Source organism: Rhipicephalus microplus, chromosome 10 (assembly GCF_043290135.1).
Source record: "Rhipicephalus microplus isolate Deutch F79 chromosome 10, USDA_Rmic, whole genome shotgun sequence".
NCBI classification, from domain to species: domain Eukaryota; kingdom Metazoa; phylum Arthropoda; class Arachnida; order Ixodida; family Ixodidae; genus Rhipicephalus; species Rhipicephalus microplus.
This window is the reverse complement of record NC_134709.1, coordinates 57,551,235-57,623,323: the sequence shown is the minus strand read 5'-3', so window position 1 is coordinate 57,623,323 and position 72,089 is coordinate 57,551,235. Positions and strand designations below refer to the sequence as shown.

Sequence of the window (72,089 nt, the reverse complement as noted above, 5' to 3'; positions counted from 1 at the left end):
GTCTTTTTCAAGTCATAAAAATATTTACACATGTTCCGTGTCTTCTTATAGCCTGTCGAGACAGGAGGGAAGGGGTCAAAAGAAAAGTAAAAAGAGAGAAAAAAAAGCGGACTACACGGAAAGGTGAAATACAAGAACGGCGGCACACTGCCCACTTGGGGAAGAGTGGGTGTGGGGGAGGTATTGTTGACAATGATGACATTGCTCATCTACTTCTGCCCTACTCTGTTGAGATGCTGCCCCTTTCTAATTACGCCGTGTCGGTCTTGCTTCTTCTCCTATATTTTTTAAATTTTATTTAACGTTTCTCCTCCCGTTTCGCTGTTTCTTTTTTTTCTCTCTCTTTTCTTTTTTTCTTTTTTACTTTTCTTTTGACCCCTTCCCTCCTGTCTCGACAGGCTATAAGAAGACACGGTGCATGTGTAAATATATGCCTTGAAAAAGACGGGGTTTCCGTCGAAACGTCGGCACAATAAACAGTTGTTATGTGAAAGCGCATCTACTTTCATATATATATACATGTTGAGTGTGTCAGTTGGCCTTTCTTAGGTTGTGATTGACACGTACGTTTGCCTGTGTTGCGCCTTCGTCATTAGACAACACTTCGGAGTGTCTCTAGCTGTTAGGGTATAGTAGAAATATGCATCAATATATTGTACACTCGTGCTACAAGCGAAGTTCGCTGGATGAGCCGAATATTTTCTGTCGCACGAGTGTGTGTAGGAGAGGGGGGGGGGCGTGTGTGCGCGTGTCTTTAGGTATTAGCAGGACGTGCGAAGGTTCAATAGAAATGCTATTCTTTGGCTTGAGTATATCTTAGCACGCGTACGAAGAGACACTGTAATATGCCTGAACTTGACCTATCGGACCTTGCAACTGTGTCTGGGTTTTACCAATAAAGCGAATCTCTGCCTACAGTGAAAATTATCGTAGTGATGAACTCTGGGGAGATCTGTTCCGGCTAGGATCTTCAGTTCAGGCGGGTACAAGTACGACCACAACTGCAGCATTATTCTCGTCGCCGAGCCAACTTAAAACGCTCGCGGCCGAGATTCCTGCTCAAAATCACGTAGAGTGCCAAAGGCTTGTCAAACACCGCGACACGTTTTTCCGTTTGCAGATATTATTCACTGTAAAAGCGTCCAGGAATGATATTGTGATGGTAGCAAGCTTCTAAATCGTATCAGCGCGTAACGACGAAAAAAAAAGTCGGTAAATAGCGGGGGGGGGGGGCACTCAAAAATTTCGGGAAAGTTTTGAGCCCCCCCCCCCAACCCCTTCTTGGCTACACCACTGCTTGCAACGTTATTTGAGCAATGCGAAGACTAAGCTTGCGATTGTGTCTATGCCTACGCCAGCATTTTATGAGGCTTCTGCGTGCTTCCCACAGGTGTAGAAGGTGCCTGTCTACATATAGAATTGCGGTCGTAGTGTTTATCCTCTTGGTTGCTTTATCAAGGTCAGTTTGCAGGCACTGCAGCCATTCGCTTAAAGGTGTCCCAGTTTTGTCTGTCTGAGCGCGTTGTTTCGTAAATGTATTCCGATTAGTGAGACGGACCTTCCGCTCTGGAGCACTTGGTTGGAGATGTGCAGTGTGGTGGAAATGATGCAATGACCACTACCTAACGTTTCATGTACATTTGACCAGTCATAATTGCTTGCTCCCCTTACAAAGGTTAAGTCAGGGCACGTATCTCTGGTTGCACTGGTTTCTATTCTGATTGGCTCTTGCGGACCTGTGAGCAGTGTAAATCTCTGATGACAAATGAGGCGTTCTAACTTGGTACCTTTACGTGTGGCTGATAGGTATCCCCATGACGTGTGTGCGGCGTTAAAATCACCAACCACTACAACTTGTTCCCCTAGCTTGCACGTTTCCGCTATAAGGTACCTGAAGTCATCCCTCCTCGGTTTAGGGGAGCTGTAGATGTTCAGTGTAGACAAGCTCTGCTGACTACGTTTCTGAAGAATAATTTCAACAAGCACATGTGGAATGGATAAAGTCAATGTGTGTTCTGTAGTTGTCAAGTGTTTGGATATGAGTATTGCGACAAGTGATGGTGTTTGTTGATCTGTGTATGTATGGAAGCCCGAGAGGAGAGTTGTGCAGTGCGTCTCCTGCAGAGCCACGATATCCGGAGGATGCACGAAAGTGGCAGTGTACTGTTGCAGGGAGCTCCTCTTTCGCCGAAACACCCTGAAGTTCCACTGCCACGTGGTGAAGGCAGGACTAGGGGAGCCCACCTTGCTCTTTGTGGTCTGTGTCCTGAGTTTAAAGTGGTGGGCGGATGTGAGGGTGAAACCGCTTGGTCAGACTTTTGGTGTTTGAAGCTAGTGCCAACGAGTCTTGGGGCTCTGTACTAAATGAGGCGAAGCTTTCTTGTGTGTGCTGCTTGATCTTTGTTACAAGTGCTTAAATATGATCCTTTAACATATCCCTAAGTTCTGCACAGCATTCAATTATTGCCTGAATGATCATGCTGGTCACTTCAGCCTTAAGCGAGTCCCTCAGTGTTATGATAGCATCTTGCAGCTCTTGCTTGGTGCACTTTGTGCGTTAGATGTGAGAGGAACGTTGGGCTGGGTGTGTGATGAGGTTGGATGGGAGGAATGAGGTCAAGAAGATTTCAGGCTGGCAGGCCCCGCTGCCCAACTCACCTTAGCCGGAGGAGTCTGTCCAGTGGGCGCTGGTTTCTTGGCTGGTGGCGATTCTGGTCTCTCCTCACATGCGGCTCTGTTATTTTGGAGAATCATTACCAGGGTGGTGATGCTGGTTTTGGATGTGGTTCCGGGCGTGTTGTTCAAGGTTTCCAAGGGTCTGTCTTGAGACTTCCCCCTGCTCTTGGATTGGCTGCGCCTCATTCTGAACTTGGGCCGGTGTCCCTTGGGTGGCGATGTAGGTGGTGATGCTAACGAGTTTGCCTCCAGTGCCTTCTTAACGTGCACAGAATGCGAGCGTTCACCCCGGCGAACGCACTTCCGCAATCATCACGTTGACGCTGTTGTGCCCGCAACGCCGCTTGTTAGGCGTACCGTTGTTGCAAGCGTTTGACATCGCGAGCTGTCTCGAGGGCGTGGTTGACTGGATTAACCCGCCAACAGCGCTTGCATTCCCGTTCGCGATTTAGCGTGGTTCGGAAGCCTGGCGGATTATCGGTGGGAAGTTACTGCCGCCAGTCGACCTATCAGGCCCGTTTTTAAGCTCGGATGGCAGCAACGGCCCGGTGAATGTGAGCTGTCTCTCGCTTCCACTGTCGGCGTTCATTTAAAGTGGTCCGCTGTTCGGGAGTTCTGAGGACGTGTGGCTTACCCATGTGGAAGCTCTCAGTAGAAACTGATGCACGCGTGCTTTGGCGTTATTAACAGCGTCATTCACGGCGCAGCCACTGGCGCACGTGCTTGGGCGTGACGCTGGAAATGACGTCATTAATAGCACATCTATTAGTAACACATATTCCGAACGGTTTATTGTTTTTCCTAGCAACGTACAGCTCTCGCTGAAAAAAAATGAGCACTTTCCACTAGTGCACCTTGCGTGGTTTCGCAGTGCTTCCGTGATGGGCCCTCTTCTAAACAATGAAATCTGCAATATGATGATGTCATAACGAACCGTGAGATTATGAGACATTACGTGTGCGTTGCCCCCCAATGATTATTTTTTGCATGGCTCGCATTGAAGCCGAGGTCACTTTTTCTGTTTGATAAGGTACTAAGGCTTTCGCCTTAAAAGCGGTTTCGATTGTTACATTGCAAACACTGGCGTGTGCACTGAGTAACTTTTTCTTGCACTTGCAGAAATCGTACTGGCGCATTCAAGGTCCCACAGAAAGCGGCCTCCGGCGTGCAACGCGGCCTCTGGAATCCGGCGCTGTCTGTGGCTTGTATGTATGAGAAGGGTCTTGACCACACGTACAATGCGACAATACAGGTGGTCGAGCATACGATTGATGAAGCCAATATAGAAGCTGGTATAACAATCGGTTTCAATCGGCGAAGTTTTTAGATCGCAAGTTGAAGGTGCCTCGTGGTGATGTTCTATCCGACATCGTCGGCCTATCTTGTCAGTGATGATTAGCCACCTATTCGCCTAAGCGATTTTTTTTCTAGTTCGGAGTAACAATTGGCGTAACAGTTAAATTCAGGCGTAAAAGCAACATCACTGATAGTTAATCCGTATAACCAAGTGCCATCTGCATGATTCGTAAAAGCGACGCCTCCGGTGACGCGATTCCCAGTGCCAGTCATGCGGACAAACAGGCAACTGCATCTGCGGCAAACAACTTTATGCATTGGCAGCATTCGAAGTTTCATGGCAGCGAAGTCGCCTTAAAAGACCTAGCCAGTCTCGCAGTAGCAGAGTTGCACGTTACGCGTTACAGGTAATGCATTACTTGTAATCAGTAATATATTTTTGTAATTTTGTATTATAGTCATTTACTTTCCCGAAAACGTAGTGTTCTGAGCAGTTCAACAACATTTTCTTGTGAATGATTACCGGTTATCAATTATTTTCTTTTTCAAAAGAAAGCTGTAACAAGTCCTGACCGGCAGTTCTCGCCCCGAAAAACACGCGAGTGCTCTGCAGAGCCATCCTGACAGATGAAGGATCTTACAGAACCTATTTTTAATGACGACAGTTTTACTTGGGATAATTGAACCGTAGAGATTTTGGCCTGTCTGTCTGTCTGTCTGTCTGTCTGTCTGTCTGTCTGTCTGTCTGTCTGTCTGTCTGTCTGTCTGTCTGTCTGTCTGTCTGTCTGTCTGTCTGTCTGTCTGTCTGTCTGTCTGTCTGTCTGTCTAACACACAAAACGACCTTGCCAACCGGCCAAAGTATAAGCACTTGCTCAACGCCTAGTCATATTGATTTGATGACTGCGTTCATACTTGCGAAAATAGTCGATGAAAAGAGAATATTACACATACCTGAGGCACAACCTCTAATCATAATGATTAGGCGGTGTGTTACCTTACAATAAAATACATAGATACCTATTTCTTAAAACCCTAGTGTTTCTTAGGCTCAGGTAGTGCATTAAAGGTACTGAAATTAGGTTTGCTAACTGGTTAGTAAGTGAAGGGTGTTAATTGGAGTGGTTAGTCCATTCCTAGGTTATTAGTAAGCGCACAAGCAGCTTCGAAGTCATACAAAAGTAGCCTACTACAATAACCAAACAACAGGCATCTGTCTTTTGTAGTGTTTATGAGCGTGCACTGCCGAATAAAGTTCATCCAATTACAAAAGCGCACATGGGATTTACGTATAGAGACATGTCATGGTAAATTCTTCGTACACTAATAATTTTGTAAGAAAATGATAACAATCATGAGTACATATAAAAATAACATGTGGCTAAAGACACCGACGGACCACAAACTGAAGCGCCCGCTCAGCCACACATTCAGAATTTCAGCTATATTGCTGATATCTGCTTTAACGCCATTTGAAGACGGTACTCCCACGGATAGAAAGTAAAGGAGATTAGACACTTCATAGACCAGCTGGCTGACCTGAGCTGGAGAAAAATCGAAAGAGGGATTGACACAGAATAGAAACAGACCGTGCAAAAATAAAATGATCAAAAACAACGAGAAATACATTACGACACAGCATAAAGGCTATCTCTAAGCCCTGATTGCTTTTGGAAAACACTACAACGCTATCAAGACCATCTGCGCTGAGATTTGACTCTGCTAGTTTCTGAGGAACCTTTCTTCCGACAAAGGGCAACCATCATGTTTGTCTAACGCATTGCAAAGTTTTTTTTTTCCAGACACCGAAACAGGAGCTCTTCGAGAGAGGGTCTGATGCATGGCTCATTTAGGACAGGACAGAGCAGAAGCCACATGACAAGTACACAGCGCCCTGTCTTTTTCTCTGTCCAGTCCTGAATGCACTATCAATCGAATGCTATGGATAACCAACAAGCCCGCCGTGCTACGTTAGTTTACTGAGGGGATGAGGAATCATTGCTGAAGAGCTGCAGTGATCGCATGTATAGTTGTTGACCAGTTCGCTCCCAAATGATTAGTCATTGTTGAAGACCCCGCCAGGCCAGAGGCGGTGCAGAAGCGTCCCCTCAGCATGAGGTCATCCGTAGCGATGACGAATCTGGATATAGGGATGCAAGCTTTGTGGACGAGTTTTGATGAATTTCAGTGAGTCCCAGTGTGCAAGTGTGACTTCACGTGCTAGCGAAAAAGTATTGCAATATTTGATATTCTGTTTTTGTTTTTTGAGCTCTTTGTGGCAAAGTCATGACGTCGACTTCAAAAACCAGCTTCACGCTTACGAGTGAATTGAATGCAATAACAACACATTGTAATGATGCACGAGATAAGAGCAGCAGCTAACTCTTTCGGATCCGGTTTCGTTTCACTCGGCGAAACTCTTGTGTAAGAGGGAAAGGAAAGAGATAATAAGAGGAAAAGGGATTTTGTGTTGTCAGTTACCTGAAACAGAATTAGGTAGGGACAGCCAAGCGAGTTTATGAGCCATATCTTGGTGTCTGTTTTTAATAGTGTGCGTGATCACGTCCTTCGAGTGACGTAGTCCTTCACCCCTAACCCCAGCATTGATTCATGCTTCTTCGCAAATACCGGAGGGGAGAGGCGTTTTCGGTACGCTAAGAAGCAGTGGATGGCACGCTTTACGCGTGGGCAGATGTTATCGCATGCGCTCCCCGTGCGACGTAGACAGCTGGTTCGTTTCATGTATGCTCGAGACCTTTTACTAACGGGTAGAACATACCGTGTTCGGGGGCACGTTATCAATTTCGAATTTATACCGAAAATGATGGTTATGGCTGAGACACGTCAGGAGTGCCCATATAATTGCTATCGCGATAAAAACAAACAAACATTGAACGTATCACATTGTGTTGTTCGGTTACTTGCAGTGGCGAAAATGGGTCCACGCAAAGCGAACAGAGCACGAACGGTGTCCATGGTAAAGTCAGTCACGCCAAGAAACCACCACGGGAAAGACACCACAAATGCAGCACGTGCACGAAATATATTTATGAAGAAGGACGATCTCAGGCGACATTGCCGTATTCACACGGGTGAAAAGCCCTATTGCTGCGACATATGCACCAGAATATTCACGCAGCAGTCTTGTTTAGCGAGACATCATCTCACTCATTCAGGCTAGAAACCACACAAATGTATGACATGCCCTAAATCTTTTACACGCTCGGAATATCTTCGGGACCATGAACGTTCGCACATGGGAGAAAGGCCGTATAAATGCAAAAGATGTGGTCATTCATTTAGGACATGCTGCTATCTTAAAAATCATGAACCTATGCACACAAACCAGATACTGTGTCAGCCTTGTCCCCCCCCCTCAGAGAGGGTTCGAGATCTGGTGTATCAATGAGTAACTTCGCTGTCGCGCCGACGTGTGTACTGTTCACTAGCAAAATGAGTATGAAATCATTCCACACACACACAAAAAAACAAATTGGGCCATCTACCGCTAAAGGCAACCATGTGTAGATGCGAAGCAGCGGGCGCTAACGCTTACACTGGTGGCGACGTTGACGCTGGCGCTCATCAAGCGAGAGCTAAGTAAAGAGGCCCTTGACTGAAATCCGAACGCGTAATCCAGTGCCACCATAATGGGTAGACCAGCCAACAGTTGTGCAGAGCGAGATGTTGGTTTTTTACTAGCAGACGGCCTTGCGAGGCGAGAGAGGGAAAAGGGAGGGACAATTTTGCGGGTATCACACGCGGCGACAGGCTAGGGAGGGTGACATCAACGCGTGCCCGCTGCGAGGGAAGGCGTGATTTACTTGGCACCGCCCCAACACCTGCGACCAGGGGAGCGCGGTGCGGACGGAGAGACAGCGTTACACAGGCAAGTAAAAGAGCTGCTTCACATCTAAATATGCTCGTACGGGTCCGCCTCAACTCCGTGTATCCACCGCCATCCCACTCTGCACGCTGAAGTGTATGATTTCTAAAAAAAAAAATCGTACACTCAATGAAGATGCACGCTCACTTATGTCCGACTTGTGCAGTAAGTTTTTTTAAGGAAAATATGTTTTTTTTCTTCCCTCTTACCTTTTGTGATGCGCACACGCGGAATGTTATAACAGGGTGTTATAAGTGTACAAGAGAATTTTATAACTCAACTTTCACGTCAAGATTTCAAAGAAAAGTGGAGCAAAACAAGCAACACTGACTCTCTCTTTGAAAAAAGAACAGAGTTTGTTAAAGCCACACTAGTGGCGAGCCTGTTTCTCGTCTTGTGATAAACAGCTGAACCAAATGCAAAAGTGTCTGACATTGGGCGTTGCACTGTTGGAAGTGAACGAGAAGCGTCAAATGAGAATGAATAGAGAACGAACAAGAGCAGGACTGACTAAGAATGCTTTACTTTGTTAGATTACCCTATAATTATTTATTTATTACCTGTTGTGAGAAATACCACAAGGTACTTGAAAGTCGCTGAAATAAAGGTCACCACCCCAAGCACTTGGAGTTGCCCAATGCTGGGGAAGTTTTTACATACTTCCCAGCGTTTGCCATCGGATGCGCAAATTCGTAGCCCCGCCACGGTGGTCTAGTGGCTAAGGTATTCGGCTGCTGACCCGCAGGTCGCGGGATCAAATCCCGGCTGCGGCGGCTGCATTTCCGATGAAGGCGGAAATGTTGTAGGCCCGTGTACTCAGGTTTGGGTGCACGTTAGAGAACCCCAGGTGGTCGAAATTTCTGTAGCCCTCCACTTCGGTGTCTCTCATAATCATATGGTGGTTTTTTGACGTTAAACCTCACATATTAATAAAACCAAGAATTGGCCATTTTTACCAGCGGCAATGCAAAGCATTATTGCTGATTTCTGAAATAAAGAAATGCCCCACCTCCCCGAAGGAACTCGTGAGGATAGGCAAATGAACTTCTTGCGCCGAGAAAGGGCACCGTTGACGTTAGACATGCGCCTTCACCGACTTCTGCCATCATCTTCAGAGGGGCCCAGCCAGTGAACGGTCGAGAGTGAGGAGCGAGCGGAAGGGAGGGAGGGGTGCTAGCATTCTCGGCTCTGCGTTGGCGTTTCACAGCGGCGTCTCGAGCACACATTTCGAGATGTTCTTGAGGGGCGCCGAGCCAGCGAACGGTCGAGAGTGAGGCGCGAGGGGACGGAAGAGTGGGGCACAGGGAGCAGAGAGTGAACGGCGAGAGGAGCGGCGCAGCGCTGCACCTGCCCTCTACTACACTCTCTCGCACCACATGCTCCGCTTGCTATGGGCGAGGAAAAACGCACGTGCCTGGGGATTCGCTCGCAGGATTTCAAGCTGGACGGTTGTGCCCTCGCGATCTCCGACTTCAGCGTAGCTCCCGCTGACTGGTTCGCCCTCCGCGGTCTCCTGACGCCGTGTAGCTCTCGCATTGTGGCACCCCGCCCTTGGACTGCTTCGACCGGATCCCCACTTTCCTATCTCCTTCTTTTTTCCTCTCGTTGGCTGTCTTCTTCTGCTTCTACTTTCCTTCTATTCTTTTTATCCCTCCTTCCCCCCACCCCTATAAGGCACTGCGCCGTGTCGCCTGAAGGCAGACAGAAATTAGGTGCCTTTTTCCTCTTCATTGTAACCACTACCACCACCACCACGTGCCTGCCGCTGCTATGGGAGAGGGAGTGAGAGCGGAGAGATAACACCTGCCGGCGCGCGGCGGCCGCCGGAAGTCTGACATTGCCCGAATAAGAAATGCATGCAGCATATCCACGGAGTGAATGATGGAGAGTGGGGTGAAGCATTCGTCCGTCCATTCGTTCTTGCTTCCGTCCGTCCATGCGTCCGTTTGTGTGACCATCTATGCGTCCATCCGCCCACCCATGCGAGCGTCTGTTCGTGCGTCCGTCCCTGCGTTCGTACACGCATCCACCGCTGCGTCCGTTCATGCGTCCATCCATGCATCTGTCTGTGTGTCCGTTCGTCCACCTATTCAACACTCCAAGTACGACCATCTCGCATATTTTCATCATATATATCCCTTATATAGAAGCACCGCCATCCAGCGGACATTCCAAGGACTGAACGAGAGGTAGCACACGCACACTTTCTTGCGGCTTGCGCTTCGTATATACTTCCCACCTTTAACCACCTCGAGTTCATTCATGGTACATACTAGTTCATTGTATTTATGGCACTGCGGCTCAACACTCGCTAAACCTTTCTAAAACTAAGGAGGTTACACCCAGCGAGTATAACGTAGCAACCCTTTCTTGTCAGATAGTGCTCAATGTACATGCCAACGGCTGCTAATGGGGATCACAGCGTGCGCGTTAACTAAAAGCCGAATGCTCCTGTCTCCCATTCCCCATTAGCAGCCATTGGCATGTACATTGAGCACTATTTTTTATTGTTCAACAACGCACAGAAGAAATTTCTCACCGGCACCACCTTGGAGGTCAAAATGTTATACTTGTTACATACTAAAATGGCTACGAGGGATGAAGGGGTACCACTATAAAGAGCTTCGCCCCTAAATGTCTCCTTACATGCCCCGACTGGTGAATATATGTAATCATTTCGAGAAAGATAGTGGTCGGCATGCGCACTTGTGCTATGAGATTTCTTTGAGAGGCCTCAAATGTAAAAGAAAAAATTAGTGAATAATTCATTGTTACTCATACTGATAGATTACATTTGTCCAGTACAATAATCTCGTGTTCTACGACTGTAATGAAAACTATAACTGCACCGAAAAAAAAATAAAAACCATGGCCGGATGAGGAAGAGCTGATACGAGTAAGCGCCGACTTTAAACTAATTTTTAGTCTGGAAAAAAAAAGGACATCGGAGAGATATTTATTGGCACTTGTTTTTGTGCTACGATATTCCTCATGATTTTCCAATATTTGAATGTATTTTTTCCACCTTAAAATCAACTGACAGTCGGCACTATCATCTACTGTTTAGTCCATTTGTGCTTTTTTGTTTCCATGTTAGGGAAATATTCTTGGTGACGGATAACCGAATCACCCCAAACACTCATGCTGATCTCGCTATAATTAGACAGGCGTTTCCATAAACACGAAAATAGATTTTTAAGGTAGCACCACCCGAAGTGATCATATTTCTATCTCTAACCAAGGGCAAGCCATGACTTCCTTTTGGCAATAACGTGCTGTGAAACAGCGCCAATTAATTAACTTATTTTTAATCATGCTCTTGCAGGCGGCCTGTAGAAGGTGCTAAAGCATTGAACCAGCGGCAAGAAATGCCAGCCATTAAAAGGCCTTGGGTATGCTCCTTCTGCAAGGAGAAATTCGCCACTGCGGCGGCCCTCAAGAAACACGTGGACAAGAACATGATCGATGGAAGACACAAGTGCCCGGAATGCGAGAGTTTGTTGAAGACCCCTTCGAGATTCAAAACTGATTACACGCGTCACACCGGTGAAAAACCTTTTGCCTGTGGTGTTTGCAGACGAAAATTTCACCGCGAGTATGATTTAAGCACGCACCAGTCAACAAAGCATTCGGACACAAGGCGGTATTGTTGCCAGTATTGCATGTGTATTACAAATATATGAAAGACCTCTGCCGCCACATTCGCATAAAACACTCTGTACAAAGAACCAGTGCAGCCAAACAGTGTCCCGACAACGGAATGTGTAATGTTTCTGGCTGTGCCTTTGAGCTTGGCTGATTGTTTCGAACAAACTACTAACGGCCGGTCAAACACTTGAGTTAAGCTTTCTTCTTAAGGCTACAGCTGCATTGCGGATAGAAAAAGAAATGTTTACCTGTATTTTCCCAAGAAGTAATCTGAAGCTTCTTGTTTGGTCTTCCTGCCACACAAGCTTGTTCTCGCACTTTAAGTAACGCTTATTGTGAGTGTAATATTACTCTTACAGGAACCAAGGGCTACTGGTCCGTCTTTTTTTTTATCGTTGACATAAAATAAGGAGAATTATGGCGCAGCCTTTTAGATATTATAGAGGGCTGCCCACGCACGCGAACAGGAGTTGTAGCTTAGTGGTTGTGGCACTGCACAACTGGAATCGAGGTCGTGGATTTGTTCCCAGTCCCACTGTAGTTACTTCAACATGAACAAAAGTGCCACGCGAAAGGGAACATAACATTTTTCTACACCGTAAATTGATTTTTTTTGCGAGAATCGCGCTTGTACATCATGTCTAATAAAAATAATATTGCTGCGCATAAAATGTGAAGTTCATGAAACATTATCCATGTCGCTTGCTTCTGTTTTACGAGTGAAGTCGTTAAGTTTTGTAAGCAGAATATTACAAATAAAAACTAATGATTTTGTACATGTCTCAAAAGCATATTAGTCACGCACACTTGCTGTGAATTCACTCTTGAAGCCTAACCGCTGTCGCTTGCCTTTATTTGACCCCTGTTTTACGAGTGAATTCATCAAAATTAGTAAGCATAATATTGTGATGAAAATGTGTTAGGCTACCATAAGCACGACAATATTTTAACTTCACTGTAGTAGCACTCAAACTGGTCAAGCTGTCACCTAAGTTAATAATGGTCACACATGCTACGCTTTATTTGATTGATATGTGGGGTTTAACGTCTCAAAACCACCATATCATTATGAGAGACGCCGTAGTGTAGGGCTCCGGAAATTTCGACCACCTGGATTTCTTTAACGTGCACCCACATCTGAGCACACGGGTATACGCTTAATTTCAGCTAGCTTGCGAGTTATGGGTCCCAATAACGAAAGTCTAGTGGGGCGAGTCAGCGCTGTGATCTGTTCTAACCACACTAAGATCTTTCAACCATAAGCGAATAAAGGCACACTTACACGCGTGCATAAATTTCTGAGTGTCAAAGAGTTGTTATGAAAGCGTAAACCTTATGAAAATTTTGTCGCCATTTGGAAAACTTTTTATGTAAGCTGAAGATGTTGCTATTTAGTTGGTATGAATATCAGCAAAATTATCAAAAAAAATCACCGCATATTCTTAACCATCATTTAACTCTCTAAGGTCATTACCTGCTACAAAATAGGCAACGCATTCATTTAAAAAATGAGGGTAGTCTTTCTGGAGTACATGACAAGTCGTATCTGATAGACGTACTCCATTACCATCACGTTTGGAATATAAATCTTGAAAACAGGGCAAATAAAGGCTTTGACAAGAGAACTTTGGACAAACGGCACCAACTAGAACCTGAATTTTGTTTTAAAACACGAGCGCGCATATACATTGATAACCTGTAACCTACGTGAACATTTCACAACTTATACTTGTATTTTGTTGTTATAGAAAACAAAAAAAACAATAGAAAGTGGGATACGTTGAAGTCAGCTATACTATCCATATGACAACAGTATTATATGTGCACGCAGAAATAATGAAAATTGGAATCAATTAAATGATAATAAAAAGAATGCTATCAGATGTACTATATACGTAAATGTACGATATGTGGCGTTAAAATAAGTAGCAGAGTCTGGAGCGTAATAGCCCTACGCTAATAGCCCCATCTTTTTGTTCAGAGATTTTGATTCTCTCACTATTGACTGGTCTGATTCCGCTTCTCCGTTATATGACAGCAGCCCGGCCAGCGATTATCTAAACACTTGCGGGACATTCGGCTTAGCGCAACTCGCCGAAAATCCCACGCGCATCACTGATAACTCTTCTAACGTTTTGGACCTTGCGTTAACAACGCATCCTGATAACTTAACGCCTATTGCACGGTTTGAGCGATCACCTAACAATGCACACTTAATTTTATTCCAATGTATCAGGCTAAGAAAAAAATTAAGAAATACTTACCCTTTATGATAAAGGAGTTACGTTGGCATAAACCGAGAATGAACAGAATATTTGACACCTTTGCCACTAACTTTAAACTAAATTATCTCGAATCGAATTGGTTGCTTTTCAAAACAGAGATGCATTGTCTTATACGCACTATTATCCCAATCGTTACAGAAAAAAAATTAATTTCACATAGTTTAGTGTATCCCACGAGCGGTTAAATAATAAGAAAAAAATATACATTTCGTGCCGCCAAACGAGCCAACTGTACTTTCACATTGCAGAAGTATTACGCAGTAAAGAAAGAAGAATATACGCTAACCATCGAAACTAACCGTGAGTGTTTTTTTTTCTAACGTCCTAACAGCCACGTTGCAAACTGACCCGAAGTAATTTTGGAAAATAATTGATACCGCTCATTTCAATAAAATTTCACTTAATGACAGCTCTGGACTTCCTATTCGTGAAAATGAAGTTGATGATTGCCTTAACATAGTATTTAGTACTGTTTTACTAATAAGCAACCATACATTTCACCCGATCTTCCATTTGCCGTGTATCAGTGGATGCAAAACATTACGTTTAATTCATACGGCATTGTCAAATTCATTTAATCGTTGAATAACTCGCGATTCACAGCAGTAGGCGGCATCAACGTTAAAGTGCTTGAATATACTAAACATACGTGTAGCCTGTCTTTGTCACTCGTATTTCAGGAATCGCTTGACAGTGGTTCAGTTCCCCACGACTGGCATGTGTCATTCCAGTCTTTAAGAAAAATGTCGAGCATCGACGAGTAAGTACCATCCCAATTCAAAAACAAGCCTCACTTTTGAAATAATGGAGCATATCATATTGTCACGTGCTTGCCCAAGAAAGACGATAACAGTTGTGCATGTGCCACGAAGGACTACGAAATGGACGAAGAAGAAGAACTCGCTTGCGCGTTCTGATTAAAAAGATCGACCTGCTTCTGGTGTCTCAGTCTCTACGGCAAGACCTCTGTTTTGACGTCGTGACACTGGTGGAGGCGCTGGGTACAACCGGATGCAGGACAGTCTTGCTCGGGCCCGTTCATCTAGTCCAGAGACCCAGCCCCTCGTCACGACTCCGGTGCACCGATTCAGTCGGCGCCTACTAGGCCTAAGTCCGGAGTCCGTACCTGTTCCGCCTCTAACCAGCATGGTAGCTCCTACCACATCCACGGCTACCCTTCCATTGCAGACCACACTTCCCTCCCAGGTGACTCTCGAACATCCTCGCGTTCCTGAAGTTTTCCATGGGGAAGAGTACGAGGATGTCGAGGACTGACTCGAACAGTTCGAACGGGTCACTGTATCTAACCACTGGAAGGAACAGCACAAACTTGGCCGTGCATATTTCGCCCTGGAAGATAGCACTCGCACGTGGTACGAGAACCACGAGGCTACTTTCCAATCTTGGGAAGATTTCCGTCGAAAGCTCCTCGCCACATTTTTGAACACGGACCGACGGGATCGCGCACAGCAACTGATTGAGGCTCGCGCACAAAAACCCAACGAAACAGCCGCCATGTACGCAGAGGGTATGATCCGTCTGTTTTGACAAGCTGACCCTGACATGCCCGAGGCGAAGAAGGTGCGTCACCTAATGCAGGGTGTCAAAGAACCAGTGTTTGCGGGCCTCGTACGAAATCCACCTACAACAGTAGATGAATTCATAAGAGAGGCGACTGTCATCGAGCGCGCACTGCGACAACGATAGCGACACTTTGACCGCCTGCCGAACCACACGGCAGTAAGTGCTGCAGCTCAGAACACTGCCGTGTCTGAAAGTTCCCTGCGACAAATGATTAGGGAAATACTGCGTGAGGAACTTCGGGCCCTCTGCGTCCCTCCTACCCAACCGCCCGTCGCATCTGTTGCCGAAATCGTCCGCCAGGAGTTGAGGCAAGCCGTTACACCACCGGCGCCAAGTCCGGAGCCACATCCAGCGAGCTACGCTGATGTGGTCCGTCGTCCTCCAGCGTCATTCGTGGCGACATCCTTCCAGCCACGACCCGCGGCCGTACATTGGTGGCAACGGGATTCCATGAGACGACCACCAGTTCACCGAACTGACTTGTGGCGCATGGCCGACCATCGACCTATTTGCTTCCGCTGCGGAGAACCAGGTCACATTGCTCGCTATTGCCGTCATAGCGATTCCGGCTTCGGGAACTTTTCTCGTCCCGCTTCTTTCCGCTCTGAAGACCGTCATGCCCACAATGCCGATCAACTGTCGACTGGCCAAGCAACTACACCGCGTCGCTGGCGATCTACATCTCCTGCGCGTCACCGTGACTTCCCTCAGAGCTACGCGGACGTCACCAGAGGCCGTTCGCCTAGCCCGCGCCGGGGAAACTAACTGCTGCGACCTCCGGGGGCAAGGTTGCCAATCGTCGAGACACCGAAAAGTTCCCCCTATCATCGCAAGAAGGTATGACGACAACCACGACGAATACGACGACGAATACGACGACGAATACTAATGCCGGTGAAGTTGTACGTGCTGATCTTGGCGTTATCATTGACGGACATTACGTTACAGCACTGGTCGACACTGGCGCCGACTTCTCAATCATGCGACAAGAACTCGCCGACCGCCTTAGAAAGGTCAAGACACCGTGGACAGGGCCACACATAAGGAGTGCTGGTGGTCAGCTGATGATTCCCACGGGTAAATGCACCGCTCGACTTCGCATTGGGGATCCTAGCTTCGTGGCCACTTTCGTCCTGTTGCCAGACTGCTGTAAAGAGCTAATTTTGGGCATGGATTTTCTTCGAGATCATGGCGCTATTATCAACATCCCTCAACGTATGGTGACGTTTTGCACACATCCGTATGTCGACGACAGCAGCGACGAACTACGCGGCAGTTTGCGAATAGCCGACGATGTGACGCTCCCACCGAGATCCTGCTGCCTTGTGTCTGTGTCCAGTGGGTGGCCTTCCTATAAGGATGTGATAGTGAAGCACATAGTCACTCTTTTGCTCACTCAAGGCATTTCCATCGCGAGAGGCATCCTAATGCTTACTGGTGGACAGGCAGAAGTGCTCCTTACAAACTTCAGCAACGAGCGCCGTCAAATCCAGAAGGGTACCGCAATTGCCTACTTCGACGATATAGACCAAGCCGGGGATTGCTGTGCTTTGCAACCAGATGACGCGACAGTCCCTACCTCGACAACTTTGTCGGTGGACATCTGCTCCACGCTACCGTCCTCTGATAGGAAGCGTCTGCTTGGACTTATACACCAATTCGAAGACTGCTTTTCGCGTACGTCAAAGGTCCAGCGGACACCATTGACCAAGCACCGCATCATCACAGAAGACAACACGCGACCGATTCGGCAGAACCCCTACCGTGTGGCTCCGAAAGAACGCGAGGAGATTCAGAAGCAAGTACAGAAAATGCTCGTGGATGACGTCATACAACCTTCGAAAAGTCCTTGGGCGTCCCCCGTGGTTTTGGTCAAGAAAAAAGACGGCAGCTTGCGTTTCTGTATTGATTATCGCAAGTTGAACCAAGTCACGAAGAAAGAAGTCTATCCACTGCCTCGCATAGACGATTCACTCGATCGGCTGCGTCATGCGCGCTATTTCTCTTCAATGGACCTCCGAAGCGGCTACTGACAGATAGAAGTCGACGAGAGAGATCGTGAAAAAACGGCCTTTGTGACGCCTGATGGCCTTTACGAATTTAAGGTGCTTCCTTTTGGGTTGTGCTCGGCGCCAGCCACTTTTCAGCGTCTCATGGACACCGTACTATCGGGCCTGAAGTGGCAAACATGCTTGGTCTATCTGGACGATGTTGTTGTATTCTCAGCATCATTCGAGGAACATCTCAGCCGTCTATCCACCGTACTCCAAGCCATACGTTCGGCCGGCCTGACTTTAAAACCAGAAAAATTTCATTTTAGTTTCAACGAACTCAGCTTCCTAGGTCACGTCGTCAGTCACGAGGGTGTTCGACCTGACCCGGCCAAAATAGACGCCGTAGCGCAATTTCCTGCACCCCGTGACAAAAAGGCTGTGAGACGCTTCTTAGGGTTGTGCGCCTATTACCGGCGATTTATCGAGGACTTTTCGTCTATTGCGGCGCCGTTGACACAACTCACACGTGAGGACGTCCCCTTCTTTTGGGGTGAACCGGAGCAAATGGCATTCAATGAACTGCGACAACGCTTGCAAACACCTCCAGTCCTTGCGCACTTCGACCAGGACGCCCCTACAGTACTTCACACTGACGCCAGCAATGTAGGTCTAAGTGCCGTTCTGGTGCAGTGGCAAGACGGCTGTGAAAGAGTAATAGCCTACGCCAGCAGAACTCTCTCTCGCACGAAGGAGAACTACTCGACCACCGAGAAGGAGTGTCTCGCCGTGGTGTGGGCAGTCATCAAATTTCGTCCGTATTTGTACGGCCGCTCCTTCAAGGTTGTTAGCGACCATCACTCTTTGTGCTGGCTCACCAACCTTAAAGATCCATCTGGTCGTTTGGCGCGCTGGAGCCTAAGACTTCAAGAGTTTGACATGGCCATCGTCTACAAATCTGGGAAGAGGCACACCGACGCCGACTGTCTCTCACGGTCGCCAGTGTGGTGGAAACTGTCGCTCCTGATGACGAAAACATCGACGCGGCATTCTTGGGAGTTGTCAACACAGCCACTATTGCACGAGAGCAGCGCAGTGACCCTGAGCTGTTACCACTCATTGAATATTTAGAAGGACGACGTAAAGACGTGCCGCGGTTATTTGCTAGAGGACTGCCATCTTTTTGCTTGCGAAACGATGTTCTCTATAAGAAAAACTTCTCACCAACTGGTAACCCGCACTTGCTCGTCGTGCCTGCCTCTCTTCGAAAAGAAATTATGGAAGCGTGCCATGATGAACCAACTCCTGGTCATCTAGGCTACACCCGAACATTGTGCCGACTACGATGCAAGTACTACTGGCCAAAGTTACCTGCTGCTGTTAACCATCACGTGCGAACGTGCACCGACTGCCAAAGACGCAAAGCGCCTCCCAGCAAGCCAGCCGGTCTTTTACATCCAGTCGAAGCACCAGAAAAGCCGTTCACCCAGATTGGAATGGATTTCCTGGGTCCCTTTTCAACTTCCACAACAGGGAACAGATTGATTATTGTGGTCACTGATTACCTGTCCCGTTATGCGGAGACTAAAGCTATGCAGCGTGGCACAGCAGCAGAAGCCGCTCAGTTTTTCATCGAAAACATCGTCCTTCGGCATGGCGCTCCGACAACAGTGATCACAGACAGAGGACCTGCCTTCACCGCAGAGCTTTTGGAGTCGGTTCTCAGACTCAGCGGTACAGCTCACCGGAGAACAACTGCATACCATCCGCAGACAAACGGACTGACGGAGCGCCTCAATAGGACCCTCACAGACATGATCAGTATGTACGTTGACACAGAACATAAAAACTGGGATCAGATATTGCCGTACGTGACCTTTGCTTATAACACCGCTCGACAAGAAACTACTGGAATGACACCGTTCAGTCTAATCTATGGTCGCGAGGTCACGACAACATTGGACGCCATGTTGCCGCATGCGTGTGACGACATCCATGTACACGCCGAAGAATTCACTCAGCGTGCCGAAGAAGCCAGACAGCTCGCGCGCGTGCGCATCTGTCATCAGCAGCATCAAGATGCACAACGCTACGACAACCGACACAAGTTTGTTACCTACTCACCAAGCGACAAAGTGTGGGTCTGGATTCCGATACGTCGACGTGGACTGTCTGAGAAACTGCTAAGACGGTACTTTGGTCCATACAGCGTCACGCGACGCTTGAATGACGTGAACTACGAAGTTGTTCCCGACACTAATTGTAGTTCTAAGCGCCAAAAGCGTTTACCCGAAGTGGTGCACGTCGTCCGTATGAAACCATATTTATCGAGTTAATTAGCTCCCGGTTACCGTTTTCGTACGACCACTTCATACGCCTGGTAGAGCACCTAAGTTGCGCATCGGGACGATGCTTCTTTCGGAGGGAGGCAAATGTCACGTGCTTGCCCAAGAAAGACGATAACAGTTGTGCATGTGCCACGAAGGACTACGAAATGGACGAAGAAGAAGAACTCGCTTGCGCGTTCTAATTAAAAAGATCGACCTGCTTCTGGTGTCTCAGTCTCTATGGCAAGACCTCTGTTTTGACGTCGTGACAATATACTCTCATACAGCTAACTTCTTAACGTCTGTAAATTTCTTTCACTGAAGTCAGCATGGTTTTGAGAAAAATTGCTTCTGTGACATTGAACTTGCTCTTTTTCTGCATGATTTACACATGAATTATACCGTAACATTCCAACTCCTACAATAATCTTAAATTTCAAAAAGGCATGCATGCAGATAAGGTTCTCCATGGTCATCTTTTATTAAAATTGTCCCGTCTTAACATCAACCCCTGTGTTTTAAAATGGATTCGAGGCTTTTGAACCAACCATCAGCGATTCGTTCATGCCAACTCGAACTCTTCATATCCAACACCCGTTTCTTCAGGTGTCCCACAAGGTACTGTACTTGGTCCCCTCCTCGCTTTAATATACATTGATGACCTCCCTTCAAATATTTCTTTTCACATCCGTCTATTCGCCGATGGTTGTGTTTCTACCACGCAGTTACTTACCCATCTGAATCATTACGTATTACAATGTGATCTCACACGCATACAGAAACGGTGTAAATCTTGGCTCATGTCCTTCAATGTGTCTAAAACTGTGTTATTGTCTATCCACCATCGTCATGACCACGTTGTTTATAACCGCCATATCAGCAACAATCAGATTTCTACAGTTGATTAATTTAAGTACCTTGGTGTGAACATGTCGCGTGAAATAACTTGGACCTCTCATATTAACCACACTATAGTATCTGCTATAAAAGAACTCTAGGGTGCTTACACCATTACATTTCACTCGCTCCTACTTCTATTTAAAAAAGTAGACTTCGAAAACTTCGTCTGGCTAAAGCTACATGTGAATGCGATTTTCTATCCTCACCACAATAACCTCATTAAGTGCCCTCGAGGCTGTGAAGAACTGTGCTGCGCGATTCACACTATCCAACCACTCACACATCTCAAGCATTTCGGCACTAAAAGCAGATATTAACTTGTCCGATCTGGCTAAGCGCCGCAAAATCGTACGTCTCAACCACTATCCTAACTTTTACCACTTTTTCTCTTTAGATGACCCGTGCATTAGAAGAACCCACCGCATTTCCTGCCACAGGCACTGCAACATCGTATATCCAGTGCAAGCCCATAGCGTCACCGTTCACCAATCGTTTTTCCTGTGCACAGTCAAAAACTGGAATCATCTGCCGACTGAAGTCGCCACCATCAGCGACACCCCAGAATTCAAGCGGCTCACTTAGATCACCCCATCATAACTACCATTATACTGATATCCTTTCTGTCACCCACTCCCTCCTGTAATGTCCAAACCGGGACCTTTGAGGTAATAAAACGGATAAACATGTGGGGTTTAAAGTTCCAAAATCACCATATGAGAGGCCCCTTAGTGAAGGGATTTGAAAGTTTTGACCACCTGGGGTTTCCTAACGTGCACCCAAGTCTGAGCACATGGGCCTACGGCACTTTTGCCTCCATCGAAAAATCAACCGCCTCTCTGCTATGAGTCTAATATTTTTTCGCGTAAATCATCAGGCCAACGCAGCCGGTGCCTGTTTTTGCTCAAACTCTACCCTTCAAGTTACCCATGTCTTGCTGGCAAGATTTTAGTGTGCGGACGTAGAAAAAGAAAACGACAGAGTAGACTAAAAAAATGTTTGCCTATATGATTGAACACCACACTCTTAAATTGTCAAATGTCTGTTCGAGCCATTCTGTATGAATGTTGCAACGGTATGTTTGTGTGTCATCTTGGCATTATTATTCCCTTCTCAAGATTACAAAAAGATAGCTGCAGATAATTTTCCTTCCTGCTCAATGCCTTAGAGCTATCACTGATACAAGCTTCACCATTCTTCGCAATGTTTAATGTTTAAAGTATTTCTAATATCTTTTTTGAAGCAATTCACTTTGTAAATAATTGCGAAGCTTGTTGCAGTGATAGCTGTATGGCGTTGCGCAGGAAGCAACAAGATTTTCTCCGATATTTTTAATAGTCCTGAGGAGTGAATAATAACGCCACGATGACACACAGTGGACTAGTTGCCATATCTACAGAGAATAGGCAGGTGTCGACAAGTCCTACCACTTCGCGGTGGCAATGCCTATACGCAGACAGCAAATCCGTGGCGCGATTAGCACCTGCTTCCTCCTCACTTCTATGCATGAATCCATCCATGAATCCATCCATGAATCCATCCATCCATGAATCCATCCATCCATGAATCCATCCATCCATGAATCCATCCATGAATCCATCCATCCATCCATGAATCCATCCATCCATGAATCCATCCATGAATCCATCCATCCATCCATGAATCCATCCATCCATGAATCCATCCATGAATCCATCCATCCATCCATCCATCCATCCATCCATCCATCCATCCATCCATCCATCCATCCATCCATCCATCCATCCATCCATCCATCCATCCATCCATCCATCCATCCATATGTAAATCATGGCATCTATGTCATGATTTACATTTTATGGTCTGGCTGCTCTTGCGGTGATTTCGTTCACATGACATGTTGCAAGACTGGCATGGTAAGACATGACTGCATAATGAACATAAGTGACCGCATACATACAGGCGACAAGCCCCGCCGCGGTGGTCTAGTGGCTAAGGTACTCGGCTGCTGACCCACAGGGCGCGGGTTCGAATCCCGGCTGCGGCGGCTGCATTTCCGATGGAGGCGGAAATGTTGTAGGCCCGTGTGCTCAGATTTAGGTGCACGTTAAAGAACCCCAGGTTGTCAAAATTTCCGGAGCCCTCCACTACGGCGTCTCTCATAATCATATCGTGGTTTTGGGACGTTAAACCCCACAAATCAATCAATCAAACATACAGGCGACAAGCGCTTTTATTGCAGCAAATGCGGTCGATCGTTTACACACAAGGCATCTCTCACAATGCATATCCGCATTCACACGAACGAGAAGCCCTTCAAGTGCCGTGCGTGTAGCAAGTCTTTCAGAAGGGTTGCAGATGTTCGTAGACATGGACGCTCGCATGCGGGCGAAAGGCCGCACAGATGCGAAATATGTGAATATGCACCGACGTCATCGTCTAATCTCAAAAGACATCAACGCACGCAAGAAAACAACAAAACGTAAGTCTATCCACCAATGGGAACAAGATCACTTGTGCAAGTGCTGCATCTATCCGAGGCGGTGCTTTTAGAATTTTAACTGGCCTCATACCTCCTGACAGGCCCACGTGGGTGCCCCCATTTCAAAAAGCCTCCTTACTCCTTCATCTAGCGAAATGTTCAATCGGTCATTGCCGTATATAAAAAATGCATCCGGAACTGTTGACGAAGATGAGTGTTTGATTTCCACGTGCTATTGGTGTGATTGACCGAGAAGTAAAATGTGGCTTTAGCCTTCGAGTCGTCTTAGGTGAACGCAGAGAGAGCGTGTGACTTTTCTGCTTGGCGTGGAAAATTGAGGTTATCTTAGTGACGGCGTATTTGATGTGAAAAACGCAGGACTAGGGTACCGTTCATTAAAGTGCCGACTTCGCTACCAACCCTTTGTGTTGTAGCAGACATGATCATCCTTGTTTCAAGAGGGTGCAGTGTCGCCGACGCCAACTTCCATTCGGAAAGATCAGTGCAAATGGAGGAGCTCCACTCGGTGGCACCATCGCAATTTTATCGTCGTTACGCGATGCTTCACGCGCTATGATATATGCCTGAACTTACAGCAGATTATTTCACCAGACGCCTTCACTTAGTAAGCATCGCGTGGATTAGCCATGTACTATTCATGTCATATTCATGTTATGACTATAGTCACGAGAGAGAGAGAAATAAATAAAAGGAACAGACAGGGAGGTTAAACTATAAGAACTGGTTTGCTACCCTGTACAGGGGCAGGGAAAAAGGATCGGAAAGAGGATAGAGATAAAGAGCTATAAAATAAATTTTAAAAATTCACATGCGCACACATTCAGGGAGTTCCGATCTCAGTCGTTTAGACACGCCGGTTGAACGCAATAAGCGCAGGACTGCCTTCACAGCCTTCTGCGACATAAAGTCCTGTCGGTAGCGCAGGATTCTTTTTTCCGAAAGAGTCTGGTTGTCCAGTTCGTCTAGTGTATTGCAGAGTGACTGTCTCTGCGAGCAGTATCGTGGGCATTCACACAGAATGTGCCAAGTTGTTTCGTCACTGCCACAGTGGTCGCATGCAGCAGTGTCAGCCATACCTATGGGGAACGCGTACGCATGGGTAAATGCGACGCCCAACCTTAATCTACACAGCATAGTAGCGTCTCGTCGGCGCAATTCCGGAAGAATTCGAAGACTCAGAGTTGGGTCTAAGGTACATAATTGTGCACGGGTGAAATGCGACTCGTTCCATTGCGATGTGATGCGCTTGCGAGCAAGCATGCGCAGTTTCCGTGCAGCGTCAGTTCTGAAGAGCGGAATCGATATTTGATCGCTTTCAGTATGGGCAGAACGGGCAGCTAGATCGGCCCGTTCATCAGCAATTATTTCACAATGACTTGGAAGCCATCAAAAGCCAATTTCATGTCCTTTCTCAATGAAATGGTGAGTCTCTTCTGCAATCTCGAATACTAGCTGTTCGTACGGGCCTTGGCGTAAAGGTGATAGAAGGGATTGCAGTGCCGCCTTTGAGTCAGTGAAAATTGTTCATTGTTGTGGCTGTTGATCACTGATGCATTGCAATGCGGCACGAAGAGCTGCGAGCTCTGCTGCCGTTCATGTCGTAAGTAGGGAGGTCTTGAAGTTCTTGTGTCTTTTATTGGTATAATAAATGATGCCGTTGAACTCTTCTGTAAAACAGCTGTTGGTGTATACAGTCTTGATGCATCTCGTATTGCAAGAGCAGAGCAAGCTGCCTAAGAGCAGTTGACGACATATCTGCTTTTTTTTTTTTTTGGGATGCCAGGTATAGTTAGATTGATATGTGGGGTTTAACGTCCCAAAACCACCATATGATTATGAGAGACGCCGTAGTGGAGGGCTCCGGAAATTTCGACCACCTGGGGTTCTTTAACGTGCACCCAAATCTGAGTACACGGGCCTACAACATTTCCGCCTCCATCGGAAATGCAGCCGCCGCAAGGTATAGTTAGCCTGATGTATATGATGTACTGGTCCGGAAACCTGAACACTTTCGCTGGTACACTCTTAGAAAAAAGGTGGTAGTACTTGCTAACTTTGGGGTAGTAATGGTTTGTCACATATGTTACAACCCTGGTAGTAAGCGCAGTTAGTAACGGCGAGGGTGGTAACAGTTACTACCTCTGCTGCTACTACCAGCAGCTAGTAACTGTTACTACCCTAGCCGTTACCGCCCATGGGTAGTAACTTTTAGAGGTTTCAAGAAAAGTAGTAACCGATGCTACCTAGTTCATTATTTTGGGCATATTTATCCACTGCTAATGTTGACTAATCAATGCCTTATTACTAGACAAAGTCGGGTAAGAAGCGTGATGTGCCATGAATATAGACTAAACAGGTTCACTATTTTTCACGTATACATGTAGTATGAAGTAAGCATGGGGTATATATAGCCCTTACTTCGCAGGGGCATGTCTGGCACAGAGGAGCACTTGCGTTTCAGGAGGAATTATAAGAAATATACACCCATAGCACTGTATTGTACTACTTGGTTACGTGTGTTTGGTGACGTAGCACAAGACCTTTAATCAGCTTTACTTATAAAACATTATATGTTATATTTATCTATTATAAAATGGCCACAAAAATGCATTATGTACAGTGGCCGGAACAAGGTACCGAACTCATTCTTAGTGCATTTGAATGCTTCACACGACTAATATATCAGCGTCTAAAAGGTAATAATAGTTTTGGGGGTTGGACACGCCAAAACAATGATGATATTTGGAGACACGCCCCAGTGGAACAACTGTGACTGTCCTCGAGGCTAATTGTGACCATCTGGTTATTTTGATTTGCCGGTCTTGTTAATGTTTGCTGTAATTTACTAAGTTTGTTGTAAATGTCTATTACGGCGCGTGTAGCACTTGAATATGGTTCGTTAACTTGTACTTCTCCGTTTAGACAGTATCAGAATGAAGTTTACATATCTCAGTTGAGTAATTTAGAACGAAATGTAATTTCTTGATCTATGTATACCTTCTGCAACATTTTTCAGTTTAATGATATTACATTGAGACGATTCCTATCATAAATGATCAGAATCGCATTCACACACTATTTTGGATTAGATAGTCAAAAGCCGGGTAGCAAAGAGGTAGTAACAGCTGCAGTTACTACCTCTTTCATTTCAGTTACTAACTGCTTACTAACGTAGGTAGTAAAGAGGTCGCAAAAGGGTAGTAACGGTGAAAGAAAGGTAGTAACTGCTGCACTTACTTCCTATTCACTTGAAGTTGCTACTTTTTTACTAACTTTTTTTAAGAGTGTAGATGACGTGCAGTTGTACTTCGGACCTTGCTTCCGGTTCGGTGAAGTCGCTTCTACCACCACGGAAACACAGCTTCGCAAAGCAAGTTCAGCGTCCCAAACTCACGCCACAGAGCCGCCGTTTTCTGCATCGACCGATAAACGTGTGCACACGCGTGCCGCCGCTAACGGCTGTTCTTGCAACAGGCTGGATCATCCGCACCTTTGACCGCGCATGTCCCCAGTTTCCCCCAAAGCCTGCCGCCAGGGCCACAGCGCAGTGCTGTCGTCGCTCGCAAAGCTTGAGTTGTCGATCCATGGCCAAAGAGGGAAAGAGATCCAACTACGGGAGCGAGCCGCAGGAAACCACAGCGTCACTATCAGACCCCGGTCAAACTATGGCGACACCGGGGAGGAGACATTGCTCGATCTGGAACAGCTTCACCCCTAAGAAGAAACAATCCAGCTGACTAAGTAAGTATCTATTGTTTAGAGTACATCAAAGAGATGGTTTTGAACCGACGAACACTCGGTTTTATTCTTGTCAAGTTTTTACAGGTAGTGTTCCAGAATAAAGTTTGTAGAATGTTTTTGAAGTGGAAGATATACATTTTGCACACTCGTTTTAACACATCATGCCCTAGAAGATCAAAGTATGATGAGTGGTATTACGGAGCGGGCAATATCATCGATAGTAAATTTTTACATTGTGTCTCGCATGATATGGCATACAAGCCTTCCAATAAAAAGCGGGATTGAGCCAACCGAACTGCACTGAAAACTTCTTTCGTAAATACCCACAAACCCGAGCGTGCGGAGAAGTTTAAAAAAATCAACCAATACACGTTTGATAATAAACGTAACCTGAAAGAACTCGACAATAACGGGATGGTTACTGTCAAAACAGAAGCGTGAAAGTGTAATGCGTACAGACGTACTCAACCAAACACTCCTATAGGCGTCTATGCGAGTTTCGACTATTTAAGCAGGCTAGCAGAGGGCAGCGTAGCCTCGTATAGTACTGGCACGTGGTGGCGACGTTGATTAATGCAGAAGTCGGCGTGTCACAGATGAAACTTTATTTGGCTGAAATTGTGGTCAAGAAAGGGCAGGCCAGGTTACAGCAATAGCGATTTACACCGTGCGTCGAAATCAGCGAACATGGCTTCGGCGGTCGAAAAACTGATACACGGCAAGGCAGGTCGAGATTTACACATAAGGCAACGAACGTTCAAAATTTATCGCTGGTGGTCGGTTTCGTCGAACATAAACTCGGCTGTCCGCGTTTATGCGCTCAAGCCCCACAGTTCGATAATAAAGTAATCTGGATGCTCCCAGTCATTCTGACGTGGTTCACACAAGACAGTGTCTACGCGTGCAATAGGCCGGAACAGAAAACATAAAACGGGAAGGGCGTGGGCGGCAGTATACACCAGAATATTTTTACTCTCGAACCCACGTGCAGCGCAAGCATACATAATCTTGACCCCAATCGTCATGTGTCGGCAAGGCCAGCGTGGGCGCTGTGAACTAGCTACGTCATAGCTCATGACGAGCGAACACTGGCGGACATAAAGTGATAGGAAGAAACTGAAAGGTAACGGAGTCGTCCGTTCCATGCAATGAGCATCCCACCCACACTACGCGTAGATGGTTGCGCCCTTGAAGTGATGAGAACTCTGGTTTACAGTATAATAAAGGCACTGGGGACGTGTGACGGTGAAGGAGAGAAAAAAACAACAACGAAAGTGCGACTGATATAAACATCGAGAAAGTGAGAAATCGAGAAGTAGGAGAATTAATAGCAGACTGAAGGACAGAAATGAGTTGGAAGCACATGAGGGAGAATAATAAGGAGAAGCGAAAATAAAAGGAGAAGAAAGACAGAGGGGGATAGTGAGGCTGACAAAGAGTGAGAAAAGGGAGTAGGGTGAGGATGAAAGGTATGATCGTTTCGAGGTGGGAAAGGAGGATTACAGAGAGTAAGGCAAGGCAGAATAAGGGAGGGAGAAATGTAGAGAAACAAAAGTGCAAATAAAGAAGAATTGAATGTGGACAGCTGAGAAAGCAATCGATATAACTGGGGTGTGAGACAAAGAAATTGAAGGAAGATATTACGTGGAAATTAAAAACATCGAGGAAAACATAGAAATTGTTACAGGGATAAATAAAAAGAAATAAATGAAAAAAGGAAGATATATCCAAAAAGAATAGAAATAACAAAGAACAAAAACCAAAAATAAACAAAGGAGGCTTAAAAACACCGCACTTCGTTCAGGCCTGGGACCACCAGTGCGAAGCCACCTTAATTTCTATGACAAGAATCGATCAGTATTAGCACACACACCGCTTCATATCGAAAACATTTAGAAACCTATTCAGGCGAATATCGTTTTTATTTTTCGTCCTAAAATTGATCAACGTGCAGCTAACGCCAAACTGATTGCATTAATTAAAATAGTGCATCGTTGCTTTGATGCATACGAAACGTTCAGCATTGTTCTATACTAAACGTCGTCACAAACCTTAAAAAATGAAAACAAGAAAGTACATGGCTAACCCACGCAATGCTTACTAAGTGAAGGCGTCTGGTGAAATAATCTGCTGTAAGTTCAGGCCCTTATCATAGGGCGTGAGGCATCGCGTAGCGACGATGAAATTGCGATGGTGCCACCGAGTGGAGCTCCTCCATTTGCACTGATCTTTCCGAATGGAAGTTGGCGTCGGCGACACTGCACCCTCTTGAAACAAGGATGATCATGTCTGCTACAACACAAAGGGTTGGTAGCGAAGTTGGCACTTTAATGAACGGTATCCCTAATCCTGCGTTTTTCACATCAAATATGCCGTCACTAAGATAACCTCAATTTTCCACGCCATGCAGAAAAGTCGCACGCTCTCTGTGCGTTCACCTAAGACGACTCGAAGGCTAAAGCCACATTTTACTTCTCGGTCAATCACACCAATAGCACGTGGAAATCAAACACTCATCTTGGTCAACAGTTCCGGATGCATTTTTTTATATACGGCAATGACCGATTGAACATTTCGCTAGATGAAGGAGTAAGGAGGCTTCTTGAAATGGAGGCACCCACGTGGGCTTGTCAGGAGGTATAAGGCCAGTTAAAATTCTAAAAGCACCGCCTCGGATAGATGCACCACTTGCACAACTGATATTGTTTCCATTGGTGGGTAGGTAGACTTACGTTTTGTTGTTTTCGTGCGTGCGTTGATGTCTTTTGATACGGCCTTTTGATACGATGTCTTTTGATACGGATGTCTTGATACGGCCTTTCGCCCGAATGCGAGTGTTCATGTCTACGAACATCTGCAAGCCTTCTGAAAGACTTGCTACACGCACGGCACTTGAAGGGCTTCTCGTTCGTGTGAATGCGGATATGCATTGTGAGGGATGCCTTGTGTGTAAACGATCGACCGCATTTGCTGCAATAAAAGCGCTTGTCGCCTGTATGATGTATGCGGTGATGATCCGTGAGATGGCTATTACGTTTAAATGTTATGCTACATAATTGGCACTTGTGGCGTTGTTGTCCCGATGTTTTCTCGCCGCTGTTGGCGCCGCCGAAGACATTGCTGGCACGTTTTCGCTTGTCCCTTTGCGTGGAGCCAGTGACATCCCTGCGAGGGATCGGGCAGCAGAAGAAAAAAACTCTGCATGTAAGTGCATCAGCTTGTTTTTGATGTTATAAAGTCTGGTGAAGAGATTATGACATTTATGGTAAGCATGTTCGCTTAAAATAATTCCCAACTTGGCCAAGTTGCCTTCATCAAACGCTCGCCTTATTCAGCGGCAATTAACGCCTACCATATCTTTTTCCACAAGGGACGCTAGACGTTCAGATAAAGAACAGTACTTTTTCTAATTGTATATACAAGTAATTTCTGCCTCTCGATTCCTTGATTAACGCCTACTAACAAGAGCGAAACGCAATAGGACGCTAGATAAAAAGAATAAAGCAGCATTCTTGTAGAGCATGTTTGGATGCTCCGAGCACAACGTGCGAAGTGTGGCGTCGCACGTAAAACTAATATATATATATATATATATATATATATATATATATATATATATATATATATATATATATATATATATATATATATATAAGAAAGCGAAGACAGAAAAAAGATACAACATACGAGAACGAGTGCGCAGAATGACAGAAATAAAGATCGGGAGAAGAAAAAGTAAAAGGAGAAAGGTTTAAATAGTTTGAACAAGACAGTAACATTGGGCTAGAATGAGGTACAAGGAGCCAAAAAGAAAAAAAGAAACGGGCAGCAAGCATACTCGTGTAAAGTATAGTATAGCAAAGCATCTTAAAAAGTAAGGTCGAAAAGAAAGATTTGAGTATAGGACATGGTGTAAAGTGGAGCGCAGTCTTGCATAATATTGTACACCTATGGAGAGACGCGAAGGGAGAATCAGTACGGGAAGAAAAGATTGATAGGGTAATGCAGGACACCATCTTGTATATTGTACTATATTAAGGAGTGGGAAAGCCAGGTGAGGGTGAGAAGAAGGGCGAAGTGAACAGCTTTGACGCTTTCTCAGATTACGCACCATCTCAGTGCGTAGCTGTTCAAATTTTTCATTTCGGGCACATTTTATTGTAGGATAAATATGATGACACTTCGCCCCGCCGCGGTGGCCTAGTGGCTAAGGTACTCGGCTGCTGACCCGCAGGTTGCGGGATCGAATCCCGGCTGCGGCGGCTGCATTTCCGTTGAAGGTGGAAATGTAGGCCCGTGTGCTTAGATTTGGGCGCACGTTAAAGAATTTTAGGTGGTCTAAATTTCCGGAGCCCTCCACTATGGCGTCTCTCATAATCATATAGTTGTTTAGGGACGTTAAACCCCACATATCAATCAATCAATAAAAATGATGACACTTCGGTAGGGTGAAGAAAGGAAGCAAAATTATTCCTTCTTGAAGTCCAAGTGTGATTAGCAAAACATGCGTTCTCATAAAGCCTTTGCCAGAACACTAATTGGTTTGAACATTTTCTTTTTATGACACTTACTGCATCTTGGCTTCCGAGGAGACTCCAATGTGGCCGCCGCTAGTATTCGGCATCGCTTCGTCGACATCGTTTGGCACCGTAGGCTGGAAGTCGTTGGTCCCACACTCGGAATTTTCTATATAGGTGGGAAAGGGAAGGTATTTGGCTAACAGTAACAGCAGTTGACGATGGCGGTGTACAATGTGATGACAACAAAGAATGAGCTGTGACAGATCGTCACGCTGTAGTACTGCCGGCTTTTGTTTCTTCTCGGACAGAAGTCTCGTTGACGCTTCCAAGCCTATTGCTAGCTTTTTGCTGTATATCACCCCGCTTTCATGGTTGAATTACCCTACAACTGATTATTCGGCGTATATTACTGAATCGGTCCTCATTACAGCAATTGAATTGCGACGGCTGCGAAATACTACAGTCTAAGGCACTCTGCGATGGTAAGTGGGTGTTAAAGAGTGAACACTTCCGTACAGCTTATAGTGAGCGAGACTTGTAATCATATCGTGGATCCAGATATTATTATTATTATTATTATTATTATTATTATTATTATAATTATTATTGTTCGATATTGGCTTCTATGTGCCACAATATGAAGCCCCAAAATATGCTTGACCACGCAGATAACATATTGTAGACCAGAAAATATCTCCAAAACCATGACGAACGCTGTTAATGCGTAGTTTCAAATACCATGTTTGGCCACCTATACTCGAACATCTTCGGTTGTTGTGGCAAATATTCGCTACCCAAGGCGTTCACGCGGGACACCAATTTTTAAATTCTGTTCTTTTTGGATTAAAAAAGAGGCTTCTGATAAAGGTGACGCCTCAGTCCCCTTACGTTGATTAATGTTATAGACAGAGCTTTATGTCAAACTTGAGACGCTTTTGACCTATTTTTATTCAAATCACCTGCATCAAACTTGGCAAAAAACTGCCTTTGATGTTGAAGTCACGTTCAGTAAAAAGGGCTGAACTGTGCCTATCAGAGATTTTAAATACCAAGCCAGCTTCATGCATGGTAAACGCGTATATGATCTGAACAACCAGTTTATATGGTAAAATATTGCGTCCATGCGCATTGATTGACAACCCCTATGAAGAATACCGCAGTTGTTCACAAAACGGTGGCGTGAGTTCAACCGTAACCTTGGCTGTAATCTTATAGCTTTCATTCGTTAGTGTCTAAAACCTGCCGAGGCTATTTCCTTGCAATCTCCTTTTTATTTAGTTTTAGTAACCCGTACATTACACGTGCCACCACTACCATGGCAAACCAGGCCCGAAAATCTTTAAACATTCCAGATTACTTTAGAATTGTTCAATCAGATTCCTCACCAAAGGCCCTTGCTGTAGAACTTAACATGCCCGGATACAAACTGGAATGTTAATGTGGATAATGCCGGAAAGTTTGATTCCACGAGTGTAATTGTCGACGCACTTTTGTGCTGATCAGTTCATCGTCGGCTGACGACCGTGATAGCCGCTATCATTCCGCAGCGTGCATTACTTGCACCGAAACCTATTTCTTAAGCGTGTCAAAAATTGTTTCGCGTTTAACAGCATGACTGCCGTTTTATTCGAAGTTTGCACTGGGTCACAATCTATACACTAGTATATTATTCTGGGATTGCATGCACCAAACAAAGGTTTAATGTAAATTGTCAGCTAAGGGTTTTCAGATTAGCATAACGTTTCTTAACCAAAGTGAGGTTCTCACCAGTTTTTAACCGTCGACTGCGTTATGAGCAGGTGCAGAAAGCAATATATGCATGTCCCAAATACTAGCGAATTTCTTTAGGAACTACCAACGCTGAACAACACTGCAAGCCATCGATGTTAATGGTCCGCGCCACCGTTGGCGGAGCTATTGGACACTCGGATGGCCTGCATATGCCTAAGCCACATCACGTGGAATCTCCCGACGCATTGATCATGACTTCCCTTCTAACATTTTTTTTTATTTGTTCCCCGAGCCAGTGATGTCGGACCTTCCAAGCATTACGGGGGCGTTTTCTTTGTTAAAGAAAAAAGGCTTTAGTTTAACGAGTGTACTATACGACCGAAAACATTAGCGTAATCGAATGTGTGTAGAACTAATCGTATTACTCGGTTTAACTATAGTATCTGATGGTAATGCTAGACATACCGGGCGAAGAAGCTCTGACGAGGCAGGACAAATCGGTCGATTCTTCATTTGAGGGGCCATCAGCAGTGTCGTTGGACAAAAAGGTATAGGTGTACCGCCAGTGAACACTACGGAAACATTTTTTATGCCGAAATATTGCAGCATTACCACATACGCAAAGAAAGTAAAGGCCACCGAAGTTCACAATATGTACACGCAGCAGCCATCCGCTTACTTCCTGAACGCGAATTGTGTGCCATAACCAAGGCAGCCCGCCAGACTTCATAGATCGACAAAGAAGTGCACTCCCCCTCCCAATTTTTTTTTATCTGAGCGCATGGCTACGCCCCCTGTTCAATAAGGTTGAGGTTACTGTCAACCGAGCAGACGCTTTGTTTGGAAAAGGCTCGTGTGCTCATCCGCTGCTCATGCTTCGCTAAGAAGACGAAATAGGCGGGCGAGTGGCTTGCTTCGTAAAAACTCTGGCTCAACCGGGTCGCCTCGTATGCGCAGATGCCGTGTCCACTCGTTCGATTTACCCGCTGACCCCCCGAGCCACTGCTTAGTTGTTACACTCTACTATCCGGAGCAGCATTACGTTTTGCGTGTGCCTCTCAGCTATAACACCATTGAAACACCATGAAAACCATTGAAAATAAAATGTCCTCCATACAGTACATTTATTTGACCCCGTCTAAATTACGCATGCGTGGCCAGGGATCCATATTTTGAAAAAAAAAAAGAGACATTCATGAACTTAAAAATGGTCCAGCGAAGGGTGGTAAGATTCATTTATGATGCCTATCATAATCTTGATTTACCCTTACCACTTATCCCACTTTTGAAATAGCGCACAGCTATCGCCAGACTCAAGTTTCTTTTCCTGCTTCGGAATCTTAAGTTTAATATCGATTCTCATGAATACGAATCTCCTACTTCTTTCGGTCAAACCAGGCATAACTACAATAGGGATCTATCACCATACTTCGGACGTAATAAGATTTTCAAACACTCCTTTTCACGAACCATTAGCGAATAAAATACATTGCCTACATATGCTTTTCCTGAACATGGCATTTCTCACATCGAAAAATTCATGCATCTTTTTGTGTAGTCAACAATGTTGATACCATCATATATAACGTCACTCATGAGTTCATTTCTGTTGCGTTACTTTTTTGCTGAAGACTGTTACAAGCAATTTGTGCATTTTTTTCTTTCTAGTAGTGTAAAATTAATTCACTTAAGTTAGTATGCACTTGATGTTCAGTTATGGCGTAAGACAGAAAATTTTACTGTTTAAATCTGTTCCCTTTGTTTCCACTGTATTACCTGTCTTCGCCCCTCCTGCTTGGTCTACGGACTGCAGTATGTAATAATCAATATAAACAAATAAATCAGCAGGTACTGTATGAGGATAGGCTAATGGGATGTATTTGAGTCTAAAAATTCACAGAACAAGCATATTTAGCAAAATATCAATAATAATACCTGGCAGAGCGTTTTATAGGCTTGCTGATAGAGGCTTCGATGCAAGATTAGCTTTGGCAACGTTATTTTGCGTTGATATGAAATATCACAACAGATTATTGATGTGAAAATTAAACACTTGATTATGCTTCGGTGTCCGGTTCAATCGGCACTCACATCTCACTCTGCCACTGATTTTTAAACGCATTGCGATTGCTTACGTAGCATACCAGTTGAGCCCGTCGCGCCACCTATGCATGCCTAAGTGGGCCATACCAAAGCACCGCATTTCTTCGTTCCTAATCTTTCCTTACAGTACAACACAATGCGTACGGGTGCTTATATCGCCGCAGCCCTAACGTCTACTATTAAACGTGTAACGCGCACTACTACAACTACGCATAGCAACGCCCGTAGTATGTGGCTTCATTGATTAATATGTGGTTTTTAACGTCCCAAAACCACCATATGATTAGAAGAGACGCCATATATAATGGAGGGCTCCAGAAATTTTGATTACCTGCAGTTTTTTTAACTAGCACCCAAATCTGAGCACATAGGCATACAACATTTTCGTCTCCGTTGAAAATGCAGCCGCCGCCGCTGGTATTCAATCCCACGACCTGTGGGTCAGCAGCCGAGTACCTTAGCCACTTGACCACCGCGGCGGGGCGTAATATGTGGCTTCCTAAAGGCCAAAATGCAGAACTACACAGGAAAATATTGTTGCGCAAAATTTGTTGCACCGAGCTAGCGTATACATATATAGCAGTCGGACTACATCTCATTCAAGCCTCTCGTATACGTCGGCAGCAGTGGAAGAGCAACGTTTGAAATCCGAGTGGTGGAAAAGAAGTTCTTTGTAATTTACCGGCATGACTCAGCCTCCGCCTCCGTAAGCACTGCAACTTGTGTTTGTAGAGCCCCCGTAATGTAGATATAGTGCGTAATCTGGCTGCCGGGTACTGCAAATGCTTTTTCAAACATGGTGACGTTATATTTCTAAAGAAACCCTGTTACCAGAAAGTGTATGACACAGTTCACCTCCAAAAGTAAACAGTTATGTTACAACTTCCTCAGTACACCGCGAGATGAAAAAAAATCCTGTTGATATAAAGATCGCCATGTTGTAACGGCAACTCAAGCGCCATTATGAAAAGAACAGGATCTGGAAAAAGCTCACCTGGCATCGCCTTGGGACGTGTGTGCCTGCTTTCTTTCCTGAAGTACTTTGTAGAGGCCGCCAAGAATAGCGTAATATTCTCGCCGTTCTTCTTCGTGAATCATATCCGTTGCTGTGTATGTATCACGGTCGAAATATTCTTGAGAGTGAACACAGGAGCACGTGGCGTTTGGTACTATACATGTCTGCGATGCTGAGTGACACGTCACATTATCTGCACGCGGGCACGAAGAGGGTAGCGACCTTTCGCGCCCATCACTTAAACTCAGTACTCGTCCGTCATCTGCTAGCTGATTTTCATCCTCCTTGGTGATCGTATTACGATGGCGACTGAAGTATTGATGCTTCAGTTTAAACAGCATGCCTCCTATGCATGCCGTGTTACTATGTTTTTGTTATTTTCTTTTTACTGTGTTTTTTTTATTCGCACAATGAAGAGCCAAAGGAACACAAACACCCGAGCTGTTACGTGGTGCACCTTTCACAAGAGAGAGATGCGTTTGGGAAAGTAGTGTCAGTAATCTGAAATAGTTTTCCTCGATGTTACATCAGCGTTTTGTCATGTCCCACTTAGAAAAACAAAAGCGCTCTTGCCGTTCCAGAAAGTGCTAACAAGTAAAGCGCGGGCACAAAGTTATGATGCGCCCCGCCGCGGTGGTCTAGTGGCTAAGGTACTCGGCTGCTGACCCGCAGGGCGCGGGTTCCAATCCCGGCTGCGGCGGCTGCATTTCCGATGGAAGCGGAAATGTCGTAGGCCCGTGTGCTTAGATTTGGGTGCACGTTAAAGAACCCCAGGTGGTCGAAATTTCCGGAGTCCTCCACTACGGCGTCTCTCATAATCATATGGTGGTTTTGGGACGTTAAACCCCACAAATCAATCAATCAATCAAATCAACAAAGTTATGATGCGTTCGAACATTCCGTCACTTCTGGAGAACCTTGAGTTCATACACAGTCGCGGAGCGTGAACAGGTGTGTCGCCCCATGGCTGCTTTTGTGTATGCCCCCCCCCCCCCCCCCGCCCTATTTATTTTCACAAATGCTTATGAATTAGAACCACCACGATGAGGCGATTTTCCATGTGCTCGTTCCTAGCTTTCTCAATGTGCACCGATGCCGCAATCATGCTGGAACACAAGATGTGCTCCGGGGATAGCGTTCTAGCGACATGCCAACGATGATCTTGAAAATGCTGGCCTACGTACCGTACTTCCAAGTTCGTTCGTGAATATTGTGCAAGGTAATTGGAAATGCTTTAAAGCACAAGCCTTCCCAACTGCCGTTCGCGTGCAGCAGAAGACATGCGCTACAGGTCGCCTGATGCAATGGGCGCAATGGCACAGTTTTCGCAACCCGGTCGCACTGCGCATGAGCGAAAGTTCTCGCTGCCACCGATGCTTTACTGCCGTTTAACAGCCCTATAGGAGCTCAGAAAGCCACGTGCTCCCGTAACGATGCTCCATGGTTCATTCTTAAAATGATTATGACTGTACGTATGCACTTCACTGAAACTTGGGACGATATAGGAAAACCGTCAACCAACGTGAAGCAAGCATCAGTTTAGTGGTGGAACTTGTGCCGAAACTAACGCGTGTTTTGGAGACATCGCACGACGCACGCGCGTCTTTGCATGCCTCGTGGATCGGAGGATGGCCACATAACATAGTCTTTCTCTTTCTTTCAAATGCGCAATACTTGTTATTTCTTCTATGCGCATTATTGTGGCGCATATTATAGAACAATAGAGCTCCCAAAATCGTGGCTGACAATTCTCCAGGCTTGCCACGCAGCCATCTCGCTAATACGGGGCCTGCAGAAAGGCGAAAGTGACGCTAGTGTAGCTTCAGCCATCGTGACAATAATACGCCCTCTAAAACTTCTCGCTCATTGGCACGAAACGAGTGGTGCGAAATGTCACTGTAAACGGAGATATCGCAAGCGATAATTTGATTATAGGTGACATATAGCATGTTGAAAATGCAGAGTATTACGTTTTGTGATAATAATACAGAAAGATACCTTCACGACAGTGATTTCTTAAGACATGGAGCATGCAAAGAACCACTTGTGCCGTGTCCAGTCTCGGCGAAATGCCTCTGATTCGGCACATGGTGAACCACTGCACTGTTGGTCGGTCGATGTCTGCCCGCGCCTTAAGAACCATAGCCAGCGTCTGCAAAGAACCCAACTTGAAGAAAGGACATGGCCGATGAAGAGAAACTGCCACGGTATTCCGCAATCGGCAGCGGCAGCTACTCGCAAATACATCAGTCGGCCGCCTGTCAAGACTATGCCAGGTGAGGTTCTCGTGAAAAAAATTTGATTTATTCAGACGTCCCCGAGGTATCTTCAAAGTGGTCACTTAAAACAACGGGCACGGCTGACAAAGAACAGCTGCGGCGATATTTAACGAATGCTAGTGGTAGCCATAGGATGATTCAGGAAACATAAAAAGCAAACTCGACTCAAGATAACGCAAGACGAGCTTCTTTTTGAACACTTTCAATTCTTAATGCAGATAAAACGCTAGCTACGACGCACCAGTATCTGAAGGCCTCGCTCTTATGTTTGTCTGAGAATCAACGGGCGCTTATTTTTGGCCTTACGACGCCTCTGGAGCTTTACGCCGGCTGCAGAAACATATATTACAGGATACGACATCATCATCAATAGCAGGAACAGGAGCGCCTGCATCGGTGTCACAGTGGTGACGATGCTTCGGGTATGGCCAAAATGTCTAGGGTTCGATTCCCGCAGCTGCAGCCTCATTTTTATGGAGGTGCAACGCTATAGGCCAGTGGACAATGCCACAAAATTTCTCGCGCACAGATTGTAGAAAGTTTCGCAGTCCTACACTAAGGCGTGTCCCGTCGTAATATCGCTGTTTTAGGACGGGAAAAACCCACGTATGTGAATTGCTAATGAGCGGCAGGAATTTGATGCTGGGCCTTGTATGTAATCCTCTCACGAAATCCCACACAGACCTGCTGTAGTATTTCATTTGGCTAAAGCGGTGTTATGCAAGCGTACGATGATGCTTTGGCCAGTGCCGTCATCTCAATGCTCTGTACAGTCGTACGGGAAATCGAGCATTCGCAGTATAAATACAAAGTGCTTGCATCGTCATGGAGGTCGAGAGTGTTTCACTTAATGAATTATCTGACCAATGAAATAAAACTACAGAAATGCAGGGAGGTGACCAGAATGCGAGCATCCAGTTTACTACTGTATACTAAGCGCCGGAGGGAAAGAAAGAAAGAAAGTAAATCGAGAAAAAAAAGGTGATGCGCAAAAGAAGAAATTATTGATTGATTGATTTGTGGGGTTTAACGTCCCAAAATCACCATATGATTATGAGAGACGCCGTAGTGGAAGGCTCCGGAAATTTCGACCACCTGGGGTTCTTTAACGTGCACCCAAATCTGAGCACACGGGCCTACAACATTTCCGCCTCCATCGGAAATGCAGCCGCCGCAGCCGGGATTTGAACCCGCGACCTGCGGGTCAGCAGCTGAGTACCTTAGCCACTAGACCACCGCGGCGGGGCGCAAAAAAAGAAATTAGAGTAAACGGAGGTGTAATGAGCAAATAGTATTGCCTAATAGTTAGGACATTCCAATTAAACAGTTCCATAACACCCCAATTTATTTCCGGCGTGAACACAGTGGAGTTGGGTAATCAGAGGTCCGGCTTCTAGAAAGGAACATCGCTTTAAATCTGTTACGTCTTTACGCGAGCGCAAGGCATCGCGATCGTTAGCATTTTGGCGCGCTTTATTTGAAGTACGTTATCATGAGCCACAAATATTCCGAAAAAATGTCATTAAACGAATCGTGTGCAGTAATTACATACTGCAGAGGTCAAGAGGATTACGCAATGCACTAAGACAAAGAGAACCATCCTGTTGTCAACTCGACAGTCGTCTGCGCTATGCCGCCCCGCCGCGGTGGTCTAGTGGCTAAGGTACTCGGCTGCTGACCCGCAGGTCGCGGGTTCAAATCCCGGCTGCGGCGGCTGCATTTCCGATGGAGGCGGAAATGTTGTAGGCCCGTGTGCTCAGATTTGGGTGCACGTTAAAGAACCCCAGGTGGTCAAAATTTCCGGAGCCCTCCACTACGGCGTCTCTCATAATCATATAGTGGTTTTGGGACGTTAAACCCCACAAATCAATCAATCAATCAGCGCTATGCCAAAAAAGCCTACGTGCAGCGATCCACCGTCATAGTGCACACTGTGTGTTGAAAGGTTTTGCATTGATTGATTGATGTGGAATTTAACGTCCCAAAACCACCATATGATTATGAGAGACGCCGTAGTGGAGGGCTTCGGAAATTTCGACCACCTGGGGTTCTTTACAGTGCACCCAAATCTGAGCACACGGGCCTACATTTGCGCCTCCATCGGAAATGCAGCCGCCGCAGCCGGGATTCGAGCCCGCGACCTGCGGGTCAGCAGCAGAGTACCTTAGCCACTAGACCACCGATGCGGGGCGACAGTATTTGCATATTTTTGTATTCAGGAGTCACGAAAGTGGACTACGGCTGAGATAAACATCAGAACCAGAAAGCGCATGTCTTATGACGTCAGCTGACATCAGTGACACAGCACAACCGAGTACAAGCACTGAAGCAGTTGTGCAGCGGGTGTAGGGTGGGCGCCTGGCTATTACGCAGTCCGTTCAGTGAAGCAGCACGTGTGATGACCGTTGCATACATATCAGTGATTGTTAAGCCTCATCTTCTCTTTACTTGCTCCGCAGTAATGCATGATTGATTTAACATTATATTGTGCTTTATATGCAGTCATTGACCTGTTGTCAGGCAGCATTACGTGACGTGTCAGAAAAGCAACAAAATATATATATATATCTTCGCTCTTGAACAAAAACCAGTTTTCGCATACAAATTTTAGTTTGACAGAACATTCTATCAAACACTATGATGCAGCTCGGAGTAAGTTTAATCATATGGTGGTGGTTGTAGTAGTAGTGGTAGTAGTAGTAGAAGTAATAGTAGACCTTCATTTTCAGCCACAAACTTACCAATGTCAACTTTTTGCAGTTACGAAGAGGACTGGAATATCATTCTTAACTATTTGTACGAGTCAGCCAATGGCAATCCTCCAATTCCGCAGTGAGTATAGATGGTCTTCGGACATTGTTGCCCAAACCGTAGTTAGTTAGCAAGTACAAATATACTTCAAGTCCAATCCCAAGTTTTGGGTGCAATGGACTCGGCTGCTTTGCGAGACTAGCACATTTATCTTGAGAATACAATACTTTGACACATATTCATTATAGAAGCTGTGTCTTAGACAAATGATATTGCGTATGCTTAGAACATTTGATCCCTTTTGCAACACAATTGTTACAGATCCCCTACGAGATATGCATGTTAATGTTTCCGACCACGCAGATACTACGTCACCTTATATTAGCCAGACTGACGATTCGCAAAGATTGGCATGGCTCAAGATAAGCTGAGTGAACCTTAAATTTGCTCAGAAGTTGTTAATCCAGAGCGTATCAAGTGCGATGTTAACTTGAAAAATGGCGGGCCCTCATTCGCAAGCTATCCGGCTGAAATTTACTACCATGGGACAAGAATGACCTCAATAGCTTTTTAACTGTTTGCAGAGTGATGGGAATACAACCATTCTGCTAAAGTTTCGCTAGTTCGCTTATATTAAATAGAGACATAATCAATTAGGGCGGAAATGGTGGTGCATTTTGATGCAACAGACAGGAAACTGCGCCAAAGCTCGGCTTATCAATTAGAGCCAGAAAAAAAAAAAACGATTTCCCAAGCTACGTACGAGGCGGCCTGACTCGGAAAAAAATACCTTCAAAAACGACTTCCCCTTCCCCCTTAACGCCCCCCTTTCTTCTGCACTCTTCACATACCTACGCAACTTACTATTGTCACACTTAACGAAACAGTTTTATGCGCAAATTTCTTTAGGTATGCACCACGTTTATTGCTCGCTGCCAGTGCCAGAGCACGAACGCTCTGATCACACGCTTCTCCGATTCAAAAATGCTCATCTGCGGAGGGCCAATTTTTGAAGTTTTTTGTATAACAAAAGCGAGAGTTCACTCTGCGAGTGCTCCGTCGCTCTCTCCCGGCAATGAATATTGTGAATACCTAGAAAACTATCTAGTTATGCACTATATGCAGTTGAATGTCTTAGTATGTAAAGCCCACCCACTATCCAAGTAGGGTAGCTGAGATGTGCACGGGGCCGACACGATATATTGATAAGTAAGAATTGGGAGCCGCGTCATGGAGGATGAGTGACAAACGACCTAGCTAGTGCCATAATAAAGACAAAATGGCTGCGATAAGAAGGGAAAGGAGCTTATCCTATTCTTGGTATAGCCTGCTCTACCACCTCAGTACAACTCCGGGTAGCTTTCTGGAGTGCTGCAATGGAGTATAGCGCTTGGACACTACCCACAGCTCTCGACTATTGTACCTATAGGTTACGAAGAGAGTGGCCATGACACTGTCATCTCATGTGGTTATAAACCGTTTTATCAATGCAAAGCATGCAGATCTATAATAACAGAGCTATATGCTGTGTGTTTTGGCCATGATACATATCATTTTCAATTAGCACTGCTTAGAGTTTACGTTCTAAAGAAGCTTTATCATTTTCCCCTGTAAACAGCTTAGTCCATATTTTACACAAAAGCCCGTGGGACAATGCGTAGATTTATTGGCATCGGTGAAGCTCAGTTGCTGATGCATTTTGTACTCTATAGTTTCACATAGGCTTCGATGTAGTGGATTTGGCTTTGGTGTTAGTGCTATGTCTTCTTTTGTACCATGGTTTCATAACTGTTATTATTGGCACTGCGTCACCCAAGATGAAAATGTTTTGTGCGTCCAGGAGTCCCGATGCCAATTACTCTGCAGATATCAAAGCTGCAAACGACCAGAATGGTGGCACAGCTATCGCCTATGGTAAGTGCAGGCACGTTTTCCGTTGACTCAAATAAATGACACCGAAGAACCTAATTTGAGTGTTATCTCTTATTCTGGTGATTCCGGGAATTCAGGTGATTATTAGGAAGGGAGGGGCGCATCTGTGCATTTGCAATTTATACAGTTTTGAGAACTATGATAGCACAAGAATATCTTTCTGTCTGAAACTAAAATAATTTTTAGTATGCAATACCAAGAATTTCATATCTTCTGAGCGAAATCGCTTGAGCAAAATAGGCGTCTTTCTCATTGTGTTTGTGACTCATTTACTATAAAAAGTGTGAACACCTTGTTGAATTTTTGTCAAGGATTCGGGTAGTGCTACCAAGCGAAACATTGTCTTTTAGGCAGAATAAATTAACCATTAACTATGTATAGTACGTACCGCAGAATATTAGTGGAATATAAACACTTTTTGTGGTGCGTACCTGTTTCTGATGAACCATGACGATGGCAATGAACGCCCACGTGCCGATACTACGAATATCACATGACATGACAATCCGATACCGTAGGGTACTTCGGCTGGTCAAAGTACGCAGTACACATATGTAAAAAGTACATTACACGCATATGTTGTCAAAAGTACTGAGTACACATATGTTGCAGCATTGTAGATTTTCTCAACAATTTTTCTGATATTCATGTAGTCGTTGGAATAGCTATTTTTCGCCTCATCAGAGAAGATGTGCAACAAAGGAAAAAGAAGCCTGTATGACAGGTTGAACAAAACAACCGGATATTGCAGAGGATACTAAAAATGCTATACTGCACGAGCTTCAGTAGCTCCAGCTCGACATTTTCGAAGGCTACAATTTGTGCTTTCTTGGTGCATATTTCGTATTTTGAAAAACACATTCATCGGGTTGGTGGCATTGCCGTTGGGTTTCTTTATGTCAACGACTTCTCTGGAAAAGGTCTCGCTTTAACAATTTCTTTCCATTTGTTGCTACAGCCACGTGAATCAGTGTCACAGAGTGAACAGGAACGTTTCATTTCAGAATGTACACAGACGACCGACAACAAGGCCGTTTTGCTGCTTTCGACGTCCAGTAGCATTGCTTGCGATGACACAGTCCCCAGCACAAGCCGTGCAGACAAGGCAGGTGCATCCGCTGGAAACAGCACAAGGTAAGAGCAGTGTGTGAAATGCTGTCATCATTGATGTTGCTGAACTGAAAGGAAACGCATCTAGTATCTTTGGTTTAAATATGGCTCTGCCGAAGAACTCATCTGTACACTAAGTGGGGGCGGAGGCAGCTCCCAGCAAGAACAGAGCAGGACGATGACAAGCCTGAGGTGCGCTTTTGCACGTCAGGGCCGAAGTTCGGTCCCGCGTGTGGCCATGTCTGGTCTTGTTGGCCCCCATGGTGTTGCTGAAGGCTTTGGCACACCGCCAGCTCTGAACATGCCGACATATATATAGCCGAAAACGCCACATCAGTGACAATTTTCTACATAACGTGCTTTTGTGTCCGAAACGGAAGCACGAGCTACGGAGATCATGTCTATTCGCGAGAAACGTTTCAGAAGTATTATGTTATTATCTGAACTGCGCTGAATAACGGGTGTATAGTAGACTAAAGTGATGCAGTGTATCTCCAATTTAAATATAGGGCTTGTGTGAATTAAGTGGCATATTCACCGCATTTTTTCCCGAAACAGCACCATTGATCTCCAGGCAACTACTTATTCTGCCTGTAAATACACTTAATGGGAATCTTGCTTTTGTGGCTCCTTCCTCCTAATTATTAAATTTGTACGTACTGTGTTCGCCTGCCGTGCGAAAACTTTGGTGTGGCCAAGTCTACGTAAGTCTTGCTGTGATTCGCATCCAGAGATTGTCCAAGGAGCGTTATAGAGATACCGGAAATCGGTGGAAATTGGCAACCTTACAACAGATACACGAAGTAGCAGTAGCTCCAGAAAATTCTTCGTTGTGCAGTGTGGAAACCTGTCTTCAATGTGGGGCAAGCACACACTTTGGTTGCCTCTGTTACAGTAGAGCAAACAGCCGTGATTCCCTGAAAGCACTTTCACTGCGGGGAGAACGAACATAGCCATTCACCTACGAGTAATTGGATTAACTTACGAAACTTTTCAAATTATTACTGCGCACTGTGTGCAGGAGTACTTTATTCTTTAAATGTTTCCTGTATGAGCTTAAGTAAAAGCTCATAGTCACTTAAAGTGAGCTTTTAATACTATTTGGTGGTACAAAGGACAATTAAAAGTTATCATCATAAACAGCTCTGTGTAAGATGCTTCATAAATACTACGGAACATGCAATGGTTGTATGTGCTTATAGTTTTACGTCCGGTGGCACACATTGGCACATGATCTTCGAGGCTTCCAATTATCAAGTTTAAAACCCACCAAAATTCTGCTTCATGTCTTGACCTTGAAGTTGCATTCATCGTTCTTTACATTGCGTATTCTTCTATGCAGGTAGTCGGTACTCCTAGATACATACGGTAAGTTTTGCATTCACACCGTTGGACGCGGCGCTATGCTCAGCGTTTAGCGTGGCTTCTAGCTACCTACACTAACCTATAAATGATGCCGAAGCAGGGTAATTCCCGAAGTTACAAATAATATTAGCTATAGGCTTTCATGCAAGCTTTAATCGCTTTGTCGGTCTTTATAGTACCCGGGAGAAGCTGCTGTACTTGCAAAAAAGATTCCATGTACGATTCTGCTCTTCGATTACTCGCAGGGATGCTGTAAAGAACAAGCAAAAAGGCATCAGCGCTCCCGAAACTGATGCCAGCCGTGACAAGAATATATCGTGGGAACACCGCCACAAGTGCGAAACGTGTGGCAGAGCATTTCAAAAGGCGTATCGTCTCGCGGATCACCGTCGCATACATACAGGCGAGAAGCCCTTCGAATGCAGCACATGTGGTCGATGGTTCAGGATGAAGGATAGTCTCGTGTCACATCAGCGCGTTCACACGACCGAGAAGCCCTTCAAGTGTCCTTCATGCACAAAGTTTTTCAAAAGCCCCTCAACCCTTCGTGCACATAAACGCACGCATACGGGCGAGAGGCCGTACGCATGCGAGATGTGTGATTATTCGTCGACAAAGTCGTCAAATCTAAAGAGGCATCAACGCAGGCACAAAAACGAGAAACCATGAGTCTGCCAACAAAAAGGATCAAGATTTCTTATACTAGTGCTCTGTCAATGAATGCTGGTGCTTTTAGGATTTTAACTGGCCTCATACGTCATGACAAGCCCACGTGTACGGGTACCCCCGTTTTAACAAGCCTCCGTACTCATTCATCTAGCGAATTGCGCAGTGAGTCACTGACGCCCAAAAAAATTTAATGCGGAACCACCGATGAAGATGCGCGTTCGATTTGGAAGAGTTATTTGTGTGATTGACTATGAAGTAAAATTCAGCTTTCACCTTCAAGTAATCTTAGGGGAACTCGTGGAGGACGGTGCAAGTTGTTTACTTGGAACGGGAATGTGAGATTGCCTCAGTGGCTGCATTTTTTGATGTGGAAAACAGAAGATTGGGAAGCGTGTCCAAGAAAGTGCCGACTCCTGAAGTGTGACACAAGAGCGACAGAAAAGTGTGACACAAGACCACATGATTGTTAAGGCTGGCGCGAACAATGCGTCGTATTTATTGTCTTGCTTCTTTTAGATATGGCTTGTTAGTCTGCATGCAGTGTAGTACAGCGCACAGTGTTTTCTGTGCCTGAAAGTATCTACCCAAGAAAGAGAGAGAGAACTCTTTATTGAAATGCAGAGAATTTAGCCGGCATGTAAAATTTGGTAACTTGCTACTATGCGTGCGGAAGGGGATTGAGGATTGAAAGTACAAATAAGAAGATATAGAAAAAAAGACAAATTGTGAATATAGATGATAGAATAAAAAGCAATAAAGGAAAAGGCCACCTCTTTGACCATTGAATAAGGACGTGCGTTGATAATTTTTTGTGGTGCTAAGCTACAGCTACAGCTTGTCTAGCTGACCGATGCTGTCCAAGTACGCAAACAAAAGTTTCATCGCACGCCTCTGTACAGTGGGGCAGGCTAAAGGTCCTAATACACAGTCAAGGGGAAAAGTTCTCTCGGTTATAGAATGCATGCAATGTTCATAAAGCGCACGCTCTTCAGCATACGCTCAACACTCAAACAATATATGTTCCACAGATTCGATAGAGCCACGGTTGTTGCAATACGGACTCGCTGACTGACCGAAGTGGTACCGTAGGCTGTTAACATAGGCACTGTTTAGACGTAGACGATGGTATAGCGTTTCCAGATGGCGAGGAATTTCGAATGAGAGTCTTGTTCTCAGATAGGAGTCGATTGAGTGAAGGTAGGCATAATGATGCGCCAGAAGGTTCCAGCGTCTCTTATTTTCTTCAATCGCAATTGTTTCGGCCATCTGGGCTGCATTTAATTTAGTGAAATAAGTTCGTCTGTAATTGTGGTGTCGAAGACCCTTGCGTGCTGCTTCATCTGCTTTTTGGTTGGCGGAAATTCCACAATGAGCCGGTATCCACTGAAATGTGATAGTTCCCAGCGGTCACAGCCAGGTGGTGTAGATATGCTATGTCGAACGAAATGGGGTGACAATTCGTTTTCTTTAGGAGGTTGAAAAATATCTGTAGTGCTACTTTGGAGTCGGTGAAAATTACCCATCGGTCCGGCGTTTGGCGCAAGATGTAGAGGACAGCTTCTTTGATGCCATGAAGTTCTGCTGCTGTCGAGGATGTCTTCCGTTGCAGCCGACAGGATAGCATTTGTCTTGCAGAATTGATATAAAGTCCATAAGTGGAAGTCTCCTGAGTGGTTGAGGCATCGGTGTAAATGTGCGAGTGCTGAGCATAGTTCTTGGCTAAGACGAGGAGAGTAGTATGCATCGGCGCAGCCTGTGACATTTGTCTTTTTGCCCCATTGGTGCCAGGTACAGCTTTTCTTATAGTTAGAAGCGAAAGTGTCCAGGGAGGAAATGTTGCAGGCATCAATTTTTGTGGCTGATTAACAGGAGAGAGTCGAACGGCTGTTCTTGCAACAGGCTGGATCATCCGTGCCCTCTACAGCGCATGTCCCCAGTTTCCCCCAAAGCTTGCCGCCAGAGCGCAGTGCAGTATTGTCGTCGCTCGCAAAGCTTCGAGTTGTCTATCCGTGGCCAAAGGGGGAAAGAGATTCATCAATGGGAGCGAGCCCCAGGAAATCGCAGTGCCACTATCAGACCCGGTCAAACTACGACGACGACCAGTGGGTAGACATTGCTCGATCTTAAAGAGTTTCACCAGTAAAAAGAAACAAATGCAGCTCACTAAACAATAATCTATCGTTTCAAGTACATCAAAGAGGTGGTTGTTAACCGACGAACACTCAGTTTTATTCTTGTCAAGTTTTTACAGGTACTGTTCCAAAATAAAGTTTGTTGGAAAATATTTTTGAAGTGGAAGTTATACATTTTGCACACTCATTATAACACACCATGCCCTGGAAGATCAAAGTATGATGAGTGGTATGATGGAGGGGGAAAGATAATAGATACTAAATTTATACATTGTGGCTTGCTTGAGACAGCGTACAAGCATGCTAATGAAAAGTGGGATTTAACTAACCAAACTCCATTGAAAACTTCTTCCGTATCCCCAGGAACATGATCATGCGGTCAAGTTTGAAGAACCAACCAGAACATATAATTGAATGCAACCAGCCAGACCTGACCAACCATGTGATGGGAACTGTCACTATAAAAAGTGACAAGCTATTTGCAATGGGTACAAATGTTCTAAACCAAACACTGCGACGCGTCAATGCAAGTTTCAGCTATCCAAGCACGCTATAGCAGAACACAGCATGGGCTTGTATAGTGTTGTGACGTTGCCATGACGTTGGTAAAGGCAGCAGTCGCCACGCCGCAAATAAAATGTTTATTTGGCGGAATTTCTGGCCAAGAAACGGAATGTCAGACAAGAGCAAAAGCAATTCCGACCGTACACTGACAGCAGCCACCAAAGCATCAGCCGTCGAAAAACTGATCCACGCCTAGGCGCGTCGGAGTGTGCACACGCCGCAGAGATGAATTTAAAAATAGCACAGGTGAATGACACCTTCGAGCGTAAACTCAGTTGTTCAGGTGTGCACGCTCAAATCTAACAGATCATACAAAAAAAGGGGATCTTGAAGCTTTGTTTTTGAGAGTTGAACACCACAGCGATATCCGGTCCCTAGAGCGCATACATCAACCTCTTGATGCGCACACACGATTTTACGTTGTTGCTAGGGTAGCTTAAATTGTAGACTACTATAATGTAATTGACTATATTAAAGGCAGCGTACGTCAGTGAAGCTTTCGCGAAGGCTGCATTCTGCATTATGGGTCGGTAGTTTTATAACCACGAGCAATTATGCTCGTGATATTTTACTCAACTAGCGATGCACCCACGACGTGGTCCTCAGAGAATATACGTAGTAACATGTGAGCCTATTGTGGTGGACGGCTGGTTTTACACCACAAATTCATTACGATATTCCCATGTTCTGAGGCTCGTTGGCAGTGTTCGCTTGTACTAAGCAAGGATACTGCGATGTTTTATGTTGTAGTGCGATGCCCGTGCACCGGACGCGTTCGTTTGGAAAGTATGAAGGTTACTTTTACTGAATTTCTAAGCAGAGGAACTTCTCATATTTATTTTCGAATGGACACGTGGCTGCGTGGTAAAAAAAAATTCTTGCCACGCGAACGACCCCTGGTTCTATCCTCACTGGGACCCGGAATTTTGTATAATTACTTTTTATCTCCTTTCCTTCGGTCCTTCGCAAAATGGTTTTTTTCACTCGCAACCAATCACGCCTATACATAGCCGATGATGGGCTTTCGGCAAAACGAGGTGTTTACCGCTGTCGCGTTAGTATAGAATGAGCTCGGACATTTCAGCATGGTCCAAACAAGGCAGTATGTACACACGGAATGGCTGGCAGCAGAAAACGTAGAAAGAGGGGTGTGCGTGAGAGGGAGATGACGGAGAGGATAAAAGGTGTGATACTGAATAGGGCAGAAAAGAGGGTAAATTAACGATATGGTTGTTATATGCTGATGTTTACGTCTTTTGTACCCACCTGCTAAAATCCTTCCAGGGGATTGTAGTACCAATAAATAAATAAAATAAATAAAATATACACAATGAGAAAGCAAACTCTAGAAAAAAGGAAAAAAAATAAGGGACAAAAAGACACTAATAAAAACGAAGCAAGTGGGACAGTGAAAGTGAAACAAAAAACTGAAACGAAAAGTAAAGAAAAACAAGAAAGACAGAGAAGGAAACTGACGCTGAAAAAAAAAGTGAGAAAGGAGAGCGAGATGAGAAGGGAAGATGTAAGCATCAGGAGGAGGTAGAGGAAGATGGGAGGGAGTAAGGTATATGCCACAGACAAAATGATCGAGATAGAAATGTAGAGAAACCAACGTAGAAAGACTGACTGAAAGAGAGACAATAAAAAATTATACACAAAGAGCAGCAGAAGCAAGCAAGTGATAGAGAAATAAATTGACGATATTTCAAAAAATAAAATAAAAAGAGCGAGTAGAATGAATGAATCATTAAAAATAAAGTTGAAACAAATAAAAAAAGACAGAAAACCGCATGAGGGAAGAAAACAGAAACATCTAAATATAAAGGTCAGAAAAGAAGGTCGCAAAACAGCGCACTTCCAACAGGCCTGGGACCACTCTAGTGCGTTGGTTGGTTGGTTGCGAAATTTTATTGTGGTCCTGCAAGGCGCGCGTCAGCGCGCAGCAGGCGACTCCCACGTCGAGACCGTTAGGCCAAGCCTATCAGCCGCTCCACGGGCCTGCTGGACGGCCCAAAGATGGTCGGCCAGGAGGGAGCTGCTGTACTTAATTACTGACAAGACATCGAGACCATCCACCGGCAGGCGCTTTTAACACACGACTCAATGCTGCATACTATGAAGCTGGTATGTGTCTGTGATGGTGTAATGTGGGCCCAGGATCCGGAATAAATCAACCGGCAGTCAGGTGACTCTGTACACACAACACAGACTTTAACACAACCGATAACTCTTACAATTCACTCACAACACACTATAGCGTTCCTTATTTACATGCCAAACGTCCTACGCGCCTCGGCACACGAACTGTCCTACTCGCTGTTATGACGGTTGCCGCTGCGGCGAGGTCGGTCGTCACCGGTGTTCCTTGTGCAGTCACGCTGCCTTGACCGTGGTGAGGTGGTGGTGGTGGTGGTGATGGTGGTGCTGCAGGCCGGTAGATCACCAGGCCACTGCAGTGCAGGTTAATGGCCCGTCGCCAACATGAGCCGCGGCCACCTCGTGCCACCACTCGGGCCCCAGGACCTCAGGCCACGAACAGACTATGCTGCCGGTCCCCGTGTCAGCGCCGGCCACAGAGCGGGAAGCCAGCTCACCAGGTCCGCAAGACTGCCGGACACCTAGTTGAGTGACGCAGCACGAAGCAGGAAGCTAGCTCACCAGGTCCGCAAGGCTGCCGGACGCCTGGTTAAGCGATGTCGCCACCCGAACCGCCGACCAGCAGCTGCCGTTCGAACTGTGTCACGCTCCAACTGCCCGAGCCGCACGCCCCGCTCGCGCTTCGTTTTCCTCGTCTTCGCCTCCAAGGCGTACCGCAGAGCAGAACTGCCGTTCCCTCTTCGCCCCTTCACGGGCCACACAATCCACATCATCAAACCACCCCCCACTTAAGATAGTTGTGAGCAACTATTCCACTCCACGCCAGGCTGTGAGTAGGCAAAAGTGCAGGCGCGTTTGTAAAGAGGGAACAAGTTCACACGAATCCGAATGGTTGTGATCCACACAGCACGTAATGAAAAAAAACACATGAAAAATACACAAGTGGAGAAAGATTAGAGCAATTCAGATGCGACTTAAGTAGTCCGCTTCTACATTGTCTGAGCCTTTTATGTATTTTACGGTAAAGCTGTACTCTTGCATTAGTAAGCTCCATCGTAACACTGGATTATTGACGTGTTTGGCTGACTGCAAGTACCGGAGTGGCTGGTGGTCGCACTGAATAATGAAGGGTTTGCCGCATAAGTAAATGTGGAACTTCTGAACGGCCCACACGAGCGCTAAGCATTCACGCTCTATTGTGGAATAGCGGGCCTCTCTAGGCAGCAGATTGCGACTAGCATAAGCGACCGGATGTAAAATATCGTCCCCACTGTTTTGCAGAAGCACTGCGCCGATGCTTGTGCTTGAGGCATCAGTACGGAGCACGAAAGGCTTCGAAAGATCCAGTGTTTGCAGTATGGGACTTGCGGCGAGCTTCTCTTTCAGCACGGTGAATGCTTTTTCTTGCGTCGGTCCCGACGATACGATGTGATGTTGGCCTTTCTTGGTAAGGTCAGTCAAGGGCTTGGAAATCTCTGCGTAGTTCGGAATGAACTGCCTGTAATAGCCCGTAAGACCGAGAAAGGATTGCACAGCTTTCTTCGTCGTGGAGCGCATGGCGGCTAGGATCTTGTCCAGCGTTTTCCTCTGGCAGACGTCGCACGACTTGACAAACCGTCTGATTTCTTCATGCATACCTGGCCAGTAAAAATCCCCAAGGATACGGTCTGTGGTACGTCGCACGCCTTGGTGACCAGCCATAATGCCCTCGTGTGCAACCTTCAAAATTTGTTGTCGAACTGTCCTTGGCACGACTACTTGCCTAAATGTTTTCCCCGTAGAAAGGCGGTAATGTCGATACAGTAGACCAGCCTCTTCAGAAAAGTGGTACGTCGTGTCTTTATTGGAGTGAAACTCCTTCCCAATCTTGCTGAAGCAACTCTTCAGACTTGGGTCGTCTTTTTGGCTCTCAGCTGCACTCGGGTCACTTCTAGCGAACCAACTAGCGGAATCTTCATCATACTCTCCGTCTTCCCCTGCGTCCGGACAACGGCAGAAAGCAAGGTTGACTTTTCCCAGCATGCCGGGATTTTGCTCGAACCAGTTGATTCAGGGAACAGGGCGTCAGAGTACTCCCAGGTAGTATCTGGCTCCTGTGGTCCTTTTACTCCTGGAATTATGCCGAGCACGAGGTTGTACAAATGGTTAGTCATGCATAAAGCGTTTACATCGCCAACGAAGTAGGGTGTGTGTATCTGTATGTTTGCTTCCGGTAGTTCCTTGGCCTTCCCATCCAAAAGCATAACTCTTGCCGTCTTCCCGGTCAGGCATCGATCCGGCACTAACTCGCGTCGGATGATAGTCGTGTTGCTCCCTGTGTCTCGTAAGACACGTGCGCGTTGTCCAAGCACCCGTCCTTCGACCACTGGCATGTTGTCGACTAAGAACATAAGTTGGTTCTCGCACTTCTTGGGGCATTCAGCAGCGCATGTCTCATCTTTGGACTTGGCCATAGGGAAGTAATCCTGTTTTTTCTGTTCTATCATAGCACAAGACACCGACTTGTCTTTGCTCTGATCATTGCAATCGGTGGCTTTGTGGCCAAGCCGCCCACATGTTTTGCATTTCACAGACTCTTTCGGAACCGCACGACAATCCGGAGCGCTATGTCCTTTGCGGTGACACAGAAAGCAACTCGGCCGTTTGTACTGTGACATAGCACCGGGTTTATTTGCCTCCTTTGTGTCATCTGTAATTTTACCAATGTTATTGACTCCCTGTGCTTCGAGAAAGCGGTCGGTGCACTCTGAAAGGGATGTAAGGGTTTTGCATTCCCTCTCTTTCAGGAAGATGGCCAGCTTCGGATTACAGCAACGCGAGAATTGCTCGGCTATAACATGGTCACGAAGCCCCTCAAATGTTTTGGGCACATCAGCCATCTCAATCCAGTTATCAAAATAGCTCGAGATCCTTGCTGCTAGTTGTTTCCCTGTTTCGCCATCTTCAGGCCGGGCTTTCCGAAATTTGTCTTTATATCCTTGTGCCGTGAATCTGAAGCGCTGAAGTAGGGCTTTTTTCACTTTATCATAGTCGAGGGCCTCGTCAGCAGTCATTCGACCAATGACAGTGAGTGCCTCACCAGTTAAGCACATGCTTACGGCTACTCCCCATTTATCTCTTGGCCATTCTTGCCCAGTAGCCACGCGTTCAAACCTCTGCAAATATGCGTGCAGGTCATCGCGTCGCTCGTCAAATAGCGGTAGTAACTTCTGCGGATTCAGGCATGACGGGTTTGCCGATGGGGCGAGTGCTGCCGCCGCAGATGGCTGACTTCGAGCACTTTCCTGAAGCTGGAGCTTAAGTTGGAGGATTTGCAGCTGCCTCTCGTCTGCTAACCGTTGCCTCTCGTCCGCTAACCGTTGTCTCTCGGCTGCTTGTTTGGCCTCTTAATTCTCTCTCAGCTGCGCGCTCATCTCTCTGCCTAACTTGCTCTCGCTCAATCCATTCGCGAAGTTCCGCACCAGACAAGCCTAACTGAGCTGCTACAGCCGCTAACTTATCGAGATCCATGTCTCTCGTCTTGTGCTGCGTGCACACACCTGACTGGCGATTTCCGCGTTCGAGATGTTACTGGCGGGATCCTGGCAGGCTCGCCAAGTTTGTGATGGTGTAATGTGGGCACAGGATCCGGAATAAATCAACCGGCAGTCAGGTGACTTTGTACACACAACACAGACTTTAACGCAACCGATAACTCTTACAATTCACACACAACACACTATAGCGTTCCTTATTTACATGCCAAACGTCCTACGCGCCTCGGCACACGAACTGTCCTACTCGCCGTTATGACGGTTGCCGCTGCGGCGAGGTCGGTCGTCACCGGTGTTCCTTGTGCAGTCACGCTGCCTTGACCGTGGTGAGGTGGTGGTGGTGGTGATGGTGGTGCTGCAGGCCGGTAGATCACCAGGCCACTGCAGTGCAGGTTAATGGCCCGTCGCCAACATGAGCCGCGGCCACCTCGTGCCACCACTCGGGCCCCAGGACCTCAGGCCACGAACGGACTATGCTGCCCGTCCCCGTGTCAGCGCCGGCCACAGAGCGGGAAGCCAGCTCACCAGGTCCGCAAGGCTGCTGGACACCTGGTTGAGTGACGCAGCCCGAAGCAGGAAGCCAGCTCACCAGGTCCGCAAGGCTGCCGGACACCTGGTTGAGTGACGCAGCCCGAAGCAGGAAGCCAGCTCACCAGATCCGCAAGGCTGCCGGACGCCTGGTTAAGCGATGTCGCCACCCGAACCGCTGACCAGCAGCTGCCGTTCGAACTGTGTCACGCTCCAACTACCCGAGCCGCACGCCCCGCTCGCGCTTCCTTTTCCTCGTCTTCGCCTCCAAGGCGTACCGCAGAGCAGAACTGCCGTTCCCTCTTCGCCCCGTCATGGGCCACACAATCCACATCATCACAGTGTCACACCGAGATCTGCTCCCTTCAGTCAGTGTTGCGGAATGGGTGCCTTCATTTCATACCGGGGAATGAGAACTTGCCGCAATTCCATTCCTTTTGATTCCTCGGAATTAAAAAAATTTCGCCCATACCCACTCCTGGAATGGCCGGGCAGCTCAATTTCATTCCTGTAATTCCTCAACGTTGGAAAGGCATTGTCACAGTTTTATTTAGTTAAGAAAGAATGCCCCATAAAAACTGACGTCATTCGATTAAACAAAAACTGCAAAAAAACCGTTAGCATTGCCATTTTTGGGCGTTTTGGTAAATGGAAGTCGAAAACATATTGAGACCTAACATATTAAGCGCATTGTTTTGTCGTCTCCCTTACGTCCCTGTTAGCGCGCTATATGTTTTCGAGCGCTTATTTCAGATGTACAAATATACACGGCTTGGAAGGGGAAGAATATTGCGGATACTCGACGGGAGTTGATGTTTTCGAGTCTGCATAAAAATGCAAAACACATTACCAAGGTCTAGGGTTAGTAGCTTGGTGACATATCTTGTGCAATACCCTACCCTTCTCATTCCCGTAGGGGCAGTTCTATCGCCACCTACAGTATTTGCATGATCAGCATGTTTAAACGATTGGCTGATGCTTTAACATTGTGTAAGCTTAAGTGTTTTAATGCGAAAGTGAAGGCATAGCGTATTTTTCGGCCGACCACATAAGTGTTCAAGAAGACTAAGCTGTTTTGCCAGGTGTGGATCGGTCGTGAATATGAAGGAAACTAAGATATGCTCAAAGCGGAGCAAAACCCTCAAGATATCTTCGTATTAGTTGGAACAGTACACCGCTCGGGCACCTTGTGCCTTTGCATCGAATACGCAACACTGGAACGCAACAGTCTCGCTTGTCAAGGGCACCTCACAAGTGTGAATGGGGTGAGAACTTGTCTCTTCCTTCTTCGCAAATCTCTTTTCTCTCTTCGCAAATCTCTTCCTTTGTCGCAAAGGTTATTTACGTCTGTCGGGTACTAAACTGCTGATGGGATAAATTTCGGGGTGTACCTTCAGTATCCTTAGGAAATAAGGCGCACGGATAGTTTGTTTCTACCTTCAGTATCTGCCGCGATAACACACTTCTTTGTACACTAACTTATCCCTCGGTTTCTCTTTCACAAATAGGCAGATCGTGCATACTTTTATATCACGCCTACTCTTGGCTCTGGCTTGGCTCTGGCTAACCAAAAGTGCATATAGAGAATGCGTAGTGATCTTCAACTTCAACATTAATTATTGAGGTTTAACGTCCCAAAACCACCATATGACTATGTGTGACAACGTAGTAAAGGACTCTGGAAATCTCGAACACCTGGGGTTCTTTAACATGCACCCAAATCTAAGCACGTGACCCTCAAGCGTATTCACCTGCATCGAAAATGCCGCCGTTGGGGCCGGGATTCGATCCCGTGGCTTGCGGGTCTGCAGCCGAGTGCCTCAGCCACTAGAGCGCCGTGGGGGCCAACCTTCGGTTTCATAAAAAAAAAAAAACATGTTTACAGGCCTACACGACCAATTCGAACATGATATTACGTAGTAGAATTTAAGGGTAGAGCAAAATGCATTCCTCCTCAATGCCCTCTGCTTCGAGATGCGCACCCGGCCATGCTCCGCTCCACCCAAGCGAGGAGATGATGCAAAAAAAAAATGAAAACGATAATGTTCATACTTTTTCGATATTATTGTGCTTTATGTCTGATATGAGTGGTAAAAACAGTTATTCAACTCTGTTTTTAAGTGAGTTCTTCTTTTTTTATAAATGTTTACTTGAAATGTCTAGGAAAAAAAGACGCCAGGCCTACGTGGAACGTGCAGCACAGTCGCAGCGAAAGCTGGGAGAGTGGGTTTTCACAGCCTTTTCCAAACACTATTTGGGTAAATGTGGCCACTTGCTGGGTACCCACTACGCCATAAATATTAATAATTTGTGTAGTAGGCCAGCATTCACTATGCTATCCTCCGTCAATCTTAGAAGAAGCGTGGTATCGACTACACACTTGCTAGGAGTTTTGTGCAATGTTTTTATGCAGTGGCTGATGCCGGTGAAGAGTTATGCTCAACCTGGGTATGCACCACAGCTAATAAGTGATCAAGAACATGCTTTCTGACGGGTTAGAGCACTGGACGACCCACTCGTTACGCAATACCCATTGTGGGTCGCCCGGTTGTTCCTTCGATGTTCTAAAACGCTTCAATATTCATTAACACTATTCCTTTCTCGAGATCAAGCCTGCCTAAGAGCAGTAGTGGTGGCTCGCAGCTTTCTGAACTTCAAAACAGGCCACCCACAATTTAATGTTACAATATATTTCCAACTCAATTTCATTGGCTCAAAAAAATGTTTCTGCAAGTACCACACGCCCGGCAATCGGTCACAAGTTCTTTGGTAACCACTACGTCGGAAAAAGTGCTTAGATGCTCCCGTGATTTTTAAAGGCTGCAGTAAAAGTAGCAAGCAGTGCAAAATGCAAAAACGAGCTTTATTTTTTGTTCATCAAAATTTTACAAGCAAATTTTATGAGCTCACTCGACGTTTAATTATTTCGTTTTCTAAAACCAGAAATGAGCATGGATGCTGCTACGGTGAGTCCTCAATGAAAAAGAAAAAAAGTGCGATTGACAATTGCATATACCCATAGCTGTGAGTTGCGCTTCAGAAACATGATCTGCTCGAAATAGGTGATTAAAAGCCGGTTTCGCTTCGTTGTCATGATCAGAGCTGCCGCAGAAAAAACGCGTTCCACGTCAGCTGATGTCGCATTCACGGTGAAAACTGCCCTTGCGAGGCGGGAAAGCAGGGGAAATCGGCTTTCGTTCACTTTCCAATAGATCAGGGGCTACACCGTTTCTGCACAACCTCCCTCTGAAAGGTAGAGCAAAATTTCCCCTGTATTGGATCCAGCTAGGCCCATTGTCGTGGTTGGCACTATCACTTTGCCTGATAGTTTTAAACATCAACCTGCTTGGCTCTGTTCAGTGTCTGCATTCGCGACGGTGCTGGCGCTGTCCTGCACCAACAAAACAGGTCCCCTCCCGAGCACAGCAGAACGCATCAGCTCGGCTGTTGCAGATGAACACAAAGAACACTTAAACCGTGGGTATAGGAGGGCTCCCATAAAAAAAATTGTGAGTACACGTGCCTGCAAACCACTGTTCCAGGCTATGTTGTAGGCCTCTAGCTGCCTCTTTGCAAAAAAGTGTGCCTTTGTTTAAGGTTTACGCGAGGCCAACTTCGATATATCGCAACATGTGAAGTAAAACACCGGTTGTCTCGTGCCTTTTCTGCAGCAACTCCGTGTGTTCCCCTACAGGGGAGAGAAGCTCGATCAAGTCTGTCGCCAGCCTCAGTTCATATTTAGGCAGTTCAACTTTCTTCCACGCGTGCAGGGTTACTGTCAGGCCTGGGTGACTGGAAAACGTGATGAGAAGCTTTCTCATCATTCGAAGCTGCGAGTTCCACCTCGTCGCGTTGTGTGATTCCAAATGCAGACCGGCCCCATTAAACACTCCTTCCGTGTCGCCGGTGCTCTTGCGTATAGATGCAAAGATGACACAACATTTTTGTACGACTTCCTCGGCACTTGTGTCGTATACAATAAAGTTAGGGTGACATTTAGTGCACAATAACATTGCAAGTACAGGTAACGCAAACGGTCAATGCAACAGAGTTCCAGAAAGAGAAATACGACGTATGCAATAGAAGGATATCAAAGGAGAAAAATAGTAATGAGCCCAAATTACAATGAGGCAGAAATAGCTTAAACAAGGAATCAACCTAATCCAAATCCTTAAGATGTTACTTCGGAACAGCATGGGCGTTCTTTGCGTGATGTGCCGGGTTTGTTCATTTTTGTTTGTTTTTATACGCACTTAAAAAGAGTTTATTTAGGTGGTGAGAGCAGAGCTCCAACTGGCGTAATTTTGCTGCCAGGCCTGCGGCAGAAAAAAAATATTCGCAGCCACTAATTGATGAGAATCAAAGTTCATGAACTCGGCCACGGCATTGCTCCACGAATCCCTGAGATGAAACAAGCACGCACAAAAATTCGGCTAAACATCAGGTGGGGATAGTTGCATAATAAAGCTTTCGTGCATAGAAACTGTAACCGCCTTTTCAAACTACGCCCAATTATAGTATTCCTGTATTGTTTGCTCACGCATTCATGACAAATTATTTAACAAAGCTCCGCTACATAAAAATAGTAGTGAATAGACGATATATTCATTCTTGTACTGTTTGTAGATAAGATGAAACCATAATGTTATTTAATTTCACATACCTGCCGAATGACGTCATTTTCGGCAAGCCGCAGACTGCGCGGCGCAGCCAAATCGAAATTGCTCCAACTGATGGGACTCACTTAAAAGCTCCTTAGTAAAGCGTTATGGGCAGTCTTCAAAACTGTCATCTTCATCGTCCTTTTCAGTTTGTCACCCGGCAAATTCAAAAGCCTTTATGATTGATGAAGCGTTATCTGTCACCACCCGAACTACCTAGAAAATGAAATGGGAACAGTTAACGCAGGCGAAACAGTGCGAAAACACATATTTGACCTTGTCAGCGATGTTTCATTGCAGCAACGTTGCGTCATACTCGCAGCGGATCCGAGCATTTGTGTGGCTTTCCGTCAGGCGAGTGAAAATGAGAAGGTACGTGTGAGCGGCGAAGTCGCTGTCCACGAATGTTGCTTCGACAGCCAGGAAACCCGTCATAGAACGCGACGTCCACACGTCGAGTGCGATACAGATGTACTCCGCTCCTGCCAAGGACGATGATATTTTGGTCTTAGGCGCTGATACTTTATGGGGCAGAAACTTCTCTCTGAGGTCATCCCGCAATGGTGACTTGTAGCCCGGGACGGGGACCTTGATTTGAAAGAATACAAAGCTGTTACTTTGATCAACAGCAGCTAATAAAATTGTTAAACTTACGTTTATGAATTGTAGGAATCTATTTCTCTCGACGACACGAAAAGGCTCTATGTCTGTTCAAATCATGTTCAGCATGGCATCGTCAAGAGCAGCCTTTCGATGGGCACGCACGGATCTGCAGCCAGCGGTGAAGGCGGATTTTATCTCCGGCTGGTTTGCCAGCCCTTTCTCTCGTGGCGTATACTCATGCTCGTGCTTCCTTTTGAGGGGCCGAATCAAATGCCGAATCAAATTCGATGATACTCCGACTACAGCATGTATGGTTTCGGAGCAAAGTTTGCAGTCTGCTTCTTTGTTTCCTACGCGTGTCAATAAAACAAAAAAAAACTATTTCCAGTGTGTCATGTTCACGGACGAAAACTGCTTGCACGAGCAGCAGGGCGCAGGCGCCAGTGCGTTAGTTCCCTAGCCGCAAAAAGGCGCCAGTCGCCAGCGAGGCGGCTGCGGCGCTGCCCAGGCTGTCCCCCCCCCCCCCCGCCCACCCTGAAAAGAGAACGAGCGAACGTGGGTTTCTTCGGTGCGAATTGTCGCGTCGGGATTTGGGAGAGGCGCCGCCGTATCTATCCGTGGTTAAGTGCGCGCCCCTGCTTCGGCCCCGAACCTCTGCTTCGAAAAGTTTCTCCCTTCCCCGTACAAAGAGAGAGACAACACGGTTCGTCGTGTACGACTGTGCTGCGCTGACCCGCAGACCTTCACCGACCGAGTTTCGGGCAAAGGCGCCTATGCGTCTAGACAGGAACGACAGCACTGTGAAAGGGTGTGTGTGTGTGTGGGGGGGGGGGGGGTGGTTATGAGGAGAGATAGCGCACAAGCTGGTATACGAAAGCTTGCAGTCAACAGGAGCACTGCGCCAGGGTCAATACGCATAATAACGCACAAGCTGGTATACGAAAGCTTGCAGTCAACAGGAGCACTGCGCCAGGGTCAATACGCATAATAACCAAGCGAAGGGCTTTTTCGTCCCAGTCGCGGACGGCGACAGAAGCAAAAAGAACAAACGAAGGGCGGGGAGACAGCTGGCGGCTGAGGCCGCCCTATAAATGTACCGCGCTTGTAATCAGCCAAGCCAGTTTAAAAATACTGCTTTATTGCTAAATTCGAAGCTCTGATTTACTAATGAATAAGATTTGAATAACAGCACGTGGATGAAAACGTGCTCTGTTTTCGGAAAAAGACGCAATTCTATTGTCATTCCATTCCGCTCAAAATATGCTCAATTCTATTCCCATTTCATTCCGCCACGTGTTGTCCCACTTTTCATTCCCATTCCATTCCGGGGTTGCGAAAATGTGGAATTATTCCAGAATCAAAATTCCGGAATGGCAACTCCGCAACACTGGTTTGGAAACGGTGGCTCAGACGCAGTAGAATAGACGAGCACCATGGGTGACTCGCTCTCTGGATTTCAGCGGACCGGTTGTGCCCCGCGATCTCCGACGACAGCGCAGCTCTGGCCGACTGGCTATCCCTACGCCATCTCTTGCCGCTGACAAGAGCTCTCGCTGAGCAGTGCCCCGTCCTCGGACTCCTGCGACCGTGTCCACATTCCTATTTTCTCCTTCTTCTGGGTGTCGCAGTCCTTGCTCCACGCTCTCTCCTTCCCCTTCTCTATATCTTTACCTTTAATTCTATTCCTTTAATCCCTCATTACCCCCTACCCTCTTGAGCTACTGTTGAGGTGTTGCACTATGATGCAGACAGTTACGGGGCTCACTTGTCTCTTCTTTTCTCTTCGCCCCGCCGTGGTGGTCTAGTGGATATGGTACTCGGCTGCTGACCCGCAGGTCGCGGGATTGAATCCTGGCTGCGGTGGCTGCATTTCTAATGGAGGCAGAAATGTTGTAGGCCCGTGTGCTCAGATTTGGGTGCACGTTAAAGAACCCCAGGTGGTCGAAATTTTCCGAGCCCTCCACTACGGCGTCTCTCATAATCATATGGTGGTTTTGGGACGTTAAACCCCACAAATCAATCAAATATTTTCTATTTAAGAATCACATGAGCATAATGAGTGCGCGGTCGCGCAGGAGCGCTTCTATCACTCTGGTTCTACGGCTGTCGTCTGCTCGATGCACTGACCGCGGGGACACGAACGCATGCGAGACGCCGGAACATTAGCCCCGAATCTCGTCACGTGCCACTGTTGGCAACGTCAGAGCTCAGTCACCTACGTAGAGGACGATTGTCATTGCATTCCCGTGTACGATGGGCCATTCATATGCGCATGTCATGCCCTCATTCTCTGGGCGCGCGCCCGCAAAAGGAAGGGGAAGCAGCGTTCATCTTGAAACTTGACCCATTTTCGCGGAGCGTAGCGTTGCAAATTTCGGCAGACGTGATCGTGAACGGCTCATCTACGCATTGAGCTTGTCAGCTCCATACTGTCAAACCTGGTGAGTGGCCCTCTAACGCGCACCAACATTTATGCACTCGGGCGGCTAGCATTTCACATAAAAAAAAAGGCGGCCACTGTAGCTGGGGTTCGATCTCTCGACTTACGGAACACTCCAGGGCTGCAACAACTTTACGACCACGGCGCGTTGCCCCTGAGATAGAAGTCAAGGGGCTTTAGTATAGAAGCCTTTGAACTGCCATCTCTGGTGTAATGGTCAAAGCAGGGATGCATACTTTTCTGCTGAAATGAGTGTTGAGTGCTTCTTGAGAGGAAAAGACGATATTAAATTTAGACTATTCGTTTCCATGTCATCACCACCAAAGTTGCGTGCTTTGATGTAAATGCGTTATTCTCTTTCAAGGAAATCTTGAATATATATTCGTTCAAGCTTTAATGAGGAGAGGACGACGTTGAAGCACATGAGCAAGCCAGCATGCCTCAGGGTCAGCACTGGTCCCGAGTGCGGGCCAGGCCGGATGTCCTGCTTGATGCCCGCCGCTCTTCGACGTTCAACCCTTGGCGTTTCTGGACTTTCCTGGAATTCCAGCGTCAATAAACGTCACATTTGGAGGAGGTACTGGGTAAGTAAATCACTCAAGTATCCGGTTATCTTCGGTTCGAGCTCTATTAGGTGTGCGAGGCCATCGCTACTGCGCTTGCGTGACAGCTGTAACAGACGCACTCCCGCGTCGCGATGAACCCATGTGACCTGCGACAACAAACGTTTGGGATCAGTAGCAACATAAACTACATTGACTACAGGTTTCCTCTTTTTGCTAGGACGCGTTAACACCAGGCATGGTGCCCATGACGAAAAAAACTTTAAGTCGACCCATGCGCTGCTTTGCAGGCTACTTACGATTCACTTTGGAGGAAGATGTTGTAATTTTAATGTGATAGCAATTATACGGACACTCGCGGCTGGATTTTGTCGCCGGCTTCATGTACCGTATATGTATGCGTATCTATATATATGAAAAGACAAGAAAGAAAAAAAATCCAGATAAACGACTCCGGCGCGCTGAGTCAAACGTGACAACTCCGCGTCGTGAATGCGACGCGTTAACCACTGAGCCACCCAGAGCCCCCCTCCTTCAACGTTCGACCGGCAATTTATATCTACCACTTACCGCTGTTGGCGGGCATCTCGGGGGAGGGGGTACTCTCGTGTTTTCAGCATTATCAGCAAGGTGGCGCAATGAGCGCGCGGGGGCTCTCCTCTCTCACGCATATTTGGGCCCGCGGAGAGGAGGGTAGTGGACGATCTCTCGCGCACCCTTGTATCCAGGTGGGGAGGATCGTTCGTCTTGGCTGGCGTTGGGCTTGCACTGGAACGATTGTGTTGTAGGTACCGGGCGCACAAAGGTCACCGCAATCGTTGCACAACCTCCGCTTGCGAAACGGGCACGCTTTTCAGACACAGCGAAGTAACAAATGACACGCTTATTTGGATTCAGATTACTGTGAGTACGTTTAGTGCGTCATTTTTGCGTGAGAGGCGCGGTGCGCGTTTCGATCTGTTTGCCATTCTGCGCGTGACCTTCCAATTTGTTGCTATCGCGCTCAGTGTTTCGCCTTCGTGGCAAAGCTCTGATTGTTTTCATTTGTTCATTTATTGATAAAATCAATGAAATAAAAAAAATATTTTCCCGTTGCCGCTTGTTTTTTAATGTACGGCATTTCTCAACAGGTCAACAGCTCGCATTATTAGCGGGCTCTCAAGCGGTGTGCCCAGGAACATGCGCGGCCCAACTTATTTGCACATATGGCAGTGTTCAAAAGGCGTTTGTTTAAACAAAAATGCATGCTCCATCTACGTGCTTTAGGCATCCTGATTTCAAAAGATGCAGTGTTTTGACTAATGAACCATGCCTGACTGGGCATGGGATCATCTGTCAGAAAACGTAATCGTTTGGAATCCTCGGTTAACGGGTGCACCTTTCCACGACGTTGGGACCCTCGCAAAGCAGATCAGCATGTCAAATAGGCCACGCAGGCTCCTTGCCACACCAAGTCAGGGCCAGCTATTGCCGCTAAGGATCACGCCATGAAGCAATGCAGCTGCTCGCGTGCTCTACACAGTAGATAATAGGAACAGTGCAAGAGACAAGGACCGAGGAAGGTAACAACACACATCGCTGACTTTCAACAATCAATTTGTTGAAACTAATTGTTTCAACAAACAGTTTGTTGAAAGCCAGCGCTGTGTGTTGTCACGTTGCTCTGCCATTGTTCCTTGCACTGTTAGTATTTGCTAATATGCCCTATATCAACTCGCCCATGTTTTCAGGATTTACACAGGCGCGGGCACGGCTGTGCTTTTTCTGCATCGTCTTTTCAGCTGTCACTTCATGCTACGTTAACTCCTTCCTTAACTACGACAACCTGTGGTTTCTTTGCCTATGTCCTAATAGCTTGACATTTTGACATGAGAATACTGTCGTGGCCTTCACATGGTCGGCGGTACATCTGAAACCAATGTTTTCTTTCAGTAATGCTGTTGACAGCTGGTCGGATGAAGAATAGAGTTATTCATCCTGACTCGTCATAGCTTCATCGCTCGGTACGTGTAATGCGGTCTTCACCTTTCGTGGCCAAACCCGTTCATTCGGCCACGTTGGGGTATTGTAACGTTTTCAGTCGCTGCGAACACTTTTAACCAGCGTGTTTTTTCTTTAACAAATAAACACCTCGAGAGTGCTTCGAAGCCGCGATATTACTCATTCTATGAAAAAATAATAAAAACCGCGTTAGAATTTTGTTAAAAGTTAAGGACAGTCATTACATTGCAGCGGGACATGTCGCACTGATGTGGCTTAAGCAACTTCACACTAGAACAGGGCTCGATAGCTCCGCCAACGGTGGCGCAAACCTTCAACATTGGCTGCTTATACTACTTTTCAGCGTTGGAAGTCCCTGAACGAATTCGTTTGCACGTGGAAAATTCTTGAGATGCTCTTTGCACCTGCTTATTACACAGTCGCTGGCTGAAAACAGGCTGAAGCGCCCTGTTGCTGACCAAACATTCCACCAATATGAGCATCCTTACCAAATACTTTAGGTTCATACCTTCGTTTTGGCACATAAATTATTATAATTTCACATGGGTGTATATTCTCATGCGGTCATGGCAGCGAAGAAAATAGTCGCACTAGTTGTTAAACACGAAACCGTTTATTCAGGTGAACTTATGTGATGAAGTGAACCGTAGAGAGTGATAGCGGGAATCACAGTCGTCGGCTATCGTGTAAATGTTAAACACTAAAGAGCGTTGGTTATTACACATGTGAAATCATATACTGCAGCATCATTGTTGGTGCCGGGAAGTTGCGCAGTAAACTCTTCTTTTCGGTTTGCGCTCGCATTTACGGCTCTACAGTTTCAACTATGTCAGGCTACACTGAACTTGAACGTTGTGTTGGCGCTTTTTTTTTGCTTTACAACCATAGTTTCGTGACCCTGTGATGGTTGGCACGGCATCACGCAAAAAAAAAATCACAGCGTATTCACGGAGTGAATGATGATGAGTGGGCGAAGCTCAGGAAGGTACATCGGTAAACCGTGAATCCCACACGCAGCCGTTCCAAAGTTTTCAGAAGCGTGTCCCCGCGTATACTTCCGCAGCAGAAGAAGGTGCGAGTAACACGAGCGGTTCGTCCAGCTGACGAATCGTGGCAAAGAGTTCCTTGCGGCATTCTTGCCAGTACTGCAACGTGCACCCCGCATGAAGGCCAGGCCTCGGTTGAGCACTTCGTCCATGAACTCACGACCGCCACTCTCGAGTTACAGCCACGCGAACGAGCTGGTGGTGGGAGCGAGTGATAGGTGTGGCTACGACAGAGAACGGCGGACAAGTCCACATCCTAAGAAGCTTCGCCCTTAAAATGATTTCTGTCTACAAGATTCGCGAAACCAATCAACGCTGCAAACGACAGGGGCCATGGCTTAGCAGTCCGCTGTGGTCAGTACCGGAGCTTTTCGCGTTGACTGGCCGTGCCGCCATCGCAAAAGCCAATTTGATAGTGTTATTACAATATTAGTAAAAACGGACGTCAATTTCCGCGATGCGCATACTTGCGTTTCTATTTTTAGCTGTTTTGTACATATTGGGACAATAGCAACTCTTTCTGTCCCGAGTTAATGCACTTCTCCGTATACAATTCGAGTAATACCGTATCTCCTGATAGTATTGATTAGAGAAAATAATCTGGTTTATCTCTCATTGCGTTTGACTCTTTCGTTTAACATAAACTTGAGAATCTTGGTAAGCTTCATCGGGAATTCTGACACCCCTGCTAAGCAAAAGATTATATATATCTTTTATGCAGCAGCAAGAAACCTTTAACTTCTAATACGCTCGGTATGACCGTTGGCAAGTAGTAGAGTTTACCTTATTTTTGTGGTGCATACCCATTTATGAATGACCGTGACGATGGCGATGCACGCCGGCAAGCCGAGATTATTGCATGACATTCCGATAAGCCGAGTCTCTGATGAGCATAGACCCTAAAAAGATAGAGTACTCATATTTTCCAACTTTGTCGTAGATTTTCACACCAATCTCGCATGGGCTTAGCCATACCTATGGCATGCTTAACTAGGGAATATTTGCAGCACGAAAACCTGACATGAAAAAGAAAGAGAACTCTGCTCAGAAACTTTAACCTAAATCTCTGGGATATGGTGAAGGTAATAAAAATGCGTTACTGCAGAAGCTCGATATTTTGGAAGGCCGCAGTTCCTGCTTTCTCTTTTCCTATTTCTCATGCTTCAAAAAGACCGACTTCGGATTCGCAGCATAAACGTCAGGTTCCCCTCATCTCAACGTCTTCTCACTTTATCGATTTCTTTTTATTCAGTGCTGTAGCCACACGAATGCGCGTCCCAGAGTAACCAACAAGTTTTCATTTAAGGTAGCACGCATTTCACAGAAATTTACAAAGTCGCTCGCGCGCTTCCCTTGTCTGGAAGCGTTGCTTACGGCGACGCAATCCCCCGCACAAGCCATGCAGACCTGGAGGGAGCGGCGCACACACGGTAAGAACGCCGTGTCAAGTTTTTGTTTTTCGTTGACGTTACGTAAGTTGAAAGAAACGCCCGTCAGTTATGTGGTTGAGTTATGCCTTCACCGAAGAACTGATCTGTAGAGTAAGTGGTCGCCCTGGCGGCTGCCAAGAAGCAGCCAATAGGAACTCAAGAGGACGCGGACACGCTTCGGGGTTGGCTTACGCAAGGTACTTAGCCAATCCTTTAGTGTGGGTATCAGCTAAAACTTCTAGGATATGCTCTACTAATACAGAAATCTGCTCGTACGTCTGGCTTTTGATCAGTAAATGTGTATGCTCTGATTAGCACCCGTGTCCTTTCTATGCGCTCTGGTAGATCACCAGTCCTCAGCATATAGAGAACGATTTACGGCGAGATACAACTTCTGCTGCCCTATCCGGCATTTTGAGCGCGAGCCGGAAGCGTGAGCTACAAAGTCTATGTATATGCACGAGAAAGATTTCAAAATGGAGCTGTGTTGGAGCAATCTTGCTCAGTATATCGGAGACGTAGTGAGCAGAAGTGATGTAGCTAACGCCAATGTATTTGTAGGGCTTGTGCGTAATGACAAATTCACGGCCGTCATTTGCGATGGTACTATTAATATGCACGGCACTACTTCTTCAGGCTGTACAGAAAAAAAAAAGCGAAACGTATTTTGTTGCTTCTTCCTCCTTATATATTATAACTGATATGAAAAGTGTTCCGCTGTCACGAGATTTGGTTTGGCTAAGGTTTGAGCGGATGTCATGGGGTGATTTTACAGGTGTATGTTACAAACGTACAGCCTTCGTTATAGTAGAGCAAACAGCCGCGATCCCCAAAAAGTGCTTTCACAGGGAAATAGACAAAGATAGACGACCACCTGTGGTAAATAATGTTGACGTATAAAGTCTGTGAGACTATTGTAGCGTGCTGTGTGCAAAACTGGGTTATACTTTGACCTTTGTCGGTAGATGTTTCGGTGTAAGTGCTTATTGTTACTAAAATGAGTTATTCTCATTACTTGGTCTTACATAAGTCGGTTTAAAGCAAGTACCAGAGAAAGATCTTTCTGAGCTGCTTCAGCTCTGCTATAATTGCCATTTTTGTGAGTACCTATATATAGTTTTACGTCCGATGGCCACCCTTGGCAAATTATCTTCGAAGCTTCGAATCATCAAATTTAAAACGCCAATTCTGCTTCGTGTTTTGAACTGGAAATGCTATTCATCACGCTTCTCGTATCGCTCAATGTAAGTAGCCGTTACTTCAGGAATCAAGAAAGGCAAAAGTTCTGTGCACATACAATAGAAAAAAATGCTGTTTTTACATCATAATTCAGCATGCCTCGGGACGGAATACACCAGACTTAAGTTTTTGCATAAAAAGGCAAATGGTCCATAAATAGAAATTACCGATGTTAGGAATGAGATTAACTGATTGTCTTCTATGAAAGCTGGCTCGATTTGCGGTATTTATTTCTATGAAAACATGAGGCTGTACACTTGCACAAGACATCGCGAGCGCAGCGTTTGATTGGGGCTCTCTGATCCCTCGCAGGAACGCTGCTGGCTCAACACAAACGGACAAGCAAAAAACTACCAGTGCTGTCTACAGCGACGCCAACCGCGGCAAGAAAACATCAGGGGAACGACGCCACAAGTGCAAAATATGCAGGAAATCGCTCAAAACGAAGAGAAATCTGGCAAGACATCACCGCATACATACAGGCGAAATGCCCTTTAAGTGCACTAGATGCCCTAAATCTTTCACACACCTCTGAACTCTTCGTGAACACGAACGAACGCATATGGGCAAGGGGCCATATAAATGCGAAATTTGTGATCATTTATCGACGACATTGTCAAATCTCTTAATGCAGCGGCGCAAGCATAAAAACAAGAAAACGTGATTCTGCCAACAAACAGGAACAAGATCACTCGTGCATGCGATGCGTCAATGAGTGGCGGTGGTTTTAGTATTTTAACTGGCCTTATACTTTATGACAAGCCCACCTTGGTGCCTTTATTTTAAGAAGCCTCCATACCCCTTCATCTAACAAAATGTGCAATCGAACAGCACAAGAAAGTGCGATTGCGGAACCACCGATGACAAGTGTTCACTTTGGACGTGCTATTTGTTTGATCGACTGAGAAGGAAAATGTGGCTTTCGCCTTCGAGCCGTCTTAGTTTTGAATTCGTGAGGGCTGGTGCGACGTTTTGTTACTGTGCGCGGTAGAGTGAGATTACTCCAGAGACTGTGTATATGATGTGCAGAACGGAGGGCAGGGAAGACTGTCCATTAAAGCGCCCACTCTGTTACCTATAACACTTGCGTTGCAGCAGACATGATCACTTTTGTTTGAAAGGGTTCTAACATGCCAGTCATTGCAGTCAACAACTTTCAGTCGAAAAGATTCGTGAATATTCAGGCACTTTGCTGTTGCACCATTGCAAGTGTATTGTCAATTTTTGAGACAAAAGCTCACATCGTATATTAACCTGAGTGGGCTTTTAACTGTTTCAAATATGAAGAGTATAGTGGTGTGTCGTCATACTACCTGATTCATAGCATAAAAATTAAGAAGGCGCTTCATGAGAAGGAAGAGAGGTCGGCCTGGAAAGCGGGTTTCTAGCCTGCTACTCCTCACAGAGGTAAGGGGAACATGAAAAGAAGAGAAAGAGGAAAGCATGATGAGGGGTGATTCTGAAATAGCACAAAGTCACTGCACACAATGTCTGATTCGGTGTAGGACACGTACAAACGTCTCTACATTAGCAGATGCTCTAAAGATGGGAGTCTAAACCTGTCTTGCTTAGAAATGCGAGCAGGCCATTTAAGCTGCGTTGGTCTCGATCCGCACGTTCCCAAGCACCCAAAAGTTTCTCTTCTGAAAAGGGTCGGCAGTCTACGTCATCCGTGAGGCACTTAAGAAAATGTCTTTCGACAGCCTATAGAGGACACACGCACAGGGTGGGTTTAATAGTCTATGGCATGTGACACAAGTTGTAGTTAGGATATCGCTTCTGTACAATCTTGCATAAAAATTGTCGCGTGTGTGCAATACTCAGCCGCAGTCTACGTAAGCGTTTCCTGGTCTCTCCTTAGTCACAACGGAAGGCGGAAAGTATGGAAAGAGTCAAGACTACATAAATGCGCTCATGGACCTTATCCGGATCATTCTATAGTCGTTCCATAGATGCCTTTATATCTTTAGACAGGAAGGTTCTGATGTCATATCGGGAAGAGTGGATTAATATCACTTCACCACTAGTTTGCGCCATTATCACTTTTGCATCAGCTTGTTTAATGCCAGCTATGTCACAGTAACTGGGAATCCATTGCAACGCGACGGCATGTCCGGCTTGAAATGTCTCAATCAACATATTCATTATGCCAGACACCAGAGGGCTGTATGCAGTTTCTTGATTCATGTATAGTTAGTAATTAGCTGAACTGCCGGCTTGGAGTCGCAAAATAATATACATTTTGCTGAACTCTGCTGTAAAACGTAGCCGGCATATTGTCGGACGCCGATCACCTCAGCGGCCGTAGACGATGTCTGGTGTGCTATTTTGAAGTATTTCGTCATTCTCTTGTGAGGCACGGTGAAAGTTGCTGCTGACGAGATCTGCGTGACAGAGCCATTTGCAAAAATGTGTGCCATATATCCGTACATAGGAAATATACAACAAAGCGAAATGCTGAAGTCCAGCAATTGGTATGTTTGACTTCCTTGTTATCCCTGGGATCGAAAGTCGCACGATAGGCTTAAGCATCATCCGGAGTGGTATGTCGAAGAACACATGTGGTGCATAACTTGAAGCAGTGTTGCAGAGTATGCCTCCTTCCCATTCCCTCAGCGTCGGGTAGCAAAACGGGCGTGTGCCTGGTTAACCTCCCTGCCTTCTCTCTTGTTGTTCTTGTCCTCCTCCTCCGCGGAGTCGCCATTCCGGAATTGGAATGATTCCGGAATCATTCCACAATTTCGCAACTCCGGAATGAAATAAAAAAACACTTGGAAGAATGAAATGGGAATGGAACTGAGCACATTTTGAGCGGAATGGAATGGGAATGGAATTGCGTTTTTTCCGAAATTAGAGCACGTTTTCATTCACACACTGTAATTCAAATTTTGTACATGAATAAATCAGAGCCTCGAATTTAACAATAAAGCAGTATTTTTAAAATGGCTTGGCTGATTACAAGCACG

General features: G+C 46.0%; 1 protein-coding gene and 1 long non-coding RNA gene across 2 annotated transcripts; one reads left to right on the top strand and one right to left on the bottom strand.

Annotated features, from left to right (window-relative positions):
• Positions 1 to 29,953: 29,953 nt before the first annotated feature.
• On the bottom strand, positions 29,954 to 33,804 carry LOC142774744 (uncharacterized). The gene is made up of 3 exons (XR_012886527.1): positions 33,528 to 33,804; positions 31,383 to 31,497; positions 29,954 to 29,976 (listed from the first exon to the last, which is right to left on the bottom strand). It is a non-coding gene; the product is annotated as an uncharacterized LOC142774744 (long non-coding RNA).
• Positions 33,805 to 38,160: 4,356 nt separating this feature from the next.
• LOC119180941 (uncharacterized) lies at positions 38,161 to 47,075 on the top strand. The gene is made up of 5 exons (XM_075875732.1): positions 38,161 to 38,456; positions 41,220 to 41,291; positions 43,051 to 43,124; positions 44,147 to 44,276; positions 45,863 to 47,075. Exons 1-5 carry the CDS (start codon positions 38,362 to 38,364, stop codon positions 46,284 to 46,286), a joined length of 795 nt encoding a protein of 264 aa, XP_075731847.1. The 5' UTR covers positions 38,161 to 38,361; the 3' UTR covers positions 46,287 to 47,075.
• The last annotated feature ends 25,014 nt before the right edge of the window (positions 47,076 to 72,089 follow it).

Coding starts and splice junctions, on each gene's coding strand:
- LOC119180941 (XM_075875732.1), top strand. CDS start 38,362: ATGGCCGATGAAGAGAAACTGCCACGGTATTCCGCAATCGGCAGCGGC. Junction 38,457..41,219: donor GCCTGTCAAGACTATGCCAG/GTGAGGTTCTCG, acceptor AACTTTTTGCAG/TTACGAAGAGGACTGGAATA. Junction 44,277..45,862: donor TCCGCTGGAAACAGCACAAG/GTAAGAGCAGTG, acceptor GATTACTCGCAG/GGATGCTGTAAAGAACAAGC.